This window comes from Primulina eburnea, chromosome 15 (assembly GCF_022965805.1).
Source record: "Primulina eburnea isolate SZY01 chromosome 15, ASM2296580v1, whole genome shotgun sequence".
Classification (NCBI taxonomy): domain Eukaryota; kingdom Viridiplantae; phylum Streptophyta; class Magnoliopsida; order Lamiales; family Gesneriaceae; genus Primulina; species Primulina eburnea.
In genome coordinates this window covers 28,803,522-28,875,610 of record NC_133115.1, presented here as the reverse complement: position 1 = coordinate 28,875,610, position 72,089 = coordinate 28,803,522, and the positions used below count along the sequence as shown (strand labels likewise).

The following is a 72,089-nucleotide window of genomic DNA, read 5'->3' as shown; positions in this document are numbered from 1 at the left end:
TTATTCGGTTTATTAGTATTAAAAGTTGCGAGAAATTGTATGTTATGGACTTAAACTGCAAGCGATCGTATACAAATTCGTTGGAAAGTGAAATGACATTTGACATGGTAAATCATGTTGGAAACAATCTTGTTGCTATAAGGAATTTATACAAGGGGGCTGATGGGTTTAATTTTTTTCTGTCAAGAGGGGCAAAAGTATTATCATTTGAAACATATGGATTAAAGTTGGAAAGTTGATTTGTATACGGTAGGCAGTTGTTCTTACTAGCTTCCTGGTAGCCTTTGTCCTGATATTTGTGAACTTGCTTAAAATGCGTGGATACGATCTTTTCCAAGCGAGTGTTGAGCATATTAGGCCATAAGTCCAAGAGGAGAGAGGATCTCAATCTTCTGAACTCAACCTACAATTTCTGGTGCAGCCATTGCAGAACATTTAACAGTATCACAATCTTCTCTGCTCAACCTACAATTTCTGATTCCTCCATGAGTTTCTGGCTTGTTTCAAATATTAAGCTGTGTTTGGTACCTGAAAATGTTTTCAATCCTTGATGCTCTGTACTATAGGTTGAAAGTGTTGTCTCTCTTCCCCATCAAGCATCGCCCGCAGGAAGTGCACGATCAGTAAACACTCCAGTCATCAGTTGCGTTTGACTTATCCACATGGCTCGTCTCGTTTGCTTCTTGTTGAAGGTTGCCATTAAGGTTCAGGATTCTTTGTGGAGTTCTGCTGTTTCTTGCTGATCGAAATGCCCCAGAGAGCATTGGCGATGAAAGCAGATCCTCCTCCATTTGTATCATATATATTTTATGTACATAAAAATAAGAACTGGTCTTGTGTATTCTTTGGGGGGAATTCAAATGTCTGATTTAGAGAGAAATATCGTTATATACAATGAAAATGTCTGGGGTATTTTATTTTTTAATAAAGAGGTTTTTTAATTAAATAAATAGTTGATCAATATTATTTTACTAATTTCCCGTGAAATACTTATGTTAATTACACCCCAAATTATGTTGTTATTTCACTTGTATAAATTTTTTATTCACATAATAAAGTGATAACAAATTTTTTGGCGTACAAACTTTGATGACGTCAAAATTATGTTGTACTTTAGTTACACTTTTCGATAATTGACGTTTCATTTATTGATTGAATTTTTTTGGTATCAAATTTAATTTGAATAAGTTTTTGAGAATTTTTATAGATTTATTTTTTCCACAGCTAGCAAAATACTATAAATATAATAAAAAACATAAATATTAGTGTAGGTTTTGTGTTATTTAATTATCAATAAATGGTCGATTTACGTAATTACAATTAAAGTGTATTTTTTTTTTATGAAAAACCTTTTATTTACCAGGACATAATTATATTATTGTAATCGTACGTATACATCAATATGTAGTATAATAAAATTTTATTAAAAAAGTTACAGAGAAAAAGATTGAATATTTTAAAATATTATATTAATCATAAAATGAATTTTTCTTTCTTTTGTAATTTCATATCACTTTTGTCAATAAAAAATTATTCATCGATACAAGATTAATCAACCAAGAAGAAAATTCCTCGTTTATTAACAAAAAAGCGTTGAAGAAAAAATAACAAATTGTGCTAAAAAATGAGCTTCAAAATTGGCCGACCGTCTACAATGCTTTAAACTAACCATTGTGGGTACGGGGTATCCGTGAACGCGTGTGTTCATTAACCATTATGTGTTGGATTGTCCTTATTTGTCACTTGCTAATATCTTGTAAATTTTACATTCAAATTGTTTATTCATAGGCTTGATGGGGTGTGTTAGATATCTCTCATCAACTGAATTAAGTTCTTGACAGTTATTAGATTATGGACTTGAGCCTAACTTAATCCCAAAATCTAGTTCAAAAGAGAATATTGCTCATGTCTATAAATACAACTCTAAGAATATATTCAGCCGTAATGGAACAACTAACGGAAAAAAAACCAGGTAAGTTTTCTCAGAAAATGTAAAGCAATCTGAAGCCGTTCTGTTTGATTTAGTCGAGTTCTGTCCGGAGCTGGTTTCCCAAATTGTACTAAATCCGACATCAATGTTATATGATCTTGAAAACAAATATGATCTATGTGATCCAAAAATATATCTAATGTTTGTATCATTTTGCCTTGTAAATAATATATAGTAAGAAAAAATAAATTATTGATTTAAATTATGTTTTAATCCAGATCAATACGATTTCAGTTTCGTAATAAGTTAATCCGAAAAATCCAATCCGGTCCGATTAATCCTACAAGATTGATTCGATTATAATATTTCATAATCTAGAACTGAAAACAATTTAATCCAATCTTGTAATATCTCTAGATGATCCTTATGGATTTTGATAAATAATTTTTGAATATTTGTCAATTATTTATACATTCATCCCTATCAAAATAAACAATTTTTGAAATTGAATCATCATATCCAATATAAGACGAATGACATTTAAAACAAAATTTTGTCATACATAATGAAGATAAAAACTTGTGTGAGACGGTCTCACATGTCGTATTTTATGAGACGAATATTTTATTTGGATCATCCATGAAAAAATATTACTTTTTATGCTAAGATATTACTTTTTATTGTGAATATTGGTAGGATTGACCCGTCTCATATATAAAGATTCGTGAACATCTCACAAGAGACCTACTGATGATGACGATGAAAGGTGATATGATAAGTTGAGTAAATTTTCAATAGTTGGAAAGTGGCCCACTCAATTTATTGAGGTATATATTTCTACTTAATTTGACAAGTCTTAATCTAAAAATGATTTAATTTAAGGAAAAAAGGAAAAATAATTGATGAGAAAAACAAAATAAAATGTAAATAAGAGTAAAGACAGCTTTAAAACTCCACAGATAAAAGTGGTGGTTTTCGACAACACAATTCAATGTGGGTGGGAGTAAGGATGCTTGAAGGACAAGATCGAGCAAAATCTGATATTCTACCGGATTGATTCGGTACCATTATATCATAATTTGGAGCATTTTAATTTGGTCCCTTCCGATCTAGTGACATTACATTTGAGAGTTTGTACGAATTTTTAAAATAATTTAACAGACAAAATAATAATAATAATAATAATAATAATAATAATAATAAGTTTAAGTTTGCTCGTGTTTTTTTGTTATTTCTAACATTGGTTTTGTTGGAACATTTTAGTTTTGATGTGCTTGTTAAAACTCAGTAGCCGATAAAATTTACCCGGAACTTAGAGCATAAAATTAGCATATTGAACATTCAGAATGCTAGAACTCTATTTAAGGAAGCCAACTTCTGACTGATTAGACATATCGTGTCAAGCATTTAATGTCGGCTTCTTTTTTGGAGCATATAAGTGTATTAATTATCATGATTCGACCAATTTATAGTTGTTCAAATTCAAATGTTTAAGATCATCTATATAAGGTTATTTCTTATCTTCAGCAAGACACAAACTTATGTGATCATTTTCTTACAAATCATAAGCATTGCTGAAATTATGAGAAGCAAACCCCCAAGTTCATATCAGAGATCATCTTGTGTTCCTTCGTATTCACTATAATCTTACCTATAGTTCATCATTTGAGCAAGTTATTGTAACTAATAGAAAGAGTCTATTGTTCAGCAGCATGTTTATATTGTGAAAAGAATTGTTACTAAGAGTTTCAGTAGACATTGTTAACTCGTATTGAAGTGGGTATTTACAGAAACTGAAAATATTAAAGTCTTTTAGTGGATACCTTGTGAAAACCGAAGAAGGGGAGATATATAAGATATTCATCATTCGAACTTCAAGAAACAAGTATTGTGTTCTTATTATTATTGTCATTACTGTTCACAATGTTCAGGTAACTTCATTTCGCATTACACAATGTCTTCTGATCTTTGAAGGTCGAGATCAGATTTCTACTACTAAAACCATTGGAGGTCACCCTTTCATCGAAAAGAAGAAAATAGCTTTGTGTTTTATTCACCCCTCATCTAAAGCACATCTTGATCTCAATAAATGTTATCAGATAGGGTTTTCTCAACCTCTGAACCCATACATTCAAAAGCGATGATAACATTCAGCAAAATTCTTATGTTCTCTAAACAAGAATTTGATGATTAGAAAATCATAATGCATGCCCATCTAGTAGTCTAAGACGATGATATGTAGTATGTTATCATTGACAGATCAATTAAGATAATGGAAATCAATATTGCAGTTGTGGTATCAGATGGATCACTTAAGATGATCGAGAAACATCAATCTGAATGAACTATTGATGATAAGAAAAATAAAATCTGGATAACGTGACAAAAGACATTACACAAGACCCTTTGACAAAAAATGCATTTAGTAACATCAAGATGTATACCACTGGAAAAGAAATATGAGACAAGCTGATTAAACCTTGTTAAGGAGGTTATCAGACAAAAGAAAACAAACTCACGTTATCCATGCAAAAGTTTGTGAATATCAAGATGAAACATGGAGAATCTGTGAATGAGTTTGATGAGAGATTCAGTTGCATCGTCATGGAATTAGTTGTTATTGAAAAAGAGTACACCAATCGAAAAGTTGCACTCATGGTGATGAGAATCATGCCAAAGGAATGGAACGTAAAAACAATTACAATGAGATAATCAAAAGACCTAAATAAGTTGGAACTGTATGACTTGTTTGTTCATCTAAAAGAGTACGAGTACCACTGCTAATGTCAGAAGTTGAAGTTGCTACATAGACTGTGAATGTTTAAGACACATGACTATTCAAGACAAACTATTATTAGAATTCAACGATTGTGGTTGGCCTAAAATCACATTTGGAGACAATTCTAAAGGTAAAATTGTGGTTAAGGATACAATTATCCACGAAAATATTATTACTAATAATGTGCTATTAATTGAAAATTTGTGTTACAACTTGATTAACATTAGTCAATTTTGTGACAATGGCTATACAGTAGAATTTCACAAGCACACATGAAAGATCAAAGATGGTGATTGCAATGTTCTTCTGCAAGAAATTAGAAATTGAAATACTTATAAAATAAACTGGAATTACATTCATCATGTTAGTACTACATGCTTTGTTGCTTCTCAATCTGACAAACATTGGTTATGTCATAAACATTTGAATCATTTGAACTTTAGATCAATAATAGCTTGCTTAAATTGAATCTAGTTGAAGGTTTATCGGAGATAGAATTTTTAAAGAACCATGTATACTCAGCTTGTTAATTAGGTAACCAAGTAAGATCTAGATTTACGAATAAAAGTAGTAAATTGAAAATCCGTTGCTTGAAATTATTGCATATGAATTTATTTGGACTCAAAACCGTAATGAGCTTAGTGAAAATTCAGTATACGTTGTTTATTATTGATGATTTTTCTAGATTTAATTGTGTGATATTCTTGAGTGGTAAATATCATACATGCTCTCAATTGATTAAATTTCTTAAATTTGTTCAAAATGAAACATTTGTTTCAGTTATTAGAATCAAAAGTGGCGGTGATGTTGAATTTACAAACAAAAGTTCATAAGAATATTTAGCAGAATAGGAAATTCAGTAGCCAGGACCGCTCTACAAATGGTATTGCTAAAATAATAAACACAATCTTAAAATAAACAGAACAAACTATGCCGACCTATTCCGAGGTTTCACAACGATTTTGGATAGAAATAATCAACACTTCCAATTATACTCAGAATCGAGAAATTATCAATAAGAAAGCTGGTAAAACTACGTATGAAATATGAAAATGGAAGTAATCCTTTTATTTTTTATTTTCATATATCTGGTTGTAAATGTTATATTCACGATAATGATAATAATCATTTAACCGTCTTCGATTCAAATTCATTTGCTGGTGTTTTTCTTAGATATTATTGTATCATCAAATTTTTTAGAATATTCAATCAGAAAACTTTGAATGTGGAGGAAACAATACCTTTTTTTTTTTTTGAATATTTAAGTACTAATGATGAATCTAACCTAAAAGATTTGATCATTAGAATGGAGAACTTTCATATGGATAAAAGCATTGATAATGATATAATATTGCCACGAAGATCTATTCAATCTCCTGAACCTGAAGTGACTGAGTTGCAATCAAAGATGAAAAAAAGCGTATCACAAGATCAAGCTGCTGAGAACCAAGCTGGTCAAGAAGTCATTGATGAGGAACAAATGAAAAACAATGTTGATTCAATTTCAGCAGATCCATTTCATAATCATGTTATAGATGGAGTAGGGATCATCATCTCTCATTCGGAATCGTCGAGCCCTCAGCTCCCCTCAGAATTAGAAGGAAAAAAATTAAGTGAATATATGCATGTTGCTTTTATATCTCATTTAAAACCTAAAAATATTGATGGGGCTCCTTGTTGATTCTAGTTGGATAGATGCCATGAATGATGAGTTAAATCAGTTCAAGATGAATAATGTTTGGTATTTAGTACTTAGACCTAATCATGAATCAGTAATTAGTACAAGATGTGTATTTAGAAATAAATTGAATGAGGATGGCATAGTTATTAGAAATAAGATTAGATTATGAACAACATGTTTTAGATAAGAAAAGACGGTCTCACGAATCTTTATCTGCGAGACGGGTCAACCCTACCGATATTCACAATAAAAAGTGATACTCTTAGCATAAAAAGTAATATTTTTTCATGGATGACCCAAATAAGAGACCTGTCGCACAAAATACAATCCGTGAGACCGTCTCACATAAGTTTTTGTCTAAGAAAAATGCATTGATTTTGATTGAACTTTTGCTCCAGTGACTAGATCAGAAGCTATTAGAATATTCATTGATTATGATATTTATAAGAATTTCAAGTTATTTCATATGAATGTCAAAAGTGTTTAAGTGTTGTCGAACTGGCTTGTAAATTATTTTGTAGCATTCAAAGTCTTCTAGTTTACTTTTTGTTAAGAGAGAAGGAGAGACATAGAAGAGTTATATCATCGAACTTCCAGAAACGAGTCTCAGTTTGTTTTCTCTTCCAAAACTTACATTTTTGCCACTGTTTTTAATTTAATAATTTCAAAAAATACTTTGCTTCACTAAATTCGGTGAGACTATTTCCGCACTTATTCCAAAAGTTTTATTCTGCACTCCGCAGATCGAGATTAGATCATTGATGCTAATTTCAAATAAATCTAATAAACTAATATATATTTTAAATAAAAATATATTTGTGTTTATGGTAATAAAAATACATTATGACTTATACTACAAAATTAATATTTTGAACTTGTGTAATTATAATTTTTATAGATATTAATTTTATCTATTAATTCTTTTAAGAATTAAGAGTATTAATAAATTTATTAAACAAAATAAAACATAATGAAAAACATTGTCAATTTACAATACAAAGAGATATTTTTTAAAGTAGCTTTATGTAGATCCTCATAATCAAATTTGACCTTAAAAAATAAGTTAATTAATTAAAATAGCATTCTAAGTATGTTAAATTCCAAACATATCTTTGCATAAAAATTTGTTAATTATTATTTTTACTTTCTCTATATTATTTTGCATGAACATAAACATAAATTAGAATATTATAGATTATATTAAATTGATCAAATTTATACGTAAGTAGATACTATTTATTCTAAACACTTATAATTTTTTTTTAAAATGATTAATATTTACATTTTCATATGGTAAGCACATCTAAATATTAACTAATTTGTCATATTAAATAAAATTTTTATATTAAAAAATTATTATGTTTAACTAATACACATGATTTTTTTTTTGAATCAAAACAACAAACTCTGTTTATTCTTAGTTGTCTTGGTTATTATTACCATTTATTATTGTTATTTCAGGATTATTATTAAAAATATATTATTCAACAAAATCATCATTGTAGTATAATGCAAGCAACCACATTATAATTCTAATAATACAACTATTATTATAGAACTTGTTATTATTATACCACAATTACAAAAAATTACTGGCAATTACCTATTCAAAAGTGGTCGTATGAAATTTGTGATAAAATTAACGTACAATATTAAAACTTGAAATAAATTAAAAACGTTATCAGAAATATTACAAAAACAAAATAATTTCAACATTCACAAAAATATAATAAGTACCTTACACATAAATTAGAAAAAACAAACTACGAGGAAAAGAAAAGTTCAAACCGCAATAATTTAGAAAATGCTTGTTGCTAGAAGCGCTAAAACAATTTTCCCCGCAATTCTGAATTACACATCACAATATTGAAAAAACAAAACAAATATTTTTAAAATAAAATTATTTCAATAATAAGAAAAATATATAATTACCTACGTGCACGTAAATTAGAACAAAAAAGAACTAACATTGCTTCCTCAAAAAAAAAACATAAATTATTTCAATGCAACAAATTAAACTCTCCAACATTGCTTCCTCATAAGAGCAACATAAATTATTTAAGCTCCGCAATTTATAGCAGAAAAAAGCCATAAATTAGGGTGAATCCGGAACAGAGTACCACATATTCACACACACGTGTGGCAGTCAACTCCCGAATCAAAAGATTTCTTCTATTTTTTTTTAATAAAAAATTATATTTAAAATTTAATAGATAAAAAAATGTTGAGTAGAATCCGTATCAAATTATACTGGATTGTAATAGATTCATAAATGTTTTAGAATTAATATAAGTTTATATATATTTTTTATTTTTATATTATTTAAAGAAAACAACCTATTTATGTAATATGTTGATTGTTCTCATTATCCAATAAAGTTCGAGTCCCGCTGATTACGAATAGTTATTATAATTTATTTGGTAGACTTAGTTGTTTTTTTGTACTTTTGTGGTCCTGTGATAAGTAAGTCTCAGTCAACACTCAAGATCTATAGATAATGCGAACAACTGCATTATATCTTTGTAATTCGAAATCATATCACACTTCCACTCTAAAAACAATTATGTTAAATTCGAGATTGAAATTTGGGTTTAAAAATAAAATATAGTTTTTAGAAAATAAAAATTTCAATTAAAACAACGGTTTAACCCAAAAATTAAACTAAATAAACAGCATATGTTTGTTTGCGGATTGTAAAAAGAGAGGATAAAAACTTTTGTATAATTCAAAGTTCAGACCGTCCAAATGTAGCCAATTGACAAATTAAAGTGGTCCAAGATTTTTAAAAATAAAAAAAGGAAAAACAAAAGTGGTACAAGATATTTGTTGTTTTAAAAATTAATACATTTTTTTAGTGGATCTCGATAAGAGATAAAGGAAAACATAAAAAATAGGAATACAAATCTTTTTTATGATTAAAGTTGGACCAAAAGAATACACTTTTTGAAGAATATTTTATTGGGTAAATTGCTTCTGAGAAAATTTTTATTCACTCGCTGATTAAAAAAAATTTATATACTCCTTGAGCCCAATTATCCTGAAAATATGTACAAAAATTGAATATATATATATATATAAACTCCTTGAGCCCAAATATCCTGAAAATATGTACAAAAAATTGAATATATATATATATATATATACAAAAGAATACACTTTTTGAAGAATATTTTATTGGGTAAATTGCTTCTGAGAAAATTTTTATTCACTCGCTGATTAAAAAAAATTTATATACTCCTTGAGCCCAAATATCCTGAAAATATGTACAAAAAATTGAATATATATATATATATATATATATATATATATATATAAAATTTCAGTATCAACTGCTTCAAATTTGGTAAAAAAACATGTACTGATAGAATAAAATATTTGAATTATATGTATTTTATATTTCATCTCTCAAAAACAGAAAATTCCGATAATGATTTATACCTAATTTGAGTCACTCGATATTATAAATATATAAATCAATACGTTAATTTAATATTTTTTTATTTGAACTTTCTTAAATCAGTACTCAAACATATATATAGTAAATATTCATATCAATAAATTTAGTCTAATTCTATATTCAAAAGCTTATTTTTTATATGAGTTTCAGAATAATTAATATTCAAATATAATATATTAATATTAAATTTTCAATGTTTTGTATTTTTTTTCTTCAAAATTTTGTAATTTTTTTTTTTAAATCCCTGGTGGAAAGACATCTGAGCCTAAAGAGTGTATAATTTTTTTAAGGCAAAACTTTGTGTGAGACGGTCTTACGATAATATGTGAATCAAACTACCCAAGTAAAGGACACAAACCAAACCCCGTGACATGCTAGCTCGGACAAGTATTATCGAAAAAATCGAACACATGATCATTAATCAAATACTTATCTATCCAGCCAAATTTAACATCATTTTCGGATCTCATACCTATCTTTTAGCATATTATTTTATTAAATATAAATAAGTCTATGTTACACCTTAAATGACATCTCTAATTGATTTTTTTATGGCAAAAATTTGTATGAGACGGTCTCATGGATCGTATTTGTGAGACATATCTCTTATTTGGGTCACCCATGAAAAAGTATTACTTTTTATGCTAAGAGTATTACTTTTTATTGTGAATATGGGTAGGGCTGACATGTCTCACATATTATAATCCGTGAGACGGTCTCACAAAACTCACTCTATTTTTATTTTTATATTAAAAAGATATCAAAATTTGATACATACCAATAACCACAAAATCAATCTCCCTCCTATACACAATCACTCTTCACTCAAGAGACAAGAAAGAAACCTCAAAACATAGGTTTCAAATTCTTCGACACAAATTATAAAACATTATTAATCCTCAAAAAAAAATTACATTTTATGATAAATATTTTCACAATGCACATAACAAATACAAAAATCAAAGATTGGAAATGGATGGAGAGATACCTTTGTACTCTTCTTTTTCTCGTGGTTTCAAAAATCGAATCACTTTCGGTTGCAGGTGATTTGTTCATGAAATGACATAATTGATCAAATTTCTTATGAAATTACCATTAACCAACCTTGATTATGTGTGATTATCATTGAGAACTGGTCTGTCCATCGTCTCCGCTATCTGTAGTTTGAGCCTGATTCTGCTGCTCAAGATTTTCAGAATTCATATTCAAGTTGTTTCTTGAATATGAGTTTAATGCTGCTAAGATTCCTAGATTTGATTCCGCTGAAACCCCTAATCCCAGCTGAGATGGTTGAAGCATCGATCCTAATTGCAGCGGGCTCGATCGTCCGCTTTGAAACTCCAGGTTCCCCGAATAATTATACCTAGGCATGAAATGCAGCGGGGTTTGCAGGGCGTTTCCGCCGCCCTGTGCGGTGGGGAAAGGCCAGATCTGGGTCGTCTCAGATGGGGCTCCTGACGCCGTCGGGGAAGAGGACGTTGGGTTTCGAGAACTATCGCCACCTCCGGCTGATGCCGTGAGGGGGAGCATCCAGAATGTGCTGCCGGTGGTGCCGCTGCTTTGGGAAGGTGTTACAGCCCACATGGCGGTGGTGGGCATCATGTTAGTGTGTCTGATTATACTTCCCGGAGAATGCACAGCGGCGGCAGCCACCGCCAGTTTTTGTGTTTTCTGTGCTTGCATCACTTGTGAACTGTTTTCTGATTTGAATTGTTTGTGTGGAGGCGAGCTGGGGCCTTCACCATGTGAATCGATGGCTCCTTCTTTGAACAAATCTTCCCTGTATCTCTTCTGCAAGTAATCCGTTGCTTGCTGAACTCCGCCGCCTACAGATTCCGAATTTTGAGCTGCTTGTAAGAGATGGGAGCTCTGCTGCTGGTGATGAAATCCTAACATCTGTGAAAAACTCTCTTCGTAAGGGTGATGAGCTAACCCCAGCGCGCTATGAAAAGAATGGGGCATGGATTTTGACGGAGGAGCCGAGTGGGTGGAGCCGCTGCTCCTGAGAGAGATGTTAAGAGTAGAAAAATTCGCCGGGATTGTCCCAGTGCCGGTGGCGGCTAAGATGGCCGGTTCCGCCTGCTGGAGGAGCCACTCAATCGTTTCACCATCCGATTTGTGACCCAATTCTCTTGTCAACTGAAAAACCCGAGCAGCACAAGCCGCAGGCATGCGGATGCGCCGGCCGCGCCCGTCGACTTTGGTGTGGCGGTCTTTGGTAGGTTTCTTAGCTGGCGGTGGAGTCCCTTGTTCTGCCGGTTGTACCTGCTGCTGCCGATGTTGTACTCGTTGGGCTGATTTATTGGATGCTGGATCGTCAATTAGGTCTTCTGATCTGGTCGCGATTGCTAAGGAGGCGTCCACCGGCTGCGTCGACTGGGATTGACCACCGCCGCTGTCCGTCGCCGCGGGAGTTGTTGGGGCCGTGGAATTAGCTCCAAGTAGACCACTACCTGGTGTACTGAGGGCGGATAAGGAAGCCAGGTACGGTGGCGTCGGCCACCCATGAAGGCGGTGAACAAGGTGTGGCGGAGAAAGGAGGTGGTGGGAGGAGGAGGCGGCGGTGGGATTGGCGGTGGTGGGTTGTTTCTTATTAGCTTGTGTTGACTCATTGATTTCCATAGGGGGTATAAAATTATGCCGGGGGGGTTCAATTTTCCTTGCTTCCTTTTACCTTGTCTTGCGATCGGTCATTCGTTACAATTTTAAAACTCATTTTCATATAATAATAAAACCCAGTTTTCAATTTATTTTATTTATTATTTTGTATTATTCTTTTCTTTTATTTTTCTCTTTTAAGATGATGATAGAACTTGATGTCTCTTGAATTATAGCTCATCATCTGATAAGACTCCAAGCCCATTTCTAACAAACGTTGGGTAGTTCATGGTGGACCTCATATGCTCACTATATTAATTTTTAGGAGTCTTTTTATCTGCTCTCTCGTCTATCCTAAGTACCTGACTTGAGCTTCCGAAAGACTACGTCGAGACATCCTCCAGACCCCCTTGTAATGATTTTCTTTGTGGTTTCTGGTCCAGATTAGGTCCGATGTTTGAATTCGGGGTAATCTCATCTACCAGGATCGAACCTTATATTTCTAGTGAGTATAAAAACTATACAGTCGTTATTTTTCGATATACACCAAATAAGTTTCAAATTAATCCAATAATCTATAGTCCACGTTAGTTAAATAAATCATATCAGACATATTTTATATGAAAAACTCCTAAAAAATATTGCTATAATTTTCTCTTTCTTTTCTTTTTTCCTATAATGAGAGAGAAAAAGTACCACATTAGTAGGGATGACAATGGATCCGAGTTGGGACGAGTTTGGCCAAACTTGGGACTCGCCTTCCTTTATACGCACTCCGCGAACTATGTGGATCCAATCCGAGTTGGACCCGTCAAAAATATATAATTTTATTTTTATTCAATAAATTTTTAAAAAAATTAACAAATCATTAAATTTATATGTTCAAAATTATATTAATGATATTCATGATAAAAAAATTGTATTATCACAAGTTAAAATATTTTGATTTGTATTCAAATGATAAAAAAAATTTGTAATAATATATTTTCATATTACACATATAATGATAAATTAAAATAATTTCAATAAAAAAATTTTATAAATTAAAATTATAGATGATTTATTAATTATTTAGTCTAAAAAATATAATTATATCACTAATAATATATATACATCTATATTTTAAATATATAAGTATATTTTGGCAGGACGAGTTTGATCAAATCTAAAACCGCTCGGACTCGTTTGTAGATCCACTAGACCGGACTCGTTGTCATCCCTATCCATTTGCTAATATATTTGGAGGACGATTGGATCGAAATATGTATAGTTTATCTTTCTCATAATTGATATATTGCATCGTGAGATATTTAATAATTAAGCCATCGAAATAAATAATCAAATTGATTCAATTAAATACTCTGGATTGATTATCTTCACTTCGACTATATGTATTATACTGACCTAATTACATATGTAGATGAACTAAAATGTTCGTAAGCTATTCATAGTTCGATTCGATAAAAACTGGTTTAATTACGCTCAGTAAGATAAACGAATCAAAATCAAGCTTTACAACGTTCAACTCCTTAACTCGTACAAATTTGTTAGTAGCTAGGAGCACAAATCAACTGCTAGATAAAAAAAAATAATAATAATAATAATAATAATAATAATAATAATAATAATAATAATTTTTATATTTGAATTATAGATTTTATATTTTTACATATGACAAATATAGAAAATCTATTAAATTTATTTATTAGAATAAATTTATAAATTTTAATAAAAATATTATAATTTTATTTTTTTATCTAAATATATAATTTATTTTCAATTAATTTAATGAATATTTAAATTTATTGAGCCATGAATAAATTTGTTAAATAAAGATCGGCATGATCCTAAATGAGTCGAATTCAAGCATTCAAGAATTCAGCTCTCAGCTTCATTCCTTCTCTAAAACTAGTTCCTGGTTTTGCGTCTTGCTACACTGTCTATACATGTATATCCTAAATTATAAACACGAGAATAGAGTTCTTTATAATAAGAGACTAAATTTTGAGCGAAATATTTACTTTAATTTGTTACACATGTGGTGGTCCTTGCAATTGGTGATTTCCAACGAGTTCTATGATATCATCGTCTTATTGTCACTCTCTTCCTCATTTCAAAGGTTTTTATTTTGTGATGAACTTCAATATTAATAAGACAGGACTGGTGCGATCATCAGTCTAGAACGAAAATGTACGCACAAGGTAAGGAAAATAAGTGTTTTGCCCTTTACAAGAAAACAAGCCCAATAAAAAGGATACTCAGAGGAATACTTTTAGGGCCCACAAAATCCAATAAATCAGAATATTTTTGTCTCCACTACGAGACGCTTGAACGTTGAAAATATCTAGGCTAGAAGTATCTTTGCAATATCTAAATTTCAAAGAATATGATGATATTCTATTAAAAAATGTCCAAATGATTTCAGCAAAACAAAGAGATAGTTTTAACCAAACACATTTATGAAACGCTAGGACTATGGCATATTTTTCGAAGAATGATGCATAAGCTAGTAGAGAAGATATGTTTAACTTGTTAGCCATAAACTCTCTTTATACATGTGAGTCATGTCTAAAAGAAAAAATTGTCAAAGTCCATTTCCTAGGGAAAGTAAAATGTGCACACTGACTAACCCTCCCTCTGAATTTTCAAGTGGTTATCATTTATCGAGTTGATAAATATTCGGTTATGGTTGATACCTTTAGTCTTTTGATCCGAAAAACCATGAAAGCTCTACATACTAGTACTGCACTTTTATTCTTTTAACAATTCCACAAGGGTCATTAGGTGGCGATGTTGAGTGTATTTTCTACATACATAGAGTAGATATTGTAGTCGGAGATTCACTGCTCACTTACATGTGTGGATATCTTATGTGATTTGATGAGTTAATAGTGCAAGGAATATCTAGTTAGAGTAAGACATGTGCATTATGTAAAAGTGTTTCCTTAGTTGCACCTATGATGATACGATGATTACTAAAATATAGATCACATTGTTATCGAATTCATTTGTAACTTTCAAATATTGGATTGGTCATCGGTCATTTCTACTCAATTTTTTATTTTTATTTTTAAAAATCAATAATATTTATATACAATAATTTTGTGAATTAAATAACTTACATGTTAATTAATAATAATTTACATTCTTCAATAAAAAAAATTAAAAAATCACAATCCAAATTTTACAAAGACAAGCTAAAAATAAAATTATTCATTATAAACAAATGACCAAATTTTAACTCATCACTTAATCATAATTTTAATCACAAAATAGATCAATCAAAGTAAATATATTATTGGTTATACATCATTATTTCACATCCTATAAAATTAGTTTAATAGTCACAATATGATTTTATCCACGTATAATCACATCCGACTAATACTGTCGATTTTGTGAAGTTGTAAACCAAACCAAATCAAATCGTTATTAATTAAAAACCAAATCTAACCAAACCTAGGTAGCAGAAAACTTTTGTACTGTATTTGATAACAAATTTTACAAACCAAACCAAATCACATCTTTGGCACCCCAAACCCAATTATTGGATTGGTCACCCGTCATTTCGGGAAAGTTTAGACTCGAAAGTCGTCGATACACTCTCAAATCTGTTTTTTAGTTTACTCCGATTGTATTTTGATTTCATGCAGTCGCTCATCACATTTTGCGCTGTACAGATAAAAATTTGATGGGTCTCTATTGTCATGGTTAGAGCTTCTCTGTATTTAAGGGACCAACATCCAATCATTCGGCGTACACAATATTTATATTGAGTGCAATAATTGTCCCTGCTTGGTAGAACGATCGAACCTGTGATGCTTTAGCTGCTGCGGTTTAAAAGATTTGAGTTGCACCATTACCACTAGCTATAGCTTTTGGTAAAGCGGCAAGCGCTCGGTCCTATAATTGGTATCAGAGCCAAACCAGCAAGGAGTGCAATTATTGAGATAGAGATTGTTGGGTGCAATAATTGTCTCTGCTTGGTAGAACGATCGAACCGTGGTGCTTGAGCTGCTGTGCAGTTTAAAAGATTTGAGTTGAACAATTAACACTAGCTATAGCTTTTGGTAAAGCGACAAGCGCTTGGTCCTACAATTTACTGTCATGCCAAAGGTGTAAATTCAAGAATCATTAAATTTTGAATTGTACCTTCTTCATCTTCTTGACCCAATAAATATTTTTTTACAAGGTGAGTGAATATATATAATAATTTTAGAAATTAACTTATACAATGAGATAGAAGTCTAACTATTGATTTAATTGGACATTTATCACCAAACAAATGTAGAGGAAAGGATTAAAGAATTTGGTGGAATCAGTTGGTATCTACGACCACAATCTACCACCTAAAAAATTTAATTCAAATATTTAAGCTTAAACTTAACAAACTATACATTTTTAAATACATATATAATCAAGTTGCATCTACATGAAAAGATTCGATTTCAAATTCGATCTGAGCTTAGAATGAAATAAGCCCAGGTCGAGCTTTAATAACGCTCAATTCTACTCGCTTGCACCTCCATTCTGGACAAACCCAGAAATTTAACATTTTTGTATATATATTTTTTCAATACATAAAAGATTTTTTTTACTAGTTAATATTAATAATATATTTTTGTTGGAGCCAATTTAATTTATAAATAAAAAGTAGACTATTGACTTGACAATGCATTTCCTACATCCCATTAAGACCTTGTGTCTCAAATCTAAAATAAAAATTGCACAACCAAAGTGTACAACAGGACCCCTCCTATACGTGGCCTCTTCTCATTTACTTGTTCCCATTAAAAGAAATCTATATCAAAATCAATTCGTGCAACATTGAATGTTGTATGAAGATTTGCTAGAAAACTAGATTTTTTTCTGATTCGAGCTCGAGACCACCCCCAACAATCTGATTTAAAAGCAACATAAATAAAAATCCAAAGGAAAAATTAAGAAGAAAACATATAATGTATTCTATGGATAACTGCGAAGTGCGAAGTTTACGGGAATAATGAAAAGTAAAATAATTTTGAGCTTGCATTCGACTAGAAAGAGTTTTAAATCTCGATACTCTCAAAATACGGTTAATATAACATTTGAATTGACTCAATTTGTTTGGAAACCTAAACTAGATGATTGGAACATCAATGGCCTGATTGGTTGAATGCAACCAACAAAACTACACAAATGTTTAACAGTAGTTTTACCAGATGAATGCTCGAATTTCATGCCGATCCCACACCTAAAACAAATTGATATGATCCTAATAATAAAATTGATAGATTTTCTTGATTCGAGCTTTGATTAGCTGAAGAAAAAATAAACAAGAATGAAACAGTGGAGAGATTTTGGGAGAATTTTCTAAGTCGTTACGTTGGACATCATACTCGGTCTACCAGATGGAGTTTAACTTATTATGGAACTATACGATTGCCATACTTTCTTACCCATGGCCAGCAAATTGATAAGTGTGGTGGAAATGCTATTTGGTTTTATTTGGAAAAAGGGTGGTAAAATTTTAATTTGAAACTTTAAAGTTTCATTTGAATTGAAATATTTCAATTTGAGAGAAGGAAATATTTCAAATGACTTTACTTAGTAGGAATTTGAAATCTATTGTATCAAGCTAATAATAAGTTAAAAATGTAAAGGTATGGATATTAATTCCATGGATTCTAAGAGTGTTAGACAGTTGTGATGGATTTGAAATCCTTCAATGCACCGTGTAAAAATTTTCATACAAATAACCTGGCAAATACCTTCACAAAATAGGATCAACTCACATCATTTCCTTCAATTTCATCTCACACCTAATGCATCTCAAATTTCCCACAAACAATTTCCAATTTCACTGTTTGATGCAATCTTTTACGACCAACACACGTGCAAAATATATATTCATCTCCCAATCAAAATTTTCTTGCATCAACACCAGGTATGCTATAAATTAAAGAGGTGACACCAACAGACATGCATGTATGTTATCAATTCAATATCATCATTGGCTACCAATTACTAATCTTGCGTCACACCATAAGCTACTTCTCATTTGACGCACATAAATAACAACGCAAATACGAAACTAAAAAAAATTATTAATCTCATCGAACTAAATTAACCAAATACCCACCCTTATACTAAAATCGTGCAGTGTTCCCATTCACTAGACTGTAGCTTAGAAAAACGAAAACGACACGATTGTAACATGGTAAACAAAATGAAAAAAAAAAAACAAAAAATAGCATAAAAAGAAAAAGAAAACTCCCCTCAATGATCGTCATCGTCCTCCATGTCTGGTGGTGGTATTCCAACCTCATGGTCATGTGGAAAAGCATATTGAAACTGGAATGTAGGGGGAAATGCCAACGGTGGCTGGTGGGTAGTTCGATGGATTAATGCCATCTATGTGGCCATCCTTTTCAGCAGAGAATCTATCAAGGTCTGATAAGTGCTGCTCACCATATGATATTGTGACTGGTGGTTAGTGCAAGCACACAACTCATCAATCCTATGACTGTTAATGCATTGATGGGGTGATGGACATGGTGATGCTGGCTGCGCCTGAGAGCTGACCCCGACCCAAGTGGTCCAAATTCAGGAAAGTCTGCAAGGATGTTATCCAACTTGTTCTTCCAGGCTAGAATCATCTACTGACCTCATCGACCACAACCACTCATCATCATCATGAAATTCAATGCCAACACTGGCGCATAGCTCAGTGATGATCATGGGGAAGTACATCACATGATTTTGTTGATGCTCAGATTAATTTGAGAAAAAAATAAGTTTTCCCACATTGATTGGGATCTGAGTGTTAAGATTGGAACTTGACCCCAAAAGCTAGCTCAAGGGTTGTCCAAGCCCATATATATAACTCCAAGGTTATTTATCCAACCGATGTGGGACAATTAACACACCCCTCTCATGCTCAGGAATGAATATCTGGAGCGTGAAGTTTACAAATGACCCAATTATGGGCAGAACGGGTGGCCTAATTATAGGCAGTCCAACACATAACGGTGGAACCCGGCTCTGATACCATGTTAAGATTGGAACTTGGACCTAACTCAACCCCAAAAGCTAGCTCAAGGAGAGAGGATTGTCCAAGACCATATATACAACTCCCAGGTATTTTATCCAACCGATGTGGGACAACTAACACATCTCCTCACGCCAAGGAACGAACATCTGGAGCGTGAAGTTTACAAATAACCTAATTATGGGCAGAACTGGTAGGATCTAGCGATAGTCCACGAGATTTCTAAGATTTTGAAACGAAAAACGAGAGAATTTAGAGAGAAAAAGAAAGATGGTTTAGAGTGAAATGTGAGAGAAAGAAAGCAAATGAGAGGGAAAAGGGGGCTGCACGACGTGCTGGGTGGATGTTTTGGAACCAGACGACTCCAATTTGTGGCTCAACTGTGCCACCCATATAATGCTTCAACATCTAGGCATTGATTATAATAGTCCCATATTTTTCATCTTTGAACGTTATGGCACCTGATGGGAACACCTTGGCAATCACAACTGGTCCCGACCATCTCGACTTGAGTTATCTGAGAAACAACCTGGAGTTATAAAGCAGAACTGTTTACGCCATCCTTGAAATTTCTCGATGTGATGTGCTTGTCATGGGCCTTTTTAATGCGTTCTTTGTATGCCAATGCCAGATCGTAGGCTTGACTTCTAAATTCATCTAATTGGACAAGTTGCAGCAACCGCATTTCACCTGCAAGAGCAAAATCAAAGTTCAGTGCTTTAGTTTTCCAATAAGCTCTATGCTCTAATTCAACTGGTAGATGACACCCTTATCAAATAGTGACTTATATGGTGTAGTGCTTATAGGTGTTTTGAATGCAGTTCAATACGCCCATATAGCATCATCTAACCTCAAAGACCAATCTTTCTGACTCATGCTCACTAATTTTTCCAAAATTCTCTTGATTTTACGGTTATAAACCTCAACTGCCCACTCGTTTGGAGATGATATGGAGTGGAAGGCCTTATGTGTGACACTATATTTTCTTAGTAATTTCTCAAAAATTTTGTTTCAAAATAGGTGTCATCATCACTGTTGATTGTTCGTGGTGTACCAAATCGATTAAAAAAAGTCGTTATAAATTTCAACACCACTTGAGCATCATTCGTCACAAAAGCCTTAGCTTCTATCCCATTTAGACATGTAGTCAACCGCTACTAAAATTTATTTTTTTGTAAAAGAAATAGAAAACGGATCACATGAAGTTTATTCTCATACATCAAATACTTAACACTCAATGATGTTATTCAATGACATTTCACTGAAGATTAGAAATGTCACATGTTTGCTGGCATTTATCGCAAAGTGATCATCTTTAAAAGAACATGTAAATAAAAGTCATATTCAAGTATCTTAGACGTTGTTCTAATTGGTTCAAAGTGACTACCTACCTCACGATCATGATAGTGGCTCAAAATCTATTCCATTTCTACCTCCGGTACACATATTATCATAGAATATGCACAAATTCTGAACAAAAATGGTTTCTTCTAAAAATAATATTTAATGCCAGAAAGAAATTTATGACATATCACAAGTGGAAATAATAATAAATAGTGTAAAAGTGTTACATAATTATATAGTTTAATAAAATAAATATTTTTTGAAAAAATTGAGAAAAATAGGAGGAACTATATAGTAAGTGGGAATATTATGCAAAAATTTTATTTTATATATTTTTAGAAAATCGTTAGCCAGCTATTGTATTCTTAATGTGGTTAGTCTCGACTCACATTACTACCACACGTCTCTGTTATTCTTATACCTCTTTTGTAAGGTTACATAAATGATGTTCAAATTTTGTATTCTATACATTGAATTTTATTACTATCTTAATTCATGAAATATATATCAATTATCGTAAATATGAATTAAGAAATAAAATAGACAAAATAAAGAAGAAATTTATGACATATCACAAATAATATTTCTAATATTTCTTCATCATTTATAATGTTTCACGTTTTATTTATTTTGGAAATATTTATTTGTAGATATTAATTATGATTTTATTAAAACGGGAATAAATCCAAAAAGAATGAATGCTTAAAAAGAGAGGTGTTTCAAAGATCAAAGAAATTATACCAGAACGGCAAGCATTTGGTATGCAGCAAAATGTGTGAATTTTAAGCCAAAATTCCCGCAAAGACACGTTCTTTGCTTCCTCTAAATATGGCAAGGAGAAGGAATTAACGTTTCTTTGCATTTGCCACCCCATTAATTGTGTCATTTATTGTTAAATCCTCCATTTTCGAGGAAAAGATTGATTATTCAAAGAAAATATTAAAGAAGATTACTAGAATTAGCTCTGATTCTATTTTTTGTATTGTATACATGCATATACGTGTTCACACTTTTCACTCTCTCTCCAGCACACACAAACCTCCACAGACATACTTTTGTTGTCTGAGGTTTATTTTCGAGATTTTTAAGGATTGATTGATGATCGATTTTCTTGAACCATTTTGTGGGTACCAAGAAATTTGATTTGTTTTACCACCTATTTTCCCCTTCTAAACGATGGATTGGATTCCATGTCCGTTTACTGTCAAGAACAGATTCTTGGATTTAATCTTGGTTGCATCACTCATCTTTAGCACTGGTTTGGTCTCAAGAACATGTGAGTTCTTGTTTTTTGCCTGAAATTTTTGGATTTTCCATATGAAATAATGGGTTGATTGTGGGTTTATGATCCTTGATTGTTTCGTTATGTTGAGTTTTCAGTTATAATGCAGATGGTTATGATCCATTGGATCCCAATGGGAACATTACTATCAGGTGGGATGTCATCGTGGACTCGGGTGATGGTAAACAATATGTAAGTATACCAGTTCAAGCACAAAAAATGGAAAAAGAAATGTATTTTATTGGTTTCATTGGATTCTATTTGATACACCTCGAGTACCATGTTTGAATTTAAGATTTGTGTTACTGAGGTTAATGATGTGATCACGACAAATTAATCGCAAGTCGACTTAAGGTAGTTTAGGGATGACACATATATGACACAGTACCAAGGAAGAGAAGGATAGATCATGTTTGAGTGAAATAGTTTTCTTGTTTTCCAGGTACATTTGTGGATAGTAAACTTCCAATTATTTCGACACGTAGAATTCCCGGGATGGAAGCTAAGCTGGGCATGGCCGGGGGATGAGGTTATATGGTCGATAAAAGGAGCTGAGGCAACTGAACAAGGGAACTGTTCTGCATTCAAAGTAAGTCTGCCGCCTCATTGCTGTGAAAAGGAGCCAACTATAATAGATCTTTTGCCTGGTGCCTCATACACCAATCAAGCACAAAATTGTTGCAAAGGGGGAGTGCTTTCATCTATGATTCAAGATCCCGCAAAATATATTGCTGGTATTGAGATGGAGATTGGAAGTTCTGGAACTGATGGTCATGTGCCTCAAGTACCTCAGAATTTTTCACTTGGACTTCCTGGATATACGTGTTCAAATCCAGTCCAGGTCCCACCTACTAAATTTTTTGAAGATCAAGGACGTAGAAGGAAACAAGCGATCGGTAAGTGCAGACATGGAATTTGTTCGTGAAAGCATGTACTTGTTGTGGCTTGTGAGGTGTGGATCTAGCAGGGATGCGATCTGGGCAGCTTTTCTAGTCCCTTTTGATATGAGAAGCTTTTCTCAGCCCTGTACTTCACGATTTTTAAGACTTTTTTGTTAGTGCAAATAAAGTTCTATTGTCGAGTAACAACAACCATCTCCACTGTTTTGTGTGGCTGTCTATCCGGCACAGGGGTACAAATGTTACCATTACAGTTCAAGATATCTGTGTTGCACCTTCTTGTAGTTTATAGTACATCAGAAAGCCCTTAGTCCTAAATTAACATCAAAGCTAGACATGTATTCGATTTATATGTGTTGCAAATTGGAGCAATTGTTGTCCGGGGACTGTTGACCGATATAATTTGTTCCTAGGTGTATTCTTTGATCTCCTATGTTGCATAATAATAAAAACTCAGACAATATTTTGTGTAAATTTCTTGCAGCTACATATAATGTGACCTGCTCTTACTCCCAGTTCCGAGCTGCATCTGCACCAACATGTTGTGTTTCATTGTCAGCATTTTACAACGAGACTATCGTTCCTTGCCCAAAGTGTAGCTGTGCTTGCCAAGGACAAAATCTATCATCTTGCCTTAGGTAATTTTCTAAAAAAAAATATCGACTACCCTCCGTGGTGTAAATTTATACTAAAAACACCATCCATTCTCTGTAGGCCAGGGGACTTACCTCCAGTGCTGCAGTTACAACCCAACGAACAACCAAGGCCAGTAGTGAAGTGTTCTCACGATATGTGCCCCATTCAAGTGCATTGGCATGTAAAGCAGAGTTACAGACAGTATTGGAGAGTGAAAATCACGATTACGAATATGAACTATGTCAAGAATTACAGCCAGTGGAACTTGGTGGTGTTGCACCCTAATCTCAAAAATGTTACACAAGTTTTCAGTTTCAACTACAAGCCACTCAACCAATATGGCAACATAAGTAAGTATACTTGATCTTTTCTTGACAGAACGACGTTGGGACAGGAATTTGTGTTCCTTTTCTCCCAGGCCGCCAAGCTCCCCAGATTCAAATTCTGCCACTAGTTTTGTGGGAATAAAAAACTGTGACATAAAACATGAATCTTGCTTTTAATTTTTATCTATTTTCCTGTTTCCTTCTTATCAGTTACTTATATAATCATCCCGCTTACAGTGTTAGGGAACATGTGATAGCAAAAAAGTTCCCACCCTTTATAGAAAAATACTTATATATCGATTTTTTTTTCCAGATGACACAGGAATGTTTTATGGGATTGATCATTACAATGATATGCTACTACAAGCAGGTGTAAAAGGCAATGTGCAGACAGAAATGCTGATGTACAAGGATCCCGAAATTTTCACATTTAGAGAGGGGTGGGCATTTCCAAGGAAGATTTCTTTCAACGGCCAGGATTGTGTAATGCCCTCACCAGATGATTATCCAAGGCTCCCAAATTCATCTAATTTTAATGCACCATTATCAACCTTCTTCATGGCTTTCTCACTTTTATTGTTTCTACTGAAAATATAAGTACTGTCATAAATTATTTCGATTTAATGGATGCTTATTTAGAGATTTATTTGAATTATGAGACTTACACATATAGAGTTCAAATTTTGATTTATATATATATATATATATATATATATATATATATATATATATATATATATATATATATATATATATATAGTGAAGTGCAAGGGTGCAGGGTTTTCGTGGGCGCCAGCTCTGTGTAGTTTTCTTTTATTTTTTATTTTTAAAAAAAATTAAAAACTCAAATCAACAAAAAATGCCTTTAATTTAGAAACTAAATTCTCCACCTACCGTCTTCACCAATCAGAACAGAATGAAAGAAACACACCACACGGTCGTGAGCGTCAAGTGAAGGTGATTCTGGAGATCTCGTGCAGGCTTTTTCCGGACATCTCAAATCAGAAGGTAAATCGATGTTGTTGGAAAATTTCTTATTTCCGGTAGAATATGTGCGTGAATGTATTAGAAAACCTCGGGTATAAAAATATGTGCGCGAATGTAAATCGAGATTGTTGGAAATAAAAATTGGGTTCGGTGTATATGTGAATGTATTAGAGAACCTCAAGCATGAGCCATTCTTATCATTAAAAAGATTTTTCGAATTTTTCCTTTTTTGTTGATTTGAGTTTTTAATTTTTTTCAAAAAAAATAAAAGAAAACTGCACATGTGGCGCCCACGAAAACCCTGCACCCAAGGGTACAGGGTAACAACACTCGTATATATGAATGTACTAGGAATGTATACGTGCGATGCACGTAGATAACTAATAATGAAATATATAATAATGAGATTTAGATAATGTTAAAATCGAATAACATATTGTTTATGAGTATTTATCAATCTAAATATATATAAACCACAAAAAATGAAAATATATTATGACAATAAATCATATATATATATACACTTATTCATATGACACTTTCAATCCGTGTGATTATAACATAATGACATCTTTCTCAAATTAGAAAATATATTTTCCATCCAAATATAATTCACGATGGAAAAATAATAAAAATAACATAATAGTGAATTTTATCAAAACCAAAATCACGATGTAATTAAATGGAGTAAATATAGACAAATAAAATTCTCTTAATTAAATAAATTATCATAATAATGTTAAAACAAAACCACGAAACATTTATTAAACTAAATATCAATTGTGATTTTGCTAAATAAAATTGATATATAAATAAGATAACATACAAAATTTTGTGAGACGGTCTCACGAGTCATTTTGTAAGACGAATATCATATTTGATTCACTATTGAAAAAGTATTATTTTTTATGACAAAAATATTAATTATTATTGTAAATACGGGTAGAGTTGACACATTTCACAGAAAACACACTATGTACATTGATCCTAAATTTGCAAATGCGTGTAGACACGTTATGATTTAAATTTTCTATGCATATAATATTTCCAATAATGTTAAATAAAAATAATAAGCACAAAAACACCTGCAAACATTAAAAATATATATAAGAAAAAAAATAGTGTCACAAAAACAAAATGACATATTTAAATAAAAAAAATATGATGCTTCTTAGTTCATATTTTAAAATAACTTGTTATAAAAGTGATGTATTTATATGTAAAATAAAAGAAAAGATAAGATAAAAACATTAAATATTCATTAGCAACCATGAAAAAATCAACTCATTTTATCAACCAATTTTAGTAGCAACAAAGAAAAACCATTGGTAAATTGATGAATTCAATATGCATTAATGTACAAAGTCATTTAAGATGTACAATGAATTATAAAAGAACCCATTAAAAAAATCATTGATTTAATTTGCTAACCTAAATGAATAAAGGTATATTTGAAAATTCACAATTAGAAGTCATATATTTATATGTATGTTAGATTTTTTAATTACACCGAGATTTAAGATGGAATAAATGAATTTAGCAGTCAGGATAATAATATAACATAAAACAAGTGTTTTTTTTTTTTTAAATCTAATTATTAATACGAATACTAGGTGATACTATTTTAGTCTAGCTGCATATGCTGATATGAAATTTCACAGATTGAGAAATATTGATAAAAATTAAAATATTTTAGTAAAATTAATCAAAACCAATTATCGTAGAATAATAATTACTAAAATTGATAGTTGTATAAAAGGTTAAAACTATAACCATAGATGAAATATGAAAATTTGCATCTAATTTGTTAAAAAAGGGAGTTTACGAAGCACAATTTAATAAAACAATTTGGATATGCATCAACGAGATCTCCGTAAAACACAGGAGGCAGGGTTTGGAGTAGGGGTGCAAACGAACCGAATCGAGTCGAATAATAGTAAAAAAGTCAGGCTCGAATTCGGCTCGAAATAGGTATATTCGAGTTCGAGCTCGATTCGAAGTTCGATAATTTCAAATATTTGGGCTCGAGCTCGGCTCGAAATGAAATTCGAGTTCGAGTTCGGCTCGAAATATTCGAATATATTCGTGAACTATTCGAATTATTGTTCGGATATTAAGATTTGAAAGCTCGAAATGCTCGAAATATTCGAAATATATATATATATATATATATATATATATATATATATATATAATTATATTATATTAATAAAATATTAAGGCTCGCGAACTATTCGCGAGCTATCGAACAAAATAATTTGGGCTCGAGTTCGGCTCGAAAAAAAGTTCGAACGTGTTCGAGTTCGGCTCAAATTCGATAAGTTCGAATACGAATCGAATATTTATCGAGCCGGCTCGAAAAACTCGCGAACATGTTCGGTTCGTTTGCAGCCCTAATTTGGAGGAAGAGAACAATACGTGAATTTTAAGAAAATTATAAATGAAATTTCAAATATGTTTTATTTGATTTCCAAAATAGAGATCATAAATGTTTCTTCTTCTTTTTTGTTTTATAACACTTGCATGTGAGTACTAATGCCATGACAAGCAAATGAATGAAGAATTGTGAAGCATCATAAAATTTCTGAAAGACAACCTCAGCAAGAGGGCCATTGAATAAGGGAAAGCAAATTCACAGATCACTGGCATCACAAATGATGTTTCAACAATCACCTCAGCTGAGTCACCGGCCAGAAGTACTACGTTTCTGGCAGACTACCAGGCGCAGAATAGCCCTAAATTTAGCAGGTAAAACGGACAAATAAAAGGGGGTAGAAATCGATGCTTAAATAGGAAAACAAGCAAAGTTCATAGAACATGATGATAGAACAAGTCCGGCTATCATCCCATGTAAGGAAACTACTTAAGTCATAAGAATGTAGTCTAGGAATTGAAACACACGATAAAAGTCTGAATGGATCACTCTAGATATGAAGTTGTCCGGGTATAGAGTCACGACCAGAGCTCGGTTCCTTGTGTTTCAGAGAAAGATTAGAAAACTGTTGATCAAAATCTTTGCTGCTGGAACATTGATGGCTGAAACATACCTCCTGCTCTTGTGGCAGTGAAGTTTGCTGCTGATACAAGCTTCGCAGTCTTCCAACTTCTCTCTCAAGCGCTTCGTTCTCCACTGCAGAAACATCCGGAAAGTTAAATTCAGAAGAATCATATGAACTTCCAACATGTAGATAAAATCATACAAATTAAGAGTAGCCATTACGAAATTAAAGTAAAGCTGTGTTTACGATTAGAATGCCTCAACCTGTCAACAGCCTAACACAGAAGTGCACCAGTTCATACAAGATGGTTCTTCTTTCAAATTGCCTTTCCTTACTTCTGCGATTATTTTTCTTTGCATATACGAATTGCCAGCAAAAATAAAAATATAGTTTTGAAGTAATACAGGATTTGGTCGAAACAAGATTTGAAGAATACTTTGAATACATCACCTAATTGATAACAGTTAGAAATAAAAATATATATATTTTGGAATCACATTTGATTATACTAAGATTAGGATACACTATTGAAATGATTTTTATTGTTATTTAGTTACTGAATAGAATGATCATAATCTAAACTAAAAGAGTTCAGGAAGAGTTTTAGCCCTCAAAGTATTATCTTGCAGAAGTAGACTATCATGACCAAACCATGTAAATCCTATTCAGTGTTTCATTCTTTATTCACTAAATTTCTACTACTAAAATTCAACAGTAGCCACCACCTATGAGAATAACTGAGACAAAAACTTACAATACTTGATGAGCAGCTCCTGAGCTAAACTTTTCAAACGTTTCTTCAGTGCCTTATTCTCCATGCTTAAAATGAGATATTCCTGGTCACGGAATTTGAGCTCGGCATAGAGTTCAGAAATGTTTGCCTGGCATCATAAAATAACATGGTTGCATCAAGAACTTGTCGAATATGTAGTGTAAGATTCCATGTTCAGATAGTCAGATCAGGTGAGAACTTGCCTGTAGAGCTTGGACGTTACTTTCAAGTTCAGCTATGTATTGAAGCTTTCGAACCCTTGAACGTTGAGCAAATTGCCTGCATTGGGAGGAAATTTATGCATGTCAATCCAGATTGTTCATATAAATTCATTTGACATCAGTGAAATTCAATGAAGAAACAGAGCTAAACACAATGATCAATGTAAACTAGTTTCATCAAACCACTAGAAACTTTTTCTAATAAATACAAGTCTTGGACAAGTTGAAATGGAAAAATAGCATTGCCAGATGAGATTTTTCATGAATATGATATTATCAATTATACTCTACATGCTTCTTTATTAGGTAACGGTGAGTTACTTACTGCTTGGCACATTTTGTGTTTGTTTCTGATGATGAAGACTTGGCCTGAGATGCTTCCTTTTTCTCATAGGCACCTTTCGCATCCTGTGGACCAGTTTTAACGGGATCTTGTTTCTCAATTGATGGAGATGAATTACTATCAGTATCTTGCAAAGCGCACAATGACCCTACATTGGGAACAATGGGATTGCTCCTAAGAGGAAGATGCCCAAGAGCAGTTGCAAATGAAAGGAAAGGTGTATCCCACTTCTTGTTCTTGATTATTCCCGGAGAAATAGGGTCTGTATAAAAAGACCTGAGTTGCATATCACTATTAATATCAATATCTTGAGATCCCCATGAAGACAATGGAGATAAATTTTTTAATTTGTTATCATCTTGACCAATGTAATTCATGCTTCCAACATGATTTGTGTCTATATATGCAAAGGAATCACTCGATGAGCGGCGATGACCTCCTTTACATACATGGGTCTCTGGCTCATTAAGGAGATCATCAAGCCATGATAGTTGTTCTTCCATTGAAACACTTTCCGAAGAAGTGCGCTGATGGTGGGAATTTGCACCCCTCGGCTTAGGAATAGCTTTTGAACCAATGGTTGAACTAGGGATGTACTCAGTAAATCCTGGAGGTATGCTAGGAAATGGACTTTTAGGGGGTAGTAAGGATATATTTCCGTTGTACATCATACTTCTAATGGTGGAGGGTCCCTTGGAATTCGCCATAAATGAAGCAGGTTCCTGTAACAGATGTTGATTATATAATTGTGAGTATATTTTAAGAAAGAAAAGTGATGAAGCAAGAGTTTTATGCAAAATACACCATCTCAAATTGATCATAAATTATAATAGAAAAAGAAAAGCATCGAGAAAATGAAACAAGCCCAACAAATTGCAAAATTACTCATTTATTATGAAAAAGGAAGATTCAGTAAAATAAGATGTTCTTATTCACAAAATAAACCTCCTGCACCCAACCGAAGACTCCTGCCATGCTTAAGAAAGAACATTCAGAAAAAAGGGTAATCGCACGTTGCCGGGATAAGATCAACAAGGGAATTGTTTTATAATTGTTCTCAACCTCAAAATAGGAAAACACGTTTTAGCACTGCCATAAACACTACTACTAAACTGAAAGTGGCGTATGCTCTAAGGCCTCCAGACTTCCTCTGGTGGATGAATCAAGTTTGCTAGTACCGAAAACCCGACCCATTAATATTATACAAGACTCATATCCATCCGACCCATACTCGAAGTTGAACTGGTTTGAACAGGCAAATCCGTAAGAAAATTATATGCAAAACATTTTTGACAGTTTATTTTAATTAGTATATTTATGGCAAAATTAAATAAAATTGGGACTTATAGTCTTTCTTATAACAAAACCAACACAATCAAATCAACTAGCTAGTAACTTTTGTTTCCTCAGGATGTTATTCATAAAATCATTCTTTCTAATCAAATATATTATAACAAGTTGATAAATCGTCAACATTTGAATAATTAACCAAAAAAATTACACAAAGCTATTGAATGACATAGTTTAATATATTCTCACAAGAGTAGAATGGGTCGTATAGTTTCATACCCACATTTAATAAATTAAAATATTTACTAAAGCAGATCAGATCTGAATCGGGTCCTATAAAACCCGTTACCCGACCCAAATCCATACGGATAGAAAAACCAACACCCTTACCAGCCCCAGTACCAATTTAATATACCCAATGCCACTCCAAATATAATGCGTCCAGTCGGATCCGGGTCTTACCCGTTAAAAAATTAAGGATTTCAAGCTTAAGTTAACAATAAATATTGTGGAAGCATCATCAACCCAAATTCCATAAAATTAAGGTGAAAGCATACTTTACTTTGAATGCTACAAAATATTTATGGCATTCATAAGCATCTGACATTCGGGGAATCAAACAGAATGTGTCTCATTCAAATGGTCATTCATTATTCATTAAGTGTGCTGAGCCTGAAATTTATAAATGTTAGTATTATTTCTGACTGAAAATACCTCAATAATATTACCACAATAGAACTATAAAAGTGACATTTTTCACAAGACAGTCACAGATAAAAAATAAATAAATTTCTTAATCTTATCTTCTTTCACCAGTTGCAAACGGTTATTAAATCAAATTTGAAAGTTCACCTCTTTTTCTCAGTCACATTCAGTGTTCTAAAATTCGGCCTAGGCGCAACGAGCCGGTCAACCTTACCTAAATAGTCTGCCATCCTAGGTGTCCGAAAAATTACAATTTCTTAGGGCTTATTTTTGAAAAGTTTCTTGGAATTAAAAGCCAAAAGCCTAATAAAAAAAAGGAAAAATAATTTTTTATAGGTTTTAAGCCAAAGTCTAATAAGAAATGAGATTTGTTGGTTTTTCCTAATACACCAAACTTCATATTATTATGTTGATACCGTGACATCTTGACATCCGCCTAGCGGCACCTAATCTCCGCCTAGACGGTCTAGGCACTAGGCGCTGATCTGGCTCCTGACTAGCGCCCAACGAATTTTAGAACTTTTGTCACATTTGTTCATAACATGGATTTACTTATGCATGCCAATCAAACTCGGGAACAAGCATTGAATTACCAGTTATGGGGTGAATGGGAAATAAATGAATGCTATCCTTCGATAATTGCAAATAAAGATCATGGAAATTGCATAAATAACAAATATACCAACACGACGAGTTGAAGAACAAAATGATTTAGTTATGCCTTTCCTCAGAAGTCTTCTTCATCTTCTTCCTTTTCCTGCACAATAACTTCTCTCTACTTTACCTTTTTGTGATATTTTTCACCACCTTCCTCTCTCGCTCTTTATAGAGAAAGGAGTAAATGCATGGGATAGAGTTTTTGCCAACCCAGCATGAGATGTTTGTGTCGTATTTACCGTCTTTTTTACCGTTTTAAGCTTTTTCAACAAAAAAGATTCTCACACGACACGTGCCAATGCATACTCCCTGCCTCACCCCTAAAACGCATAGCATACACGAGCAAAATCACATAACATTCATTGTTGTTGTGCATTACATTTTATAAATCCATTTTAGGGAGTGTTTGCAAACATTTAAAAAAAAAGTTATTCTTAGCTTAAAAAATATTAGTTTTGCGTGTTTCTTAAGCTCAGATTTTGCGTTAGCTTCTATTTAATTTAATTGAAATCCAAAAGCTAGTTGGTTGATGATTCTACAAAAGTGTTTATGATAAAAAGATAATATTAGAATTACTTAACACTATCCCTACTTCTTATTTTCAACTTTTTACTTTTGTTTCAAACACTACTCATTTTTTATTTTTCTCGGCATCTTCATATTTCACATAAATTGCCAAGATAAACAGATGAGTTACTCTTACATGGGATAGCTGATCCTAAATACAAGACTGATTAGGAAGCTTGAAATATAAAGGAATAGTCCTGGTTTTAAGTCTGAACCATCGGATGGTCATAATATGATTTTATGACCTAGAATACCAGTAAAATTACATACTTGGGCATAGAGGGTCTAGTGGGTTGGGCCTTAGCAATCCAATACGAAACAATACAAGGGCCTCTTATGTTGAAGGTTTATACAAGGAGAGCCCACGAATGGTGGGAGAGAGAGAGGGGAGCAAATGTAAAAGGGAGGGGGGGAATGGAATAAAATGGGTTTTGATCAATATACTTAGTTTTCATTGTGTTGGCTCCATGAGTAAGATATTAGTCGTATCAGGTAACATTATTTGTGTAGCTAATCCATTTCCAGATTTAGAACACATACAAAGTCTCAATGCAGCAATGAGGTAGGACGGGGATATTTTTGCTCTCGATACGTTCATCCTGCAGAAATAAGACTTGTTTATTTTGTCAAAGAGTGATTCTCCCTCGCCTATACCGAATCCAATAATGGTAAAAAGGTCAACTACATTTACCTTATACACCTCAATCCATAAATTAAGTAAATCATGAAGTTTACTTCATCGGCTAAATCAACTTCTATATAAGCAGCAGCCACTGAGTCAGATTCAATTATAACAGCATCTCTAGAAAAATTCAAGAGGAAAACGAAAAATGGATGTTTAATTACATATCTTAAAAGCTCAGCCAGACCCTCACTAGAATTAATCAAATGCCAATTTTAGAACAAAAAACACAGCAAATAAATAGGCATTAAATGTGTCTCTCCATGAACTCTTTGGCTTAAATTTAAAGCCTCAAAAGGAATCTACAGAATTATACCACAACTAACATTCAAATGGTCACAGACATAATCCCATTCTGTAATGTGAACCTGAAACTTATTCAGTACCAATGACTGCAAAAGATTTGCTACTTTCCAGGCTACGGAAAACTGAAAAAAAATATTATTGAATAGATAAAATAAAATAAAATAAAACAAACCAGTCATCATAACATACTATCAAGATTATCAAGAACCCAATTATTCTACAACTCCAAGAAACACAAAATCAAGCTTGAATTAATTCCCCAACAAATCCCATTTCACAGTTCCACTGCTGATCACTCGTAGACACACACATAAGCAAACAGAGAGAGAACCTTTCCAGCATCCACATTCTTCTCATAATCCCACCAACAATATTCGAGATTTAATCAAACAAATAAACAACCATAGTTTATGGAACTCGGACCAAATTGATACAAAATTTGCACATGAAAGAAAGCTCACCTTCAAGAACCGCGAACAGGGATATCGACAATGTGATTTAGAATGAATCCAGAAACAGAAATTCTCAGTAACTCGACGAGTTTAGCTGGCCGCCTCTCTCTCACCCCCTCTAAACTGGTAGCACCCAGTTGACATTTACGCTGAAAAAGGTGTTAGGATTTTGGATTTGAGTTTCTTTGACAGCCCATTATGCGATGGTTTCGTTGTTTTTATGGCTTTTTGTGCTGATTTTTAACAATTTCAACGCAACACATTAAAAATACTCTGAAGCCAAGCTCTTTCAGTCTCCATGCTTTTGGTTGAAGATTTTAAAGATACACCAAATCTGTCACTATATAAATATAATATTACACTTCAAATTAAATTATATTTGATTTTATTTGTTGAGTCAAAATGGATTTGATAATTAATAAATAACTTGTTAGATGTGATGATTACTCTTATCTTTCCATCTTAATGCCAATAATATGTAACTTATTATTGGTTGATTATGACAAAAATTTACCCATACATATACGAGGTCCACTAATTTTTTTAAAATCATATATGTGTCATGTGGAGGCAGTGTCCCCTTAGGTAGCATCGACTTAACCATTATTTATCCAGAAAACATTCGCTACCTTATTTACTCAAATCATACGAGTCTCGCATATTTTATTGGGTTCACTCACTCGATGTGTCTGAATACAATAGCCTAGCATTGTTCGTGTCGTATGAGGAGTAACATACCCGGTGCAGCTGTAAACAGAGCCATGGATGGAAAAAATTCAAAACCCATATGTAGTTGACAGATTATTTTACAAATCAAGTACAGATTTATGGAAACAACCCAATCAAATAAAAATTAAATGCATAGGTTGGTTTGGTTGGCTAATTTAACATTTGTTCACAGCTGACTCTTACTAACACATTCAGTGTGAAATGTACCAGCAGAATTTGGAGCCCAGTTGGGCACCACATCTCCCTTGTGAATGAAACTTTTTGGTTACATTTAATTTCCTCAAATGTTTGTTGATATTTTATTACATGGTGTCGGCAGGACCATGGCAATAAATGCACATGGCTGGCAGCAAAGTTGAATGAAATAAAAACGTGGGTTGGCCGGAAACAAAGTTTCGTAAAGAAATTGAATACGCGTTTTTAACGCGTGTTCACACGGTCAGGGGACTCTATAAATAGAGCTCCTCTCTTCATTTGGAAATCATCCCTTCTTCGAGTTTTCTCTCATCTTATAAGCATTTGAGTGCTTAGTTCTATAATATTTATGAGGTGTTTTGTTCTCCTGTATTAAGAGAGTGTGTGTTCTCTTTGGAAACACAGTGAGTGAGTTGTACACCACAAAATATTATAGTGGAAATTCTTTTCATCTTGCCCGTGGTTTTTACCCTAATAATTTTTAGGGGTTTTCCACGTAAATCTCGGTGTCCATTTTATTCTTTATTTTCGGGTTTTATTATCTCAAATTCCGCACGTGGGACCAACAAGTGGTATCAGAGCCTTCGTTTAAAATTTCTTAAAATTCTTAGTATGCTCTGTGGTTGCAGCCTAAACTGATCTTCCACATCAGAAAAGATTTTTCGAGATTTTTTATTTAAGGCGGGATTATTTTGTCCGGTCTACTAAAATTGTCGTAGACATAATGGCGGGAAGGTATGAGATAGCAAAGTTCAATGGAAGCAATTTTATGCTGTGGAAAATAAAGATACAAGCAGTTTTAAGAAAAGAAAATTGCTTGGCGGCTATTGGAGATAGACCGGTGGAGATTGCGGATGATGGAAAGTGGAATGAGATGAATGATAACGCTGTTGCCAATTTACACTTGGCTATAGCTGACGAAGTTTTGTCAAGTATCTCTGAGATAAAAGCAGCCAAAGTTATCTGGGATACTCTGACAAAGATGTACGAGGTCAAGTCGCTACACAATATGATTTTCCTAAAGAGAAGGCTTTATACTCTTCGGATGGCGGAATCTTCATCGATGACCGACCATATCAACACACTAAATACTCTATTTGCCCAACTCACTTCCATGGGGCATAAAATAGGGGAAAATGAACGTGCGGAGCTTCTACTTCAAAGTCTACCAGATTCATACGATCAACTTATCATCAACATTACCAACAATATTCTTATGGGCTTTCTAAGATTCGACGATGTCTTAACTGCGGTTCTCGGAGAAGAAAGCCGGCGCAAGAATAAGGAAGACAGGTTGGTAACTTCGAAGCAGGCAGAGGCTTTGCCGATGATAAGAGGAAGATTCATGGACCGTGACTCCAGTGGGAGCCAAAGACGAGGTAGATCAAAGTCGAGAAGTAAGAAGAAAAATATTTACTGCTTTAAATGTGGCGGTAAAGGGCACTTCAAGAAAGAGTGTACGAGTATCGATAAAAGTTCTCAAGGAAATGTGGCCAGTACTTCAGGAAGTGGTGAAATATTATTCAGCGAAGCGGCAACTGTTGCAGAAGGCAGACACAAATTTTGTGACACATGGATTATGGATTCAGGAGCGACGTGGCACATGACGTCTCGGAGAGAATGGTTTGATCATTATGAACCAATCTCAGAAGGATCTGTATTCATGGGAAATGATCATGCCTTAGAAATCGCTGGGGTCGGTACTATCAAAATTAAAATGTTTGATGGCACCATTCGCACCATACAGGAGGTACGACATGTGAAAGAACTGACGAAAAATCTTTTGTCCTTGGGACAATTGGATGACATCGGGTGCAAAACTCGGATCGAGAACGGGATCATGAAAATTGTGAAAGGCGCGCTTGTGGTTATGAAGGCGGAAAAGGTTGCTGCAAATCTGTATGTACTTTTAGGAGAAACACACAAAGAGGCAGAACTAGCTGTTGCATCAATTGGTTCAGGAGAAGAATTAACAGTGTTATGGCATAGAAAGCTCGGGCATATGTCAGAACGAGGGTTGAAAATTCTCTCAGAACGGAAGCTGCTGCCGGGACTTACAAAAGTGTCACTACCCTTTTGTGAGCACTGTGTTACCAGTAAACAACACAGATTAAAGTTTGGCACTTCTACTGCCAGGAGCAAAAGCATATTAGAGCTGATTCATTCGGATGTTTGGCAAGCACCGGTTGTATCCCTAGGAGGAGCGAGATACTTTGTCTCGTTCATTGATGATTTCTCTAGGAGATGTTGGGTGTATCCAATCAAGAAAAAATCAGATGTTTTCCAGATCTTCAAAGATTTCAAAGCGCGGGTTGAACTTGATTCTGAAAAGAAAATCAAGTGTCTGAGGACTGACAATGGAGGAGAATATACCAGTGACGAGTTTGATGAATTTTGTCAACATGAAGGCATCAAGAGACAGTTCACGACGGCTTACACACCTCAACAGAATGGAGTGGCGGAGCGGATGAATAGAACCTTGTTGGACAGAACAAGAGCTATGTTGAGGACTGCGGGTCTAGAAAAGTCATTTTGGGCGGAAGCAGTCAAAACCGCTTGTTATATTATCAATCGTTCTCCTTCAGTGGCGATTGATCTGAAGACTCCGATGGAGATGTGGACCGGGAAGCCGACAGATTATTCTCATTTGCATACATTTGGAAGTCCGGTGTACGTTCTGTACAATGAGCAAGAAAGATCAAAGTTGGATTCGAAATCCAGAAAATGTATCTTCTTGGGTTATGCTGATGGAGTAAAGGGGTTTCGCTTGTGGGATCCTACTGTTCACAAGCTTGTCATCAGCAGGGATGTTATCTTCGAGGAAGATAAAGTAAAGGGAGACAAAGGCACACCGAATTCAGAAACTACTATTTTTCAGGTGGAAAATAAGACAGACGAAGGTCAAGTTTCTTGTGAAGCAGTACCAGAGCACGAAGAACAAGTACAAGTTGAGTCTGAGGTTTCCAATGTGAGGCAGTCAACTCGAGACAGAAGACCACCAGGTTGGCTTTCAGATTATGTCACTGAAAGCAACATTGCATATTGTCTATTATCAGAGGATGGTGAGCCATCGAGTTTTCACGAGGCTACTCAAAGTTCAGATGTATTCTTATGGATGATAGCAATGCAAGAAGAGTTGGAGGCATTAGACATAAATAAAACTTGGATCTTGTTACACTACCACGAGGGAGAAAAGCCATTGGAAACAGATGGGTCTATAAGATCAAGCGTGATGGCAATAACCAAGTGGAGCGGTATCGTGCTAGATTGGTGGTAAAAGGATATGCTCAGAAAGAAGGCATTGACTTCAATGAGGTATTTTCTCCTGTGGTTCGGCTTACAACAGTCAGAGTGGTGCTGGCATTGTGTGCGGTGTTTGACCTACATCTAGAACAACTAGATGTGAAAACAGCATTTCTTCATGGAGATCTTGAAGAAGAAATTTATATGCTCCAGCCAGAAGGTTTTGCAGAAAAAGGCAAAGAGAACTTGGTTTGCAGGTTAAAGAAATCTCTGTACGGTCTCAAACAGGCGCCGAGGTGTTGGTACAAGAGATTTGATTCCTATATCATGAGCCTTGGATACAACAAATTGAGTGCAGACCCTTGTACGTATTTCAAGAGGTCTGGTGATGATTATATTATTTTGCTGTTGTATGTGGACGATATGTTGGTAGCAGGCCCCAACAAAGATCATGTCCAAGAATTGAAGGCACAGTTGGCTAGGGAATTTGATATGAAGGACTTGGGACCAGCAAACAAGATTCTAGGGATGCAAGTTCACCGAGACAGAAGTAACAGAAAGATTTGGCTTTCCCAGAAAAATTATTTGAAGAAAGTCTTGCAACGCTTCAACATGCAAGATAGTAAACCAATCTCGACCCCTCTTCCTGTTAACTTCAAGTTATCCTCCGAGATGTGTCCTAGCAGTGAAGCAGAGAGGATGGAGATGTCTCGAGTACCATATGCATCAGCAGTGAGAAGTTTGATGTTCGCCATGATATATACAAGACCAGACATTGCTCAAGCAGTGGGAGCAGTTAGTCGGTATATGGCGAATCCTGGACGAGAGCATTGGAGCACTGTTAAGAGGATCCTTAGATACATTAAGGGTACCTCGAATGCTGCATTATGTTATGGAGGATCGGATTTTACACTCAGGGGCTATGTCGATTCAGATTATGCAGGTGATCCTGATAAGAGGAAATCTACTACTGGTTATGTGTTTACACTTGCAGGAGGAGCAGTAAGCTGGGTTTCAAAATTGCAGACAGTTATGGCGTTATCTACAACAGAGGCAGAATACATGGCAGCTACTCAGGCTTGCAAGGAGGCAATATGGATTAAAAGGTTGTTGGAGGAGATCGGGCACAAACAAGAGAGTGTTCCTTTGTTTTGTGACAGTCAAAGTGCCTTGCACATTGCAAGGAATCCAGCCTTTCATTCCAGGACGAAACACATTGGAGTACAATTTCACTTTGTGCGGGAAGTAGTAGAAGAAGGAAGCGTGGATATGCAGAAGATCCATACAAAGGACAACATAGCTGATTTTCTGACCAAGCCAGTGAACACTGATAAGTTTGAGTGGTGTAGATTCTCAAGTGGTCTAGCGGAAACGTAAGCAGCAGGGAATGGCAAGATTAAAAGGATGTGTGGAGATATGTTTGATTCTCAATCAAATCTCCAAGTGGGAGAAATGTCGGCAGGACCATGGCAATAAATGCACATGGCTGGCAGCAAAGCTGAATGAAATAAAAACGTGGGTTGGCCGGAAGCAAAGTTTCGTAAAGAAATTGAATACGCGTTTTTAACGCGTGTTCACACGGTCAGGAGGCTCTATAAATAGAGCTCCTCTCTTCATTTGGAAATCATCCCTTCTTCGAGTTTTCTCTCATCTTATAAGCATTTGAGTGCTTAGTTCTATAATATTTATGAGGTGTTTTGTTCTCCTATATTAAGAGAGTGTGTGTTCTATTTGGAAACACAGTGAGTGAATTGTACACCACAAAATATTATAGTGGAAATTCTTTTCATCATGCCCGTAGTTTTTACCCTAATAATTTTTAGGGGTTTTCCACGTAAATCTCGGTGTCCATTTTATTCTTTATTTTCGGGTTTTATTATCTCAAATTCCGCACGTGGGACCAACCCAAACTCCCAGAATTTGCAAATCCAAATCCAAACTCTTTTCTTTCTCCAATTCAAACTTCTTTGGTATTATCATCGCTCGTGTGGCACAATCCACTATGATATGAAACTTTCTCATACAAAATTTGATTGTTTTTCTTCCCTGATCATTGTCTACACTTAATAAGTCATCATCGTCGTCCACTAACTTATCTTCAGTAGTCGATCTGCCAAACTTGGACCTACTCTCCGCCTGATCCTCAATGATTGGAATAACAAGTGTGGGTCTATTTTCCAACTTACCCGACTCTTCTTTTTTTGTTGTAGCTCTTTCTCTCAACAATTTTCTTTACGGGGTCCTAGTGAGTTGTCTAGGGAAATTTTTGTGTTGGGTCACTCTCCGACTCATTTCTGACAGGAATGACGTACCTGGTCTTTCCTACCCTGCCTTCAATAGTCTTTCTTACGAGAGTTTCATTCACATGTCGATTTCTATCATGATCAACTGATTTTTTTCTTGAATTACATCCGTCGCTATTCAACTCAATATATGTTTCTCTTACCTATGTATTTTTGGGGCTGATGGGGAGATGACTACCCTATGAACCACTGATTCTCATGTACTGATCTCTCGAGGAAACTTTGGTTCCTCGGCCGGAGGCCGCAGATCTACCAACATTTCTGGGGAATCGCTACTGAATTGGTCTTGACTGATCAACACAATAGTTTCCAGTACACTCAAGCATTTGGTCCCTTGGGATCCAGCATTTCTTAATATTTATATTATCACCGCAAGGCTTCGTCCTCTTTTCTCATCAAGAACATCTCTCAAATTTGTCATGTTTACACTAATAGAAATTGCTGGGGGAAATTGATCAACATCCACTTCTATGAACTCTTGTGTATCTGGAAAATTCAAAATTCTCTTTTTAATTATATCCTGCAAAATATTCTTAAAAGCCCAACAAAACTTAGTGGTATGATTATATGAGTTATCGTACTTACAATATTCTCGTCCCTTAAGCACTTCTTTTGATGACACTCTGTGATCTGGTGGGAAAGTGATAAATTTTTCTTTTTCTAGAAAATAAAAAACATTAATACATCAAAATTGTATTGCATATCTTTGGAGAGTTGAGAGTTATCTTTTTTTTTTTTCTTTTTTTTTTTTCTGTTTCTACCAGTTTCTACCATTTGATCGGATCTCAGCCAACGTCTTCCTCCGCTGTGAAAAAATCCCCGACATCATGATCAAATCAGAGCTCAAACCTAGATTGCGCGAGATCTTCAAACGAATAAATTCTACGTTAGAACAAGAGCGAGCCAAAGAGAAAAAGAGCTCTTATAGAATAGATAAATGTTGGGGTCAAAAGGTTCGACCAGACTACAGCTACAACTCCGAGTGAGGAGGGCGTCCTTTTATTCTGATTAGCAGTTATAAGCTGGATCGGTCGCCTTTACTCCCTGTCTAAAATTGATTAGCTTTTTCTTTCGCTTGGTTCGCCTTTTGTTGTGTTGAATTTTATGATTTGTAGCTTCGGTCTGTCTTTTTTTGATAGTAAAGTCCTTCACTTCTTGAAAATATGACCTCATTGTTTTTTTCTTTTTGTATGAATCTTTCCTTTACAATTCCTCATATTCAGCAATTTTTGCAGCTAACTCAAAGAAATACTTGAACATCATGCTGTAGAATTTCTTCATCAATTTGAAATCTAGACATTTGTGTTATTTTCACGAATTTGATCTCCGGTAAAAACATCTTGCACCTATTCATATTTTTGAACCTATCAATAAACAATTCCACATATTTTCCTTTCTTTTGATTGATTCTAATAAATCGGAAATACATACTTTTATTTCAGTTATGTAGAAATGAGTGTGAAACCGTTTTTCCATCTCTTGCTAATTAATTACTGAATTCCTGGGAAGTGAGGCATACCAAGCAAATGTGGTTCTTATAAGGGAATTTGGGAATAACCGCAATTTTAAGTTGTTGAAGTTATCCAAGTTGGCCAAATCTCATATTGGATAGAGAATCTGGTGGTATGCTTTAAGCTAGATTGGATGTCCTCCTCAGAGAATAGACTGAAGTCATGAACACTATAACCATTGAGATAAGGGTTTTACACGTCTATGTAGTCTGAATAGGTCTTGTAGAACTCTGGATAGTCTATTTGTTTCAAGGCATGCCCATATAACTCTTGAAAAATTTCTTGTATCATTTATGGCTCTATCACTACGATATTCCGGGATAGGAGTCGGATGATGATGATAATGATGTGCCTCCCGAGCTTGAAACCTTGCATTAAAACCAGTTTTATCTCTTGAGAAACCCTCGTCCACTCCTTGATAATCCATGTGTGTCATGTCATCATATGCCCCAGTTGGTACAGATGGTTTGTCATGTTGTACACTTGATTAACAGATTGTTTTGAGCTTCCCACTCCACTTCCCCCATACAAGGTCTCTTCTCTCCTGTGTGATGGTATATACCTCCTCTCTTTTTGGTTTGGGAGCGTAAACTCTAGGCGGCGAGGATCATCAGCCCTTGAATTCCCTGCTCCATGGTCAAGTTCATTGAATTGGTTGCTTCTCTGGTTCCCTTCTTTTTCACTTGTGTTATGATCTTCATGCATTGATTAATTTGGTTTAGTCAGGACTTTCTTCAAGCAATCAGACATAGCTTTAGACAATTCTTGTGATATTTCTTTAATTTTTATTGTTGTTAACTCTTCTACCAAACAGTTTGAAATGTGAGGATATACATCTAGAATATGACTTGGATGCCAATCTAACTCCCTGATCGACTGTTCAGCAACATGTTGTTCTGTTGGTGGAACTTGAATCTCTTCCTAGTTTGGTAAAACTCGTCATCTCATTTATTAACATTTTCTTTTCTTTTTGACCGTATATTTGTGTCACATCGGGCGTGCCAAAATTGTTTGCATAATATTTTGAGTTGCGGGCGTGCCAAATGCAAAGATGTACCAACTTGTGTGAGAAAAATAAAATCGAACTTCTAAAAATCACAACGACTGTAGATACTAAACTTTATCATCTGTTATAATCTCCTAAACTAATACAAAACCAAAGAAAAAACAATGGAATTTGATGAAATAAAATCCCGACATAATTGTATATCTACAAATCAGTAAAAAATTACATAACATGATATTATAACCAAATAGTGTTGAAATATTATTGAAAATATTCCTAACGCTAGATCTTGGAACGAAAAAATATCAAAAAAAAAATATACTTGAATTATGACTGAGATTTCTGCAGGCGTTTATGCAAGATATGTATGTTTGTGTTCTACCCGTGAGTTCTTTTTTCTTCAAAAATTATGAATGATTACCTCATTCTTCCATGATTCATGATCTTCCAACGATCTAACACACGATCTTCTCTTATTTGCACGCCATCTAACTAGTTCAAAATAATTTGAATTCCTGATGGGGTTGCTCTTTATCTGATTTTCGCTTCTTTCTTCTTCGACTTGGGTTCAATTAATTTAGTTTAATATAATTTTTTATGCAAACAAAAGAAAAACATCACTAATTTTATTTTGACATGAAACTAGACATGAAGACGAAATCTTGGATCTTGCTCCAATGGCGATTGGATCAGAATGCGAATGCCCTCACTGTTTTTTCCACGAAGATGCATCGATGACCAGTTTTGACCGTGCAACATACTAATTTTTATGATATTAGACATGAATGAGTACATTGGATGTTGATTGCACAACTTTTTACCTCAACAGAAAAATATCCAACGTCCCCTAATGAATTTTAATAATTCTAAATCAAATATACAATAGAGTTACTTATTTAAATATTGAGTAGGTCTCTTGTGAGACGGTCTCACGAGTCTTTATCTGTGGACGGATCAATCCTACCGATATTCACAATAAAAAGTAATACTCTTAACATAAAAAAAAATATTTTTTCATAGATGACCTAAATAAGATATATGTCTCAAAAATATACCCGTGAAACTGTCTCACACAAATTTTTACCTTAAACATACGAAGGATCTAAGAAATATTTCATATCGTTGAACCCACAGATACTAAATTTGACCAAATTTTCCCCTCAAAGGACACTTGTTCATTCACCTGATAAAAACAAGCCAATTCATTTAATGCCTTGAAATAACTATATAAATATCATAAGCTGTCGGAATTTATTTTCATTATGAATAAGTATAATAAGACAAGCTGTTTATATTAATATAAATCTGATTCAAACACGTGTAAATGTATGACACTATATCATGCTAAATAACATACATTTTCATTATTCTGGATAGGCATCGACTGGCCTCAATGCTGAAAATCTTGACAGTGGTAAGTCTTGTTCTTCACGAATCTCTGATTTTTTTCCTAGATAATCATCGTGCGTGTAAAGAACCGAATATCGTATGAAATAAAGTTATATAATTAATTGATATCTCATCTTTCACAATAAATGATGTTTTAATGTACGCAAGGACCAAACAAAAGGCGCTTTATTCTCTCGCAAGTTGATGGTATATGGTTGATTCATCCTACATTTAGGGACACTACGCATGATAGAATCAAGAGCCCAAATTTAACCACACATACATGAGATCCACTAATTTTATTAAAATCACTTATGTGTGCGAATCTTGTCCATCCAAACTATGTGGAGACAGTGTCTCCACATTTAGCATCGAAGCAACCCCGAAGGATACTCACTGGTACAACAGGTAACAGCATTACCACGTGGAATAAATTGAGGTGTATCCATTCTCCCAAAACAGTCTACTATAAGTTGGTCATTTTTTTAAGCGTAAAATGAATCGTAGAACATTCTAAATTATGTGAGCAGACCTTGTTTTTTACAAAAACAGGTTAAAAATATGGGGGAATCCCCTGTATTCGAGCTACACATCATCATCAAGTCATTGCATACGTAATTTAATAGTTTGCCAAGAATCTGACCCGAGAAGCACAAGGTTGCGACGATTAACCTATCCCCTAGTCACATTTGATGTTTCGGTAAATCCTCCTCACAAACAAGTTTGAGCCTAAATAACCGATGGCGCCTGCAAGAGCGTAGTTAACAACCCATGGTGAGTAAGCAAAGGAATCATATGTGCATAAGCTCCAAATGTATATGAATTTATGAACTGAACTGGAGATGAGTGAAGAAAGGAAACCAGTAAATACACATACCCAAACATATGAGATATGAGTGTACATTAACTTCAAAATTACCAACTCGAGTTTAATGCACATAACTTACCGCAAAGAATTCCCAAGCCAAGGCAAAACATCAGTGTGTAACCAAAATAGAAACTCGTCTGGAAGAACCCTGACATTTTTGTCTTCATGGAGTAGTAATATATAGAGTACAGGTATACATAAACGGCCGTTGAAGCTGCGGAGCAGAAGGAAGTCCACTGCCAATGATAGTTCTCAGCATTTAGCAGGAAATATGCCCCAACAATAGTCACACAGACGGTTACAATCATAAGAATCAGGAAAACCAGAAGCATAAAACCATAGACGTAGTAGACCTGTGAACAAGAAGCAACAGGGAGATAATTTAGTTAGTAGGAAGGAATAGCGTAATACGACAGCTTTCCTGATGAAGTTTGTGATAATATACCTCTGAAAAATAGATGAAGTATCAGTATTTGTGCAACTACTTTATAATTTACTTGACTTGATCCAAGTGTTTTTCACTTTATAATTTACTTGACTTGATCCAAGTGTTTTCTTCGATTCCACTTAACTTTTCACCCATGAATATATATTTTTTCAATTAAGAAATATGAGCAAGGCACCAGCATATTCTGGAAATTAAACCACCCCCATGCCACCTCTAAAAGGATGAGAATGAAGCTGCCACATTATCCACTTCAATAATCTTACAGGCGGATAGAAATACATCATCATTATCGCACAAATCTTATTAACGAGATTTAGAACTGCAAGGTATTTTAGTGGTTGGAGACACAGATAATCAATTTTTGCAAAGATTTTGCATTATTCTAACCACACTACCAGGCCCCAGAGTAGTAGATAAGTAGAATGCACTTAAAAAATGAGGCCTCCAAGCCAATAAAAATTACAGGTGCAAGTCATGGAAGCTATTAAACTCACAAGGTGCAAGAGACATCTAAGAAATGCCAATTAATTCACATCTAATAGAGAACCCAGAGCGATGTTTTGCAATTCAATATTCTTCAGCTGATCTCGCATAAGCAGTCAAAGGAGTAGGCATAAATATTCAATTAAAATACTGATTTACAAGAATGATTCACATTACCTTGTAATTCCAGAAGGAAGTGAAAACAAAATACATCTCGATGAAAATGCTACCAAAAGGAAGCAATCCACCCATCATAGATACTACAGAAGGTTTCAGATACCACTTTTTCTCTGGAATTGGTCGGGGAATGGTCTTTACGCGGCATGGATTGTTAGGAGCACCGCTCCAGTTTCTTCCTAGAACTGTACCCAGAAGTGCCAAGGGAAAAGAAATAAAAGCCCATATGACAAAGACAACAACCATTGTGCCAAAGGGAATGGCGGCTAGGGACCCATAAAATATGGCAACGGTGTTCAAAATGAAACCTATCCCGAAGCACATGAAAGGGAAAAGTGAAGCTGTAAGAATCATTGATTTGATCCAGTTTTTACCTGCAATTATATAAGAGGAATAAGTATACATTTATGAGTCCTAAGAAACAACAATCTGGAAAAAAATCTTAAGACAAAAAAAGAAGAGGAAAGTGAAAAAAAAGAGTCAAAGAAACAGGGGAAGCTGTAAATACCACCATGGCGTGAGTACATTCCACCACTAACATAGCCTGAAATGAATGATGTGAAAGCATAACATACTATGAAAGTAGTGACAATTGCTCCTCTCCTGAACGAAGCATACAAAAAGAAATGAAAAAGAAAACAATCAAATGCTAACACTCGTTCCACATAAAAAGAAAGAAAGAATCAATAAAGTATATAGGATGCCAAATGAAACAACAGAATGAGTTCAGCAGAACTCTCAGGAGAGAGGTTCTTGTAGAAAATTGAGAACTGGAAACAACATTACTGTGTTAATTAAAATCAATTCTTTAGAGAAGGGTCAGGGTAAGACGCAAGATCGGAAACTTTGACACATACCCAATGTATAGCATTCCCACAATAGCAAATAAGATGACCAGTAAAACCAGCATTGCTAGTTGTGCGCCAGTGCCAACAAGAGCGGACAGTAATGCTAAACTGAGAGGGGTACGAAATACATCTCCATGAACAAGTTTCCAACCAGACTCTTCACTGGCGTCTCTTTCCTAAAGATGTCGAGTTCTAGGACATCAACAATCATTTAAAAATAAATAAATGGGACGAAGCACTAAGATTATTACCAGAGTTTCTAAATCGTCATCCTCACGGGCATATTTAGCATAATCATTTCGCAAAGTTCGCATCAGTATCATTGATACTAGACCAGTAAGGAACATAACCATCATGAAGGAGTTGAATATGGAGAACCAATGAATCTGCAAGAAAATAATTGAGATTACAAGAAAATGCTAATACTTTAATATTTAGGACCTAAATAGTTAATGTTATAAGAAAATAGTAAAAACGAATGGGCTGAATTACTAAAAGTGGCAATCTACAAGCTAACAAAACCACAATCTACATTATTTTCTCAAATAAAATGACCTCTGAAATCACACTTCAGATAATATCTATGTCATGACGTCAATTTTACCTAGATCAGACCATCACATTTGCAAATGAATGTCCACTAAAATTATTTATATCCGAAAATATCCATGTTAGAATGTCAAAGCTACCTGGTGCTCAAAAAAAGGATGGTCCAGGTAGACATCAAAACGCCGAGCAAAAGAGATATCTGTCGGAATCCATTGCACGGAATATGTCATATCCAATGTCCTTCCCACTTCCAATGGCTTTGGCATCTGCTGAGTGAGGTTGACTTGAATAATCTACAAAATAAAAAAAGTTAGAGAAGCACTAAAAAATCTACCAATGTTCGAGACAAATTTAAGCAGCCACAGACTTGATTTTTGTTGTACTTCACAGTTATGCTCTTATGTGTGAAGAGCATGTGCTGATTGTCACCTTTTCTTTTGGAATGGAACTCGCCAACATATCCTGTAAAAAAATAAGTGTTGATGAAATATTGGACTAGCTTGGCTCAGGAAACAATTTTTTGAGTAAAGTCTACTGAAATCTTACCCCATAAAGGCAAATCATCTGAACTTGAGATCAGCGCATCAGCAAAAACAGAAAACAAGAATGGGATTAGACAGCTGATATCGAACTCTTGTCTGAAAATAAACATTTATGTTAGGAACATTAAGGCCCCAAGAACAGCCCAATGATATTCCACTCGAAGGTCGGCCCAAACCAAAGAAGTTTTCTATAACTCATTGGAAGTTTAAAATTAAAGGATAGGATTCAACTAATTTTATGTTCACAGGATTTGGTTATTATCTTTTAATTTAGTCATTTCCAAATAACCGATAATCCTTATCATTAATAAGGATTAGATACGGCAATTATCCTGTAGACTTCCGCAGATTTAGTTTAGTTATTTCCAAATAAAGATAATCCTTATGATTGGATTAAGAAGTTAACAGCAGATTTATCTTTATCATTCCAGGGGACCTTCTTGTGTTTAATAAAAATGATTGGACTGGAATAAAAATACTCGAATTTGTTCTCAAAAGTGATTATCACAAGATCGTGAGGTTCTCTTTAACAAGAGACCGTAAGGTTCTCACTTCAACAAGTCTCAAATCCCTGACCCCGTCACCCATTAACCACATGATAATGTGATCCATAACTCGGGACCATAACAGTTTAACAGCACTGAGCAACTGAAAAGGCACTCAATCAAAAGGGAATGTCAATCTTAGGCCATGTCCATGAGTGCAAGTTGATCCCAGTTTAGTTCAGTGTTGGTACCGAGTTAAAGATTCGAAGATTCATTTTAACAACGATCAGCAAGCAGAGAAGTTTCAAAGCATGACGCAACTACATTTATTCTGTAAATCAACCAAGTGCTACCCAATGACTTGAAGATACTCCTTTTCTCTTAAATATATAAGATCCAAAATTTGTAATATCTGCTGCATTGAGTAACAGGCTAAAAGAAACTAACTAATCTCCATGTGTTGTTATCAGCCTGTACCAATATTTTGCAAGCAGCAAAAGGTAATATGAAGGAAGAGATGAGACACCAGCATCAAATAAAGGTGCCATAGATGATGCAGAGAACCCTACAGGTTCTAATACCAAGAATCCATATCTTGTAAATAATGAATGTCGTGAGGAAGTGAATTTAGCCCATGAATTAGAATTTGAATTTGACAGGTAAAATCAATCGATCCTAGCTTAAGTGATAGCAAATAATGGACATACAACATACCCATGAAAAATTCAAACCAGTAATTTCTTTCAATTGCATCCTTGAATTGTGTGGCGTGTGCTTCATCAAGTTCAATCTCACAAATGGTAGTCTTATCTACAGGCTCTGCCAAATGAAAATAAAAAACTTCATTGTCCATCTAAACAACACCTGAATACCAGAATTTGAGATGGATTCAGGATATCCATTTACATACTTTGAAATTTTATATCAATCCGGCTATCAATGAGCTCATTTCCACCCAATACTTCACCAAGCCCACCCCATTTGTGCGCAGCATCGCCTGATGGGTGACAAAATGGAAGGCTGTAATAATTATATGTTTCTTGAGGATTATTGTATGGACCTACTTTATTTACCCAAAGAACCAACGGATCATTGGATTGATACTGCAACAAAAAAGAAAAGAGTTAGAGAGAACACATGCAGTCCACAAAGTGTTTAACAGGTCTATTTGCTCCAACTGCATCTCTAGAAACTGATGGCAGCACAAAAGTTGCATTAAATTTTTTTCATAGATATTACATGAAGCAACTAGCATTATGATGCTGTGGCAATGTCAATCAATGGACAATTGTGAATATGCAGGATTGTCCATAAAAGGAACCAAAGCACACAGAAACCCAGATCATGAATACTGTGCAATCATTCTCAATGTAACTTCCTCATATCATTGGTTGGAAACTACAAGACACTCATGCTGACCAATGATCCAGTAGTTATTATCAACAAGGTGGCTCGACAATACCCTCAAAATGAATCCATAAAATCTTGAATACGTATATCATTAATTGGAAATGTAAACTAAGACTTTCCTAAGTAACTAGGCAGAAGTTCTTGATTTCCGTATACACACAATGGCGTACGTTATTATAGGTAATTACAAAAACACAAGCTTTGGCATATTCCCCCAATATGGAAATTCTAAATTACTCTGGTTCATACTTCATAGCGTGAAAAATTCTAGCTCACACTCTGTGAATGAGTACCCACGTGCTTGAACAAACTTTTAATCGCCATTTCCCTAACTCATACTTTCGTTTCTACTGCCGATCCCCTACTTGAAAGAGCACAAACCACAATTAGGTGCTAAACTAAAAACCATATCATGCAATGACACCATTAGACCATTTCGAATCCGAATGGTAAGCATTGAACACCAAAATCCAGTGATCTTAAAATCAGATCTAACCCATTCCACTAACGTATGGCGCAATTAATCCAAATATGAATGAATTAACTATGATGAAGCTGAAAAACAAGAGTTCTATGCTTCACGGGTCAACTGGGACGGGAACAATGCAGCGTGTACCTTGTGATCAGAGTCGGAGGCGAGCGCCGCAGATATTAAGAAGAGGACGGCGGCTAGAAAAGAAAAGGACGGACGGACGATGGACCGCATCACTGATCGCTGTCTCCGGGATGGCGGTGGGGATTCAGCCGGGTCGAGTCAATAGTTCGGAGGGAGAAGAGAGGCGTGACCAGATATTGGGGGTTAATTCTTGAGGTTCGTTGAGATTACCAAGTCAAGTGAGCATTAATTAATACGGGCATCCCCTTGGCGCACTCAGGATTAATTTTCACATTTATATATTTAAAATTATTTTAAAAATTCAGAGACATTCAATCAAGATTTTTGCATAAAAATATAGAGATATTTGATTAAAATATTTCACTCAGGCCCAGTTTGATAGGTTTGATTAAAGTTGGATTGTTAATTAATCTCATGTTTGGTTCTATTTATAAATCTGATATTGATTAATTGTAGGACAACTTCTACTGTTTAACTTGGAAAAGGAATCCATGCATTCTAGGTGGATTATTTTTATCCGGGTAGACTAGAAATAAAAATGACCATAATAGCCCTTACTCTGAATTAAAATAATAGCCCTTACCGTGAAGAAAATCGCTTAGCGACGGTTTGTAAAACTCCGTCGCAAATAGCGACGGTTTTTTTATAAACTGTCGCTAAATTTCAAATTAGCGACGGTTTCTCAAAAAAGATCGGCGCCGGTTTCACAAAACAAGATCGGCGACGGTTTCTCACGATCGGCGACGGTTTCATGAACTAATAAACCGTCGCTAAATGTCAAATTAGCGACGGTTTTACAAGATCCGCGACGGTTTCTCAAAAACCGTCGCTATTAGCGACAGGTTTTTAGAAGCCGTCGATAATTTTCCGGCAGGAAGGAGACCGTTTCCGACCGGCCGCCTACCGGCGCCGCCACTATCGCCGTCGCGAAGGGGAAGGGCAATTTCGTCTCTTCATCAAAAAATTCAAAATTATCCTACACTTAAAAAGCGTACCAAACTTAATATTATTTTACACCATATATTACAATCCTACCACAATCATTTTCTTTATCACTCAAATACTAATCATTAGTTTATCATATCCCCTAACCAAACGTAGCTTCAAAGAACACTTATTGATTCACCTTGATTAGAAAAAAAATATTTTTGATAAAAACACGTCAATTTCATTAATGCCTTAAAAAAATAAAATAGATGGTGGAGTTTTGTAAAATTAAAACAAAATATCACCATCAATGACGGATGTTGCGATATATTTCTGCAGTGTCTGCCAAAAATAGCGGCGGACGCTGCAAAAAATTGTAGTGTCTAAGCTGCTGCAACATCCACTAACTTTGGGTAGGCAGCGGACGTTTCCTTCTTTTTATATTTTTTTCATTATTATTATTTGTTTTTTTAAAATTTGGACACATATCTTATAATAAAATAGAGTTGACTATGTACAAAAAAATGAGAGTTGAAAGTCAAATTCAATAATTTGAAAAATATGAATCACAACAAATTTTTTTTTTAAAAAACTTTATTTGTAAAATATTAATTAATTTATTTTTAAAAAAATTATATTTTTTGTTTTAAAAAAATTTCCTTTATTTATTTATACATGTGTTTTTCTAGTTCTCGAAAAATATCATATGCCTATACATCCACTTATTTTTAATTTTATCATTACTAATAGTATGATTAATAAAAAATGACAATAATAGTTAGAATTCTGAGGTTGTTGCCTACAATCAAAATTTAGATGAATGAGTCTTCAAACAAATAAATCAAAGATTCTGTTTGTATTCTTGGCATAAGAGTCGTTAAAATATACGGATGTGAGGTTGTTGCCTACAATCGAGAGTGTGCTAGGACTTTCGATCAGGCAATAGATAATTCTTAAGTCAAAATGAGTTTGTACAAAGAGTTGTATAAATCAAAGTCTTCTAGTTGATCATTTTTTATGAATTGACTTTCTGATAACCTAAATGACAAGAATCAAATTTCATTGTTGTTAACCTAACCGAAATTATTTGTTCAGAAAAATGCATTCATAAATTTATTTATGATTATTGTGGTATTTTGATCAGACTGTTCAGCTCAGTTATCCAAAATGAACTATTAAGTTTGTGTTATAAAGATAATACAATGATCTATAAATCACATTCGCAAGTCGAAGTCTGAATCGAATTTTAAGATGCAGATAAATGACGATGAAACATATAGTTCTGGACAGGCTGAAATCAACAAGTTAGGTTCATTTTAGCAGTAGAGCGCAACTGAATGAGTAGTCTAGCTGACCAGCCTAACTGATAGTGGACCTCAAAACCAGCCAGGCTCAAGAAAAGCGTCCAACAAGGCGGAAATGACTGCTTTGATGTCAGAAACTGTCCAGAATCTTCCCAAATGGTCATGTTCTTGTATCTAACTTATATATCATTCTTGGAGTCTATAAATACAACATCTTGAATATCAAATATATGTTTTAGAAGGGGATTCAAAGCATAGACAACCTACATAAAGAAATTAGCTATAATAAGAGCAAGCCCAAGTGTGAGGATATATTTGATATATACATACACTGTAAAATTATCACACACAATCACTCATATATATATATATATATATATATGAGAGTTGAGCTTCAAATTTTAGATGAATGCGTCTTCGTACGAAGACATTAAATATTGTGTTTGTAGTCCCAAAATAGCAAACATTAAACATTATGTGGATTGTGAGATTGCGACCTACAATCGAGAATGTGCTAGGAGTTTCAATTAGGCAAGAGATGGGTGTTAAGCTGAAATGAGTTTGTAAAAGAAGTTATATAAATCAAAGTCTTCTAATAAATCTTTATCAAGAGGAAGAACTGGTGACAAATGAGTTGTTAATCTCCGAACACCCATAAACAAATTTGTTTCTATTTATTTATTATTGTTGGTGTTTTTAAGATGCATTGTTGAACTATTTTATGTGTATTTCAATATTGTATACCAAATATTTGATAAAATGCTTCAACCAAAAACGTTTTTACATATTCAACTTGCATATATTTTAAATGTTTTACCAAAATGTTTAATCAGTTTCTACGAATGATTATTTTAAGTATCTTCCGTTTGGTTTGAAAATCAAACTTGATTTAATTCATCATTGTTCAATATTTCAAAACCGATTTATTGTAGCTCAATGATTATCCTCAATCGATCCTATCAAGTTGTGTATGTGTATCGATCTACTTATTTTTTATTTTTCAAATTAATAAATTTCAGCTTCAACTTTCATTTTTTGTATTTGAGCTAATTTGAAAATTAATTCACTTTAAATGGTTAAAATCAAAAAATTTAAAAAAAAATTATTTAAAAATATTAAGAAATTTATCTTTCGAAAAAATTTGAACCTTTTGTTTTAAAAAAATTGTTAATTTATTTTAATATGCGTTGATTTAGTTTTCGAAAAAATAAAAAAAAATATGTGTGTATGTTTCCTTACTTTTTTATTTTATTTTTTGTAATAATATGTTTAATAAATCATAATAATAAAAATAAATTTTTTTTAAAAAAAAAGAACACAAATTTAAAAATTTTGCGTAAAAATGCAAGAATTTTCATATTCCAACTATTGTTATTTCTAGTTAATCATATTATAAATAATAATAAAATAAAAATAATTGGATGGATACATTGTAGGACCGATCGCTTGCCGTTTTGCCGAAAGTTATAGCTGGTGGTAACAGTTATTACACCCAACAATCTCTCTTCCAATAATTGCACTTCTTGCAATCAACAAGAATCGAACCTGGGACATTGGCTTTAATACCAATTTTAGGACCGATCGCTTGTAGCTTTACCAAAAGCTATAGTTGGTGGTAATGGTGCAACTCAAATATTTTAAACTGCATAGCAGTTCAAATACCACGGATTGATCGCTCTATCAAGTAGCGACAATTATTGCACACAACATACACATACACATACACATTTTTTTTTTGGAAAACCCGACCAACACATATTTAAATAAATAATGCTTTTAAAAAAAATAAAACAAAAAAGTATAATTTTTTAAAGATAAATTAATAAATATTTTACAAATAAATTTTTTTTAAAAAAAAACAAAATTAGTTGATTGTCTCACATTTTAAGGTGATCTATTTTTCAAATTATTGAAATTGAGTTTCAACTCTATTGTTTGTAGGTAGTCTCAATTTCTATTTTATTTTACTAATAAGATATTTGCCTAAATAAAAAAATAATAGTAGTGAAAAATTATAAAATAATAATAATAATAACAATAATTTAAAACTTATATTTTTTTTGCTCTCTAGAATGTAACAATCAATATGTTCAGTGGAAAAAAATTCCACATCCATGTAGATATTTCCATACCAATATGAGTATGTCGCTTCTACATTGGCATCCCATTGTAAAATAGCCATAAAAAACTAACAAATGTGTCCAATCTTTTTTTTTTTGTTTATAAAAATAAAGGAGGTTTCTTGTCAACGATCAATAATCAGAATTCTTGGAATTCTCATTGGTTCTCTAGCCTCCTAGCATTACAAATAATGCAACTCATGGTGACTGTTGGGGCTACCTCACAGCCACCGTCAACAGATCCACATTCTTCCATTCCAGACCTTCCACGACTGCTTTTTTCTGTAAAGGACTTTGTACTTCATTCATCAGTCCAAACAAGTGCTCTTTTGGGTTTGCGCATAACCGTGTCCTCAATAGCGTTTGTCTTGGTATTGTTGAAGCCTGGCTTTTCGTTTCCATTGACGGGGGCTACGTCTCTCGTCATATGTCTTATCTGAATCACCTTATCTTCTCGGTTGAGAATTTGGTCTAAGATTTGTCTTTTTTCATGTCATCCAATTTCCTTCTCCACCCTTATATTCGTCAACTCTTCGGAATACACAAGTAGATTTCCTTCACACTTTATCCATTCCTTAATGCATTTGACTCCCACCATTTTTATTGTCTGGAAGTTCGAAGGACAAAACCTTTCTATATCTCATCTTCTTCTATTTCCAGAATGTATCACTAGAAGACTTTGATAAGCGAACATTTGTACAAACACACTTCAGCAAGACTTACCATTGACTGCTGAAACTACTAGTATTACAACTCAACACTTTATGAAATCTGATTTGAGAAATATTATTTCCCAATATTACAAACATTTCACATTTTACAGTAGATAATACAATAAAAGAGTGTGAGCAATAGTAGCACAAAGGATCTTCTAAATTCAATGAGACTTTTTAGTGTGTGCTGGTTTGACTTTCAGTACATATGAGAATCTTGAATGTGCGAATGATTGAAGTTTTTTGTCGTGAGTGTTATAATCCTCAAGAAGCCTTTTTATAATACATTTCAAGGTTCAAATAAGAACGAATCTTTTACTCATTAAGAGTACCTAAATTCAAGAATAGATTTGTTATTTTTTTATGCTCAAAATAGTAGTGAACAATAAATGATCTGTACGGTTCATTTAATGATAATAAATGAAGTTTACTATTTACATAGTGGCCACCTAAATAGGGACATCCTCTGTGGATAGTACCAACAAAGCAGCATCATTAGTCTCTTTTAAAGATTATGCGATTTGATATAGTTTGACATGTTATTAAGATACTAACATAATTACTATTGTATCTGTAACGACCCATTACAGGCCCAGTGGACCGCCCATACGGCCCACTGCCCCGATCGACCCAAGGCTATCCCGATCTTGGGGTCCCTCTATGGGGCCTAGGGATGGCAATGGGTAGGGTATGGGTCGGATTTGATACATCCATCCCCATACCCATTTATTAAATTCATCCCCATACCCATCCCCATACCCATCGGGTAATGAATTTCATCCCCATCCCCATACCCATCGGATTATCGGATACCCATACCCTACCCAAATACCCTATTATCATATACAATTGAATTTTTTCAAATTTAAATTGTTTCAAAGAAGTTATGAATATTTAAAAAATTATTTAAATGAACAATAAGAAAAATTAATGTTGATAAAAATTTGCAAAGTAAACTTTATAAAAAAAATAACAAAATATTAAAAATAGTTTATATTAATTGAACAAAAGTACGTAATTTAACAAAAATAAATTATTTTTCAATTTTTAAAGTCAAACATGGAATAAACTTACCAATGAAGAAGATGAGAAATTGAATGAAAAATAAAAGAGCGGTAAAACCTTCAAACGTAAAAGTGAAAGTGAAAGGGAAGAAAAAAGAAAAATTATCGATTACTTGGATTTGAGAAAATGAATCTTTAATATAGGTGTGCACGATAGGTGTGTAGCATATCAAAACTATATACATACATACATACATACATACATACATACATACATATATATATATATATATATATATATATATTTATATATATATATATATATATATATATATATATATATAAAGAGAAAAGAAAAAATATCGATTTACTTAGATTTGAGAAAATGAATCTTTAATATAAATAAATATAATTTCTATATATATACATATATACATACATATATATATATATATATTTATATATTAATTTAAACGGGTATTCGGGTAGGGCGTGGGTCGGATTATATCAAACCCGCCTCCATACCCAAACCCGAAAATCCCCATACCCGATTACCCAATTATTTAATCGGGTCTAAAAATCCCTCCATACCCTCTTCTATTCGGGTCGGGTATCGGATCCTCCAACGGGTTCGGAGGAAATTGCCATCCCTAATGGGGCCTTGTCCCTCACGGGCTTTCCATAGGCGTCGTACGTGTTACTCATAGAACTTCTATAGTCCAGGCTATAGTTTGTGCCTTCCCAGAATGGAACCCAAGACCTCCCTGGATATAAGGTACTTGGCAACATATCTGGTACCAATTGAGTTATGACGCCTATGGAAAGCCCGTGAGGGACAAGGCCCCATAGAGGGACCCCAAGATCGGGATAGCCTTGGGTCGATCGGGGCAGTGGGCCGTATGGCGGTCCACTGGGCCTGTAATGGGTCGTTACAATAAAAGGCGCCTTTTATTGTAACGACCCAAGGCTATCCCGATCTTGGGCTCTCCTCTATGGGCCGTAGCCCCTCTGGAACTCTTCCCTCACGGGCTTTCCATAGGCATCGTTACTCATAAGCTACTCCAGCCCATGCACTGGAGTTTGTACCTCCCCAGGATCGAACCTAAGACTCAGAATTGTTACCAACTCTGTTATCCAAGGTCTGAAGAGAACGGTATTGATAAGTCAACTTGGCATCTAGAGCCAACATCGGAGTATAGTGTCAGAAAAGAATCGGCTTGAGCAACTGCAGAAGATGTGAGACCCGTTTGAGCAAGAATGACATCTGACTGAGTCTTGACAAAACTTGATTTGAGGCCAGAGAGCTGAATAAACATTCTTGTCACATCTATGCTGATAGACAAGACTTATTTAGTCAAAAGATCTTTAAACAAATTAAAAATAGATTTAGCGTCAACTTGTTCATACATAATGCTTTTTACGAATTCAATGATATTGTTGATGTTCAGAGGTAAACATTTCAAGATCAAGAAAGGCATATTCTTGGACTGTGGTGATGGGAGCGTTAAAAACGATAACACTGATTTATTCATTTTTTCTGAGGTGATTGAGATAGTAGGCGGAATAACAAAATATAACAAATCAACAGCATAAGGAGCATAAATAATAACTTCTACGATAGCTTCTTGAGCAATGGAATTAATCACCTTCTCTATCGTGGAAAAACCTCTAACAGATAACAACGATGAGGAGGTGGGTTGTGGTGGATTTATAGCAGCAGTAGCAATTGAAACTTGTTCATGTGAAGTGCATGATTACTAGAAAATTAATCCCTTGAAGGGGTTTTGGTTATTTTCGCGACTGACTTAACTCTGAAGGGTTCTGGAATCCCCACAATAGCATCCTCGCTCAAATTTTGTTCAATGAAAGATATCGAGGCCTATACAGTCAGTCCTGAGATCATTGGATAACTGGGTGAATATTGCATTATCATGAAAATCTGTTGGACCTTGACAGTCGTAGTTTGAGCGCAGAACAACAAGTGTCTCATTCAACTTCTCAAATTTCATTTTCAAAAAGATGTATTTCCTTTTGTTCATGGCTTCAATGGTAGATGAAGTTCTGGCTGCAGCAAACACCTTATTTTCATACTTAATGACCTCAGCAAAGGAACCCTAGTTTCCTTGAAAGTACACAAGTGTTTAATGGTGTGAACAGTAACCCATTCCTCAAAATATGTTATTTCCTCTGCTGCAAATCTTTCAATTTCTTCTATATGCAGATCAGTTGTCGTCTGGACACATGATTTTGGGTCCTAATTCTTCTGAAGATTTCCTTTGCTTTTGTTTGTTGAAACATGGACTTTAAGTTAAGATTTTGTTGATTCAGGCAGAGGATCATGAATCAACACTCCTCCTCGGGGTCTAGGAAGAGGTGCTGAGATGGATGCAGTAGTCATTGAACTTCTTCGACCTTGAACAAGATCCTGAGAGGTTTGAGGTGAATGGTTTCTGGTAATGCTTGTGGTGTAGCAGCAGTAACAACAATTTTGAAAAATTGGTGAAATGGAATATCATCACTGTCAGTTAAGATGGTGGGGATGTCTACGAGAGCTACTATTTTCTTGATGTGAATGGTTGGTTTGAGTTTTTTCTTGGTTAGGGTAGGTTTAAGTAGAGGCTGAGTAAGTGTGAAAGTATTCCTCGAATGTAGTTTGCTCAGAATTACTGACCACAATGATGAGTTTCCTCTTGGTTATTTTTTTTGTTTTTGCAGCTGAGCAACCTATTGCCTGGTCCCTATTTCCCACTTGGCTTCAATAAATTTAGGGACAAAGGGTTTGTGTCGAAGAGCAATCACATTATCAGCATCAATCATAGTGGTTGAAGTACCATCGTTTTTAGAAGTAAAACTGAATCAACATCTTTAAGATGTTTGCTGATCTCCACAGAAAAACCACTACTCTTCTTCAGGACCATTTCAGATAACGTCTTAAAAAGAACAAATGTGCAATTAACTTTAGTTCCAGAGGTAATGACAGACGTCCCCTGGACCTTCTTCTTGGTCAACATATCAAAGGTCTTTTCCTTGAACAAAATAGATTCGGATACCATCAGCCACTATTTGAAATTCCATCTTCAGCAGTTTCTTAAAACAAGATGAAGATAATTCTTCTTTTGAAGAAAATAAGATCTTTAAAGCAACAGTCATGTCTTCTTTGGATATGATAGAGAAATCAGTAATCCTAAAAGTGGGGATAGAGAATGTGGAACTGAGCAGAGCACCATCAATAAGAATAATCTTGCGTCTGTGAGAAAAAGAGATCTTCCATCCTCGCATAGAAATCCAACAATGGTGACTTGTAAATAACTGCGGGTGTTTCCAAAAAGGGATAAAGACCAGATGTCTCCAAAGCTTCGAACATGGCGACCAGATGAGTTTCATGAATGGTGTAGAATGAGGCACAGTAAACCTAATAAACATTCAAAGTGTATGCATTTTCCATTTATGTGATTTGAGAGTCAGTAAAATTGAAAACAAGATTTGTAGAGAGTAAAAAATGCTGAGAGAAAAAAAGATTCGAAGAAAAGGTTTTACACCGAAAACGATAAAAAAAATGAAATGATGGTTCAAAAGAATATGCGCGATCGTAAGTTGGAACATAAAGACACGTGTTAGTATGCAGTTGATTTCAAGATTCTGAAAGGACGATCTTTCAGAGCGACCAATGATGTAAAGGCACAAGAAAAAAAAATATTTTGAAAGTAAAGACAGTAAGCTGTCCAAATGTTGGTTATTAATAAAAACAAAAAGAGGCATGGATTTGAGATATTATATGATAAGGTCTACTTAAAAATAGATGTTGGAAAAATTTGAGTAGTAACACTAAATTAGCAGACACATTGTCTTATCAATATAATATATCCTTAATTTGATACAACGTGATTTATAAAATATTAGACATACTAAATAATATTCCTCGTGAATTAATGCTTAAGATAAATTAATGAGACCAAACATACTACAACAATAAGAAAACTTAGCCTCTGATAAAGGTTTGGTAAAGATGTCTGATACTTGTTGATCAGTAGACACATATTCCAAACAAATGTCTTTTTTTTTTTTTGCACATGATCTCTGATAAAGTGGTATTTGATTTCAATGTCTTCGTTCTGGAGTGCAACATTGGATTGTAGGTAATGGCTATTGCACTTGTATTATCATAGAAGATAGGTGACTCAGAAGTATTGATCTCGTAGTCTTTTAATTGTTGCTGAATCCAAAGCATTTGAGAGCAGCAGCTTCCAGCAACTAAGTATTCAACTTCTAAATTAGAAATGACAAATGAAATATGCTTTTTACTAAACCAGGAGACCAACCTATCACCAAGATATTGATGAAAACGACCAGTACTTTTTTCTGTCCAACTTGCAAACTACATAGATTGTATCTGAATAACGCATAAGATTAAATGTAGAATATTTTAGATATCATAAACCAAAATCTGAGTACCCTTTAAATATTTCATTATACGCTTGCAGTACATAATGAGATTTCTTAGGATCAGAATGAAATATAGCACAGATGCATACTGCAAACATTATGGCTGCTCTATTAGCAGTAAGATAAAAAAAAAGAACAAATTAGACCACGATACATGGTTGAATCTACTGGAATTCCTCTTCCATATTTATTGAGCTTTGTTGAAAAACTCATTGGAGTTGAGGCAGCAGTGCATGATTCCATGTCAAAATTTTCAGTAGCTCTTTGGTGTATTTAATCTGGTTTATGAAAATTCCATACTCAAGTTGTCTAAATTGTAATCATAAAAGAATGTTAGTTCTCCCATCATGCTCATTTCCAATTGGTCATATATTATCTTAGCAAAATTCTCACAAAGTTTGGGGGTTAGTTGATCAAAAAATAATATCATCAACATATATTTATACTAAGAAAGTATGATGGTTCTTTACAAAAGTAAATAGTATTTATCAACTGTCCCAAAATTATAGTCGTGATTAATAATAAATTATGAGAGTGTGTCATAAAATCGGTTGAGCTAAATTCAAATATCTTATCATAGGTAGATTCTAGCTCAGCATTGGCCATGAGGCACTGTACCATATCTTCATCACTCTCAATGGTCGAACATTCTGACTCAATCTCAGAATTGGCCTGCATGGCTTTGTTCTCCTTAACCACTAGTACCTTTTGGTCTCTTCTCTTCCTGAAAGAGCTCCTGACATCCTTGGATTTCTTCTTCTTATCATGAGATTGGGTGTCTTTGTCAGTTAGCTTTCTCTCATCCTTCTTCGGTTAAGGCATTTGGCTATGAAATATCCAACTTTCCCACAATTGAAGCATGAATTATCCTCGTTAGTGGACTATTTTTTTGTGATAATTATGTCTATTTGGGCTTTGGAAATTACACTCGTTCTTTCTTAAGAATTTGTCAAATTTTTTCACAAACAATGATATCAGATCATGGCTCTACTGCTCGGCTGACTTATCTTTCAACACAGTTTGTTCAATGGTTGTAGAAGACAAAACTTTTGTCAATTTGGTTGCCGACTCACTATCAGTCCATATTTCAAGTTCAAATTCATATGCCTTAAGATCTGCAAACGGATCGTCGAGTTAAATCTTGTTAATATCTTTCGATTCTTACATAGTTATTGTTTTGATATCTCATTCTCTTAGGATTGACCTCATCACTTTCAAGGCTATTTCTCGATTTCTATATTCTTTTCCAAGAGCAGCTATCTCGATTATGATATTAATTGCTCTCTCATTGAATTCTGACACATAATCTCCTACCTTCATCTTGGTGCTATCGAATTTCAATATTGCAACATGCAACTTGTTTTATTTTGTTTGATCATTTCCTTCACATAATTATATCAGTTTTTCTCATATATCCTTGGCAATAAGGCACATGTTAATCTTGCTGAAGGTGTTTGTCCAGTATCTTGTACAAAACGTCCTTAGTTATATTGTCCAAATTTGCTTTCATATTGTCTTCACTAGTCCATTTCTTTATGGGCTTTTCGATAATTTGTGGAGCGCCATCACTGACAGAAATAACAGTATCTGCTTTCAAAATTTTCATCGGTCCATATGTGATGACAAACAACATGTCATCATCTTGTTCAGCTAAATGAGCATGCATTATAATATTTCAATCATCAAAGTCTTCTTTAGAGAACATTGAGATTTTGTAAATGGTGCCATTTGGTTGAATAATGTTCAGAGATAAGAATTAACCCACTCTGATATCACTTGTTAGAACCAGAGATTAATTTAGAGGGGATGGAAAAATAATCTCAACAATTTGCAAATATTTTGGTTGAGTTAGTAAAAATAAAATAACAAATTTAATGCAACTATAAATGTAAATATGCACGAGTTGTTTTTTGATGTTCGAAGACTTCAATATTCTTACGCCATCCCTTCTTCTTTGCAGAAGGACTGCACTAAAATAATTTGGTAATTACAAACAATTTGAAAGCATCTACTTCAATAGGGCTTATCAATACTTAACTGAAACTCTTAGTATACTTCAATCTTAATCAAAATTATCACTAAGACTTCTTACTTTTAATTACAAGGATTTCACAAGGAAATTTATAGGCACTAATTGAACTTCAATTGATCAAATAATAAGTTATCAGTGTGCGCTTGCTTTGACCAGTTTGGCTTGCAGAAGGTTTTTCAAGAAATTCAAAGTATCAGAGAATTCAGAAAATCAGAGAGTCGGAGGAAAGTTTAAAACCTTGTCTAACTGATCTATATATAGACTTCATCTGCCACAGTCATCTTTATAAATTATATATTTTTTTTCTAATTACAGATTTCGTTGTTGTCATGTCACCGTCCTTTCTGACAGATTCTGGTAGTGTACATGAATTCTGACATTTTGATGGAAATCATTGACTTTTGGTACAGAAAAATTTATCGGATATTTGAGTCGGACTCTGATTCTTAATCACCGAGTATACTGATAATATTTAGAGAATGTTTGAATTTGAGCTGACTGGTCGATTGAAATAACACGTTATCAGTTGGGCTCCATCAGTTGTGATTGGATGAGTTTGCATATCATTATCCTTTTTCCCTTTGAATAATGCATTATCAGTTTAGCTCGGTAGCCAGCTAGAATCCGATTGATTTAGAAAAATTTTGTCCGTGATTATTCAGTTTCTTCTTTAATTCAGTTTATTTAAGCTCTATAATTATCTATTTGATCAGTAACATTGTTAAATCAACAAAACTGAAATGTCCTAACACAATGTATTTGGAATAATGACTTCCAAACCAATGATGTCATTATCTTGTTAAACGGACAAAATTCAATTGAATTTCCAAACAATTTCAAACAGTAACTGTCGTTTATTTCAAATACGTTCATGATGAGTGTTGTTCAAAATTAAGAATGACAACGGACAAATTTATCGGATTTGGCCAATCTCATAACTCGCCCAACTAAGAAAAAAGGAACATGCACTCGGACCCACCCCATCCCAAAAACCAAAAGGTCCAATCCGGATTTGACCCAGAAATCAGTTAAGAATTAAAATGTTTTAAATTCTAGCAAATATACAACGAGACGACAATATTGTAAATTAAAGTTAGAGATAAAGACAATTATTACTTATTATTAATATTTGAATTTGAATCCAACATTTAAAATTTAAAGTAAAATAAATATGGCAAAAATTTGTGTGAGACGGTCTCACGGGTCATATTTGTGAGACGGATCTCTTATTTGGGTCATCCATGAAAAAGTATTACTTTTTATGATAAAAGTATTACTTTTTATTGTGAATATGGGTAGGGTTGACCCGTCTCACAGATTAAAATCCGTGAGACGGTCTCACATGAGATCCACTCCATATTACAATATGATTTCACGCCAGACCAGGACCCAAACCTGAATGGAGCTGCGGTGGAGGAGCAGGAAAACCGACCAAAATCTCTCTTAACATTTACTATACCACATGGAATCATTGACATCAAGTTAATCATTTGTCAAGAAACTGAGCCGAGAAGCATAAGAATGCTCTCTCCTAGTCACATTTGATGTTTCGGTAAATCCTCCTCACAAACAAGTTTGAGCCTAAATAACCGATGGCGCCTGCAAGAGCGTAGTTAACAACCCATGGTGAGTGAATGTTGAGCTCCAAATGTATATGAATTTAAGAACTGGACTGGAGATGAGTGAAGAAAGGATATATGAATATATATCACCTTTACAGATGGAGTTGAATGCTCATAACTTACCGCAAAGAATTCCCAAGCCAAGGCAAAACATCAGCGTGTAACCAAAATAGAAACTTGTCTGGAAGAACCCTGACATTTGTGTCTTCACGGAGTAGTAATATATAGAGTACAAGTACACATAAACTGCCGTTGAAGCCGCGGAGCAGAAGGAAGTCCACTGCCAATGATAGTTCTCAGCATTTAGCAGGAAATATGTCCCGACAATAGTCACACAGACGGTTACAATCATAAGAATCAGGAAAACCAGAAGCATAAAACCGTAGGTATAGTACAACTGTGAACAAGAAGCAACAGGGAGATAATTCAGTAGGAAGAAATAGAGTAATATGACAGCTTTCAATAAACATGAGGAAAAATTAACTACTACTGATGAAGTTTGTGATAATGAACCTCTGAAAATTAGATGAACTATCAGTATTTTTACAACACAGCAGGCAGGAATCATGTCACCAATTAATTTACTTGAATTGATCCAAGTGTTTTTCTCCGATTCCACTCAACTTTTCACTCATGAATATTTTTTTCTTTTTTTCGATCCTTCGATCCCAAGTACCATTGTTCCCTTCTATCCTAAGAAAAATGACCAGGGGTGGTGCAAGAGACATCTAAGAAATGCCAATTCTTTGTCGTTTCACATCTAATTGAGATCACACAGAGCGATTGTATACAATTAATATTCATCAGCTGATCTCGCATAAGCAGTCAAAGGAGTGGGCATAAAAAAATCAATTAAAATACTGATTTACAAGAGTGATTCACATTACCTTGTAATTCCAGAAGGAAATGAAAACAAAATACATCTCGATGAAAATGCTACCAACAGGAAGCAATCCTCCCATCATAGATACTACAGAAGGTTTTAGATACCACTTTTTCTCTGGAATTGGTCGGGGAATGGTCTTTACGCGGCATGGATTGTTAGGAGCACCGCTCCATTTTCTTCCGCTAACTGTACCCAGAAGTACCAAGGGAAAAGAAATAAAAGCCCATATGACAAAGACAGTGACCATTGCGCGAAAGGGAATGGCTGCTAGGGACCCATAAAATATGGCAACAGCGTTTGAAATGAAACCTATCCCGAAGCACATGAAAGGGAAAAGTGAAGCAGTGAGAATCATTGTTTCAATCCAGTTTTTACCTGCAATAAGATAAGAGTAACAAGTATATATTTACGAGTGCTACTAAAAAACTATGTTCTGAAAAAAATCTAAGATAAAAAAAAGAACAGGAAAATGAAAAAAGAGACAAAGAAACCGGGAAAGCTGTAAATACCACCATGGCGTGAGTACATTCCACCACTGACATAGCCTGAAATGAATGATGTGAAAGCATAACATACTATGACATGTAGTGACAATTTCTCCTCTCCTGAACAAAGCATACAAAAAGAAATGTCAAAGAAAACAATCAAATGCTAACACTCATTTCCATATAAAAAGAAATAAAGAATCAATAAAGCATCTAGGCTGCCAATTGAAACAACAGTCCTGAGTTCAGCAGAACTCTCAGGAGAGAGATTCTCGTAGAAATTGAGGAAATGGAAACAACATTACTTTGTTAATTAAAATCGATTCTTTAGAGAAAGGGGTCAGGGTGAGATGCAAGATTGGAAATCTTGACACATACCTAATATAGAGCACTCCCACAATAGCAAATAAGATGACAAGTAAAACCAGCATTGCTAGTTGTGAGCCAGTGCCAACAAGAGCGGACAGTAAAGATAAACTGATAGGGGTACGAAATACATCTCCATGAACAAGTTTCCAACCAGACTCTTCGCTGGCATCTCTTTCCTGAAGATGTTGAGTTCTAGTACATCAACAGTCACTTAAAAATAAATAAATGGGATGAAGCACAAAGATTATTACCAGAGTTTCTAAATCATCATCCTCTCTGGCATATTTAGCATAATCATTTCGTAAAGTTCGCATCAATATCATTGATAATAGACCAGCAAGGAACATCATCGTTAAGGAGTTGAAGATGGAGAACCAATGTACCTGCGAGAAAATAGTCGAGATTATAAGAAAATGCTAATCCTTGTGGTGTAACCTTTATGACCTAAATAGTGAGATTTAAAGAACATAGTTAAAAGCGAATGGGCTGAACTACTGAAGTGGCAAATTCTACAAGCTAACGAAACCACAATTTACATTATTTTCTCAAATAAAATGGCCTCTGAAATCATACACTAAATATAATATCTAAGTCATAATGTCAATATTACCTAGATCAGACCATTTACATTATTTTTGCAAATGAATGTTCACTAAAATTATTTATTTCAGGTAATATTCAAGTCAGAATGTCAATGCTACCCGGCTCTCAAAAAAGAAATAATCCAGGTAGACATCAAAACGCCGAGCAAATGAGATATTCGTCGGAATCCATTGCACAGAATATGTCATATCCAATGTCCTTCCACTTCCAAAGGTTTTGGGTTCTGCAGAGCAAGTCTGACTTCAATAATCTACAAGATAAAGAAAGTTAGAGCAGCACTAAAACAACTACAAATGTTCAAGACAACTTTTAAGCAGCCACATACTTGATTTTTGTTGTACTTCACAGTTATGCTCTTATGCGTGTAGAGCATGGGCTGATCATCACCATTTCTTTTGGGACGGACTTCACCAACAAATCCTGCAAAAAAACAAGTGTTGATGAAACGTTGGACTAGCATGGTTCAGAAAACAATTTATTGAGTATAGAGTCCATGGAAACCTTACCCCATATGGGTAAATCATCTGAATTGTTGTCAGCACATCAGCAAAAACAGAAAACAGGAAGGGGATTAGACAGCTGATATCGAACTCTTGTTAGAAAATAAACACTTATTATAGGGGCATTGAGGCCCAAGAACACCCGTCACCCATTAACCACATCATAACGCGATCCATGACTTGGGACCATAACAACTTAAAAGCACTGAGCAACTGAGAAAGAACTCAAACCAAAACGAATGTCAATCATAGGCCATGTTCATCATGGGTGCGAGTTGATCTTAGTTCAGTTCAGTATTGGTACTGAGTTAAAGATTCAAAGTTTCATTTTAATCAACAATCAGCAAGTAGAGAAGTTTCAAAGCATGCCACGACTACATTATTCTGTAAATCAACCAAGTACCACCAAATGACTTGAAGATACCACACTAGTATAAGTGATATCAAATTACCCATGAAAAATTCAAACCAGTAAGCCCTGTCAATAGCATCCTTGAATTGTGCGGCCTGTGCTTTATCGAGTTCAATCTCACAAATGGTAGCCTTGTCCACAGGCTCTGCCAAATGAAAATAAAAAACTTCATTGTCCATATAAACAACATATGAATACCCGAATTTGTGATGGATTCAAGATATTCACATACATACTTTGAAACTTTATACCAATCTGGCTATCAATAAGCTGATTTCCACCCAATACTTCTCCAAGCCCACCCCATTTGTGCGCAGCATCGCCCGATGGGTGACAAAATGGAAGGCTGTAATAATTATATGTTTCTTGAGGATTATTGAATGGGCCTACCTTATTTACCCAAAGAACCAAGGGGTCATCAGGTTGATACTACAAGAAAAAAGAAGAGAGAGTTAGAGAAAACACGTGCAGTCCACGAAGTACTTAAACTGGTGAATTTGCTCAAACTGTGTCACTAAAAACTGATGGCAGCACACAAGTTACAAAAGATTTTTCGACATAGATATTACATTAAGCAATTAGCACAACGATGCTGCAGAAATGTCAATCATTGGAAAAATTGCGAATATGCAGAATTGTCCATAAAAGGAACCAGAGTGCATGTAGAAACCTAAATCATGAATACTATAGAATCATTCTCAATATACTTTCCTCAAATTATTGGTTAGAAACTACAGGACACTCATCCTGACCAATGATCCAGTGATTATTATCAATAAGGTGGCTTGACAATACCCCCAAAATGAAGCCATAAACACTTATTTTTCAAAAGAAAAAAAAGGAAAGGAATTCTCCATACATATTATGAAAAAAACAAATTGTCACGTATAAATTTACAATAATAAACCATGAAATGTTCAGAAATGCATCCACGTCTAATATCATTAATTGGCAAAGTAAACTAAGATTTTCCTAAGTTTACTAGGCAGAAATTCTTGATTTCCGTATACACACACTGGCGTGCGTTATTATAGGTAATTACAAAAGCACAAGCTTTGGCATATTCCCCCAATATGGAAATTCTAAATTACTCCGGTTCATACTTCATAGCGTGAAAAATTCTAGCTCAAACTCTGTGAACGAGTACCCGCGTGCTTGAGCAAACTTTTAATCGCAATTTCCCAACCTCGTACTCTCATTTCTACTGCCGATCCCCTACTTGAAAGAGCACAAACCACAATTAGGAGATAATCTAAGAACCATATCATGCAGTGACACCATTAGACCATTTCGTAACCACAGCTCTTCAGCAAACCAGAATCAACAGTAAGCATTGAACACCAAAATCCTGGTCTTCAAAAAAGATCTAACCCATTCCACTAATGCATGGAGCAGTTAATGTTGGAGAAAACTCATAAACTGTATAATCCATCGTGCTAAATCACAAGATTTTGATTGAAAACTTAAGAGAAGCATAACTGAAGCCATTTTTTGATATCTCTGTTTTAGCTCGATCATAAAAACAGAAATTGTCAACAAGTTAAAGTCCACAATTTATTAGATACATTAAAGTACAATAATATAAAACATTAGTTGCTCATTTTATTTTGGGCTTAATTTAATAGTAAAACTCAGCACATAATTATTCAAATATAAGCCTATCAAAATAAAATCGATCCAACCGTTGATCCAAACTAGTCTTCAACGCAGTCGACATGTGTTACGTAAATGTTGTTTTTTTGGAAATCAGCTTTTGAAACATACAACGATTTTCTAAATACACGTCTTTCTTGTTAATATCTGCAGATGTCACGTTGACATACCGAAATCTTTTACAATATATGGCCAGTTTAATAAATTTTTTACCGACATAGATATAGAAATGAATAAATTGACTATAATTAAGCTGAAAAACAAGAGTTCCTTGTTTCATGGGTCAACTGAGAATGGAAGAATGCAGTGTGTACTTTGTGATTAGACTCGGAGGCGAACGCCGCAGAAATGAAGAGGATGGCGGCTAGAAAATAAAACGGTGGATGGACGGTGGACAGCATCACTGATCTCTGTCAACGGGATGGCGGTGGGGATTCAGCCGGGTCGGCTCAATCGATCGGAGTGAGAAGAGACGCTTGACCAGAGTCCAGAGGGGAGTTGAATTCTTGAGGTTCGCTCACGTCAAGTCAATGTTAATTAACACTAGCCGTTGATCAAGATAATGCATGACATACTCTTTACATTACAAAATTAAAATATTAATTTTATTGACGAAAAAATATTCACATATAATTATCATATGCACATGCAAATTTAAAATTATATAATGAAACTATTATAATATAATAATAATAATTGATGGGTTATAAGCTCAATTATATTATTTGGTTTATCTTGCCTAAAAGCTCAAATCCATTAGGCACATAAAAAATCTATAAATAAGATAACATCATCGTTATCTAAGTTACATGATCTCATTTTCATCTATTTTGAGCTCTCTAACTTTCAAAGAATATCCGTGAATTGTTTATTAACTTGGACGTCGACTAGCCCAATGCTTTTAATGTTTGTTTGTGACACACGTAGCGATCTACAAAGTTTGTTGTTTACTGGCCTATGGCTAAAAGGATCCATCTATGCCAATTCCCTAACTAGTCCTCTACGCCAGGAGACTACTCTAGTCCTCTACGTCAGTCATCTATTCTAGTCGTCAATAAGTTTTACACAAATGTAGACCTATATGATATCAGTGATATCGCTTAGTGTAAGTTCTTCCAGACTAATTTTTCAGGTCACGCCATTTTTTGGTTCAACAAGCTACCTCCCATAACTATAAGAATCTTGAAGCAATTCACACAAAATTTCCTTCATCGATTTTCTATCAATAGAAGGTACCCAAATCCAACATCATATTTGTTCACCATAACCCAGAAAAAAGAAGAAGGTCTACGAGAATATGAGCAGTGGTTCACCCATGCAGTTCACGTGGTTCCTCGTGTGAACCGTGAATTGTTATCCAAAAGAAAGCAGCAAAACCTTATCCATAGAAGATTTAAGGAGCCAATAGTAGTAAAATCCCCAAGAACTCTGAAGAATTACTCAAAAGAGCGGAAAAATACATACGCATGGAGTAATTTGTCGAACCATACATTTTAGGAAAAGAAAATGAGAATAAGAAGAATTAGAGTAAAGAAAGGAAGGAAGAGGAGAAGCGGACAACTGCAAGTTCCTAAATCAAAACATTCTTTTCGATGTGCGCTTGATGTACGTACTATTAGTGGCTAAACAACGTGAACACCTATGGCCCCCACATCCAATGAAAGAAAACCGTAAGCTAAAAAAATCAAAGAAGTAACATAATTTATGCATTCATAGAGGACACGCTATAGAAAATTTTTTCAGCTTACGAGGTAAAATATAAAAAGTAATCAAGTAGAGATAAAGAAATTTGTGGATGAATCTCATGAACAACAGAAAGTCAACAAGCTGATAATGACGATAATAAGGACAAGACCTCGACCAATGGATCCATTTTTTTAATGATAATTGGGGGTCCTGCTAGTGGAGACACAAGAAATGCGAGGAAAATTCTTCTACAAGTTGTTGGGACAAAACATACCGTCACGACTGCCTGCTCATCTCGGTCGATGTCTTACATGGCTAAAGTACAAGAAGAGTAATCCTTAAAAATGAAGATTTGAAGGTCCTTCATGGAAAACTTGATGACACACTAATTATCTTGGCTGGAATCTCTAGATTTTGTGTTAAGAAGATAAATGGCCAAACCTCTAGAAGATGTTGTTTCATCACTCTCTTTGAATTTTTAGCCACAATAGGCTACGAAGAGGATAAAATATTTTGTTGTGAAGTATCATTCCTCACGCAACATCATATTAAGAAGACCGAGCTTCAAATTATTTCGAGCAATGG

General features: G+C 34.3%; 5 protein-coding genes and 1 pseudogene across 8 annotated transcripts in view; 2 read left to right on the top strand and 4 right to left on the bottom strand.

Moving 5' to 3' along the window:
• The window catches only part of LOC140813931 (protein EI24 homolog), a 5,607-nt gene extending 4,667 nt beyond the window's left edge, over window positions 1-940 (top strand). The window contains exon 11 of one of the 3 annotated variants that reach the window (XM_073172744.1): window positions 567-940. In XM_073172744.1, coding sequence (XP_073028845.1) covers window positions 567-627 — 61 coding nt within the window. In that variant the 3' untranslated portion in view covers window positions 628-940. The other 2 variants (XM_073172743.1, XM_073172745.1) reach the window with 2 other exon arrangements.
• A 9,722-nt stretch (window positions 941-10,662) lies between these two features.
• LOC140814698 (transcription factor TCP8-like) lies at window positions 10,663-12,504 on the bottom strand. Its single transcript, XM_073173765.1, has one exon. The coding sequence runs from the start codon at window positions 12,467-12,469 to the stop codon at window positions 10,970-10,972; it is 1,500 nt and encodes a 499-aa protein (XP_073029866.1). The 5' UTR covers window positions 12,470-12,504; the 3' UTR covers window positions 10,663-10,969.
• A 9,188-nt stretch (window positions 12,505-21,692) lies between these two features.
• On the top strand, window positions 21,693-24,626 carry LOC140814532 (COBRA-like protein 6). Its single transcript, XM_073173552.1, has 6 exons — window positions 21,693-22,095; window positions 22,211-22,293; window positions 22,544-22,997; window positions 23,485-23,638; window positions 23,715-23,986; window positions 24,276-24,626. Exons 1-6 carry the CDS (start codon window positions 21,996-21,998, stop codon window positions 24,557-24,559), a joined length of 1,347 nt encoding a protein of 448 aa, XP_073029653.1. The 5' UTR covers window positions 21,693-21,995; the 3' UTR covers window positions 24,560-24,626.
• A 3,213-nt stretch (window positions 24,627-27,839) lies between these two features.
• LOC140814914 (uncharacterized protein At4g06598-like) lies at window positions 27,840-34,268 on the bottom strand. 2 transcript variants are annotated; one of them, XM_073174008.1, is made up of 6 exons: window positions 33,953-34,268; window positions 29,267-30,006; window positions 28,924-28,999; window positions 28,703-28,829; window positions 27,997-28,079; window positions 27,840-27,921 (listed from the first exon to the last, which is right to left on the bottom strand). In XM_073174008.1, the coding sequence occupies exons 2-6, from the start codon at window positions 29,989-29,991 to the stop codon at window positions 27,874-27,876; spliced, it is 1,059 nt and encodes a 352-aa protein (XP_073030109.1). In that variant the 5' UTR covers window positions 29,992-30,006; window positions 33,953-34,268; the 3' UTR covers window positions 27,840-27,873. The 2 variants fall into 2 exon arrangements, with proteins under 2 accessions (XP_073030109.1, XP_073030108.1); XM_073174007.1 differs by having other exon boundaries at window positions 27,840-28,079; window positions 33,953-34,267.
• Window positions 34,269-44,767: 10,499 nt separating this feature from the next.
• LOC140814553 (transmembrane 9 superfamily member 1-like) lies at window positions 44,768-50,990 on the bottom strand. Its single transcript, XM_073173576.1, has 12 exons — window positions 50,746-50,990; window positions 49,630-49,822; window positions 49,434-49,538; window positions 48,239-48,256; window positions 48,060-48,154; window positions 47,833-47,985; window positions 47,395-47,529; window positions 47,153-47,319; window positions 46,804-46,898; window positions 46,296-46,669; window positions 45,267-45,540; window positions 44,768-45,066 (listed from the first exon to the last, which is right to left on the bottom strand). Exons 1-12 carry the CDS (start codon window positions 50,833-50,835, stop codon window positions 44,999-45,001), a joined length of 1,767 nt encoding a protein of 588 aa, XP_073029677.1. The 5' UTR covers window positions 50,836-50,990; the 3' UTR covers window positions 44,768-44,998.
• Window positions 50,991-64,657: 13,667 nt separating this feature from the next.
• On the bottom strand, window positions 64,658-70,374 carry LOC140814554 (transmembrane 9 superfamily member 1-like; annotated as a pseudogene).
• Between the last annotated feature and the right edge of the window lie 1,715 nt (window positions 70,375-72,089).

Bases quoted from the DNA above. Each gene is read 5' to 3' on its own strand.
- LOC140814698 (XM_073173765.1), bottom strand. From the start codon at position 12,469: ATGGAAATCAATGAGTCAACACAAGCTAATAAGAAACAACCCACCACC.
- LOC140814532 (XM_073173552.1), top strand. From the start codon at position 21,996: ATGGATTGGATTCCATGTCCGTTTACTGTCAAGAACAGATTCTTGGAT. The intron at 23,639-23,714 runs GTAATTTTCTAA...CATTCTCTGTAG, and splicing joins AATCTATCATCTTGCCTTAG to GCCAGGGGACTTACCTCCAG. The intron at 23,987-24,275 runs GTAAGTATACTT...TTTTTTTTCCAG, and splicing joins CAACCAATATGGCAACATAA to ATGACACAGGAATGTTTTAT.
- LOC140814914 (XM_073174007.1), bottom strand. From the start codon at position 29,991: ATGGCGAATTCCAAGGGACCCTCCACCATTAGAAGTATGATGTACAAC. The intron at 28,830-28,923 runs GCAAGTTCTCAC...TTATGATGCCAG, and splicing joins GTAACGTCCAAGCTCTACAG to GCAAACATTTCTGAACTCTA. The intron at 28,080-28,702 runs GTAAGTTTTTGT...ATGTTTCTGCAG, and splicing joins GGAGCTGCTCATCAAGTATT to TGGAGAACGAAGCGCTTGAG.
- LOC140814553 (XM_073173576.1), bottom strand. From the start codon at position 50,835: ATGCGGTCCATCGTCCGTCCGTCCTTTTCTTTTCTAGCCGCCGTCCTC. The intron at 46,899-47,152 runs GTATGTGTCAAA...TGCTTCGTTCAG, and splicing joins GTGGGAATGCTATACATTGG to GAGAGGAGCAATTGTCACTA. The intron at 46,670-46,803 runs GTATTTACAGCT...ATATAATTGCAG, and splicing joins AATGTACTCACGCCATGGTG to GTAAAAACTGGATCAAATCA.